At 33.9% G+C, this 72,089-nt stretch overlaps 2 protein-coding genes, 1 long non-coding RNA gene and 1 pseudogene across 11 annotated transcripts; 2 read left to right on the top strand and 2 right to left on the bottom strand.

The window, feature by feature from the left end:
- Positions 1-22,255: 22,255 nt before the first annotated feature.
- On the top strand, positions 22,256-23,476 carry LOC145102908 (inorganic pyrophosphatase 2-like). The gene is made up of 4 exons (XM_079040424.1): positions 22,256-22,446; positions 22,527-22,648; positions 22,736-22,937; positions 23,030-23,476. The coding sequence occupies exons 1-4, from the start codon at positions 22,309-22,311 to the stop codon at positions 23,375-23,377; spliced, it is 810 nt and encodes a 269-aa protein (XP_078896550.1). The 5' UTR covers positions 22,256-22,308; the 3' UTR covers positions 23,378-23,476.
- A 13,853-nt stretch (positions 23,477-37,329) lies between these two features.
- LOC145102907 (serine acetyltransferase 5 pseudogene) lies at positions 37,330-38,421 on the bottom strand (annotated as a pseudogene).
- A 5,198-nt stretch (positions 38,422-43,619) lies between these two features.
- Positions 43,620-50,445, bottom strand: LOC145102906 (ABC transporter C family member 8-like). The gene is made up of 12 exons (XM_079040422.1): positions 50,224-50,445; positions 48,083-50,037; positions 47,682-48,002; positions 47,517-47,603; positions 46,590-47,174; positions 45,683-45,847; positions 45,286-45,580; positions 44,927-45,141; positions 44,476-44,781; positions 44,333-44,396; positions 44,001-44,240; positions 43,620-43,930 (listed from the first exon to the last, which is right to left on the bottom strand). Exons 1-12 carry the CDS (start codon positions 50,246-50,248, stop codon positions 43,833-43,835), a joined length of 4,356 nt encoding a protein of 1,451 aa, XP_078896548.1. The 5' UTR covers positions 50,249-50,445; the 3' UTR covers positions 43,620-43,832.
- Positions 50,446-62,491: 12,046 nt separating this feature from the next.
- LOC145102905 (uncharacterized) lies at positions 62,492-65,110 on the top strand. 9 transcript variants are annotated; one of them, XR_013706303.1, is made up of 8 exons: positions 62,498-62,724; positions 62,838-62,981; positions 63,086-63,275; positions 63,335-63,403; positions 64,091-64,236; positions 64,324-64,358; positions 64,501-64,732; positions 64,815-65,110. It is a non-coding gene; the product is annotated as an uncharacterized LOC145102905 (long non-coding RNA). The 9 variants fall into 9 exon arrangements; XR_013706299.1 differs by having other exon boundaries at positions 62,492-62,547; positions 62,665-62,724; positions 63,086-64,236; XR_013706304.1 differs by lacking the exon at positions 63,335-63,403 and having other exon boundaries at positions 63,086-63,135.
- Positions 65,111-72,089: the final 6,979 nt, after the last annotated feature.

Raw genomic sequence — 72,089 nt, 5'->3', positions numbered from 1 at the left:
CTAAGTTCTTTCCAAAAATTCTTTTCGAAAATTTTTCTCTTTTTAAAAATCTTTTACCATTTCCTTCGTTTGAGCTCAGACACACTCGAAAGTATGCCTGAATCCCTCAAACCAAGGCTCTGATACCAACTTGTAACGACCCAAAATACGACCCACAAATTTTTGTTTTAATATTACTAAAAATCACATCATCGAATGTCATATATAATAAGAACCATGGAATGAGTAAATAAAAAGTCATAGTAACTGTATCAAAACAAAACTTTATCAATCATAACAAAATATCTGAATAAACTCCCAAGATAAAACTGAAGTTGTGGTGGGTGTGATGCCATCAACCCGAGCTCTTCCCTTTGCTAGCGGAAGTACCTGAAACCAAAACTGAAATTGTAAGCACGAAGCTTAGTGAGCTCCCCCAAACTACCACATACTATACAACAACATATAAAAACATATTGGGCCTTGCCCACTGCATCGGACCGAAGTCCGGAAACTGCATCGGACCGAAGTCTGAAACTAACCAGGGACTTGCCCTCTGCATCAGACAGAAGTCCAGAAAATGCATCGGAGCGAAATCCAGAACTAACCAGGGCCTTGCCCTCTGCATCGGACCAAAGTCCGGAAACTGCATCGTACCGAAGTCCGGAACTAACCAGGGCCTTGCCCTCTGCATTGGACCAAAGTTCAGAACACATAACACAAAGACATGCTTGAATCACAAAGACATCAAGCACACTGAACTACTCCATCGGACCGAAGTCCGAAACTACTGCTAACTAGACGGGTCGGCATTGTGGTCATAGACCCGTTCCTACTGGAAGGAAAACTCAACTCGTAACGCTTGCTACTGAGATACTGGCTCTAAAACTGCCTGACTGGTGCTCCGGAACTCCCCGGCTACAAATCCCATAAACACTAAATCAAATACTGATAACAAATCTCAGGGTAAAATGATTATTTACCCCTGGACAAGTCAACCTCCAGGTCAAAGGCAACTTTCAGTTGACCAGACTTGCCGAGTTGGATTGCCAACTCGCCGAGTGCCCATCATCCATTCTAGTCCTCTACTCGCTTCTACTCGTCGAGTTTGGAAAAGACTCGACGGGTTCTTCTTTGATACTAACATCGAATCTAATCTTCATCCGACTCGCCGAGTTGTATGAACAACTCGTCGAGTTCCCTTTCAACAGAAGGACACATCCAATCTTTGATTCGCCAAGTCGTATGAACAACTCATCGAGTCCGACTACTTCGAAATCCAAGTCTTAACTCATTGAGCCCTTACTCTACTCATTGATTCACCCTAAACTCTCAAATCAGGGAAAAACCGAGGACTCGCGACTCGACTCGCCGAGTCTAAAGAACAACTCGCCGAGTCCCAAGCATGCCATTATTATACAGTTGATTTTTCTCAATTCCAATGCGTCCAACTCATAGATCTGGGTTCCTAGGATTGATTTCACACGTAAAGTTTCTAACTTTACGTTCATGCATGCTCATGATAAGCTAAAATGCCCAATAAGAAGCTAAAAGAGGAGATCTAGGTTTGGAATGGGTGTTTAGCTCAATAAAGGTGGCAACCTTGAGCTCAAGGAGTCCAGAAATGCTTAGATCTGAACCCATTCGTCTTAACTTCCCATACAACCTCAAAGTCTAGAACATGGCTCAAAAGCAACACTAGCAAGCCTTTAAGAAGATCTACATGATGACAAGTCAAAATTCGATCTTTATACCTTAATGGAGGCTGGAATGACACAAGAAACTCAGATCTCCTTTGCTCCTCTTGAAAACCTCTCTCCTCTTTTCTTCTCCTAACCTCAAAATGCACCAAAAATCCTTCACAAGATGAGAAATACTCCAAAAAGCTTAAAGGGGGCTAGGCTTTAGTAAGGGGCGATCTAACGGTGATGGAGGCTGGTTTGGGGCGCATAAATATGTTTAAATAGGGTGCAAACCCTTGAAATTAGGGCTTCATCCAGGCAGGCAGACTCGCTGAGTCCCAGCATATGGACTCGCCGAGTAGCCAACTTAAATCGCGTGATCATCCCGATTCTACTCGACGAGTCGGGCTACAGACTCATCGAGTACCCCTTAAGAAATGAAGATACTTAATTAAATTACATACCAAAAATGGGGCGTTACAATATGACTGTTATGCCTGAACGACGTTCTTCAGGCGTCGGAATTGGTAGACTTTTGTCACCCTAGACTTGCCGGTCAAACTGCAGTGAACAGCTGAGGTGTGCGCATAGATCTATACACAACGGTCTCACTCTTCCTCAAGGAGACTCTGTTATAATGCAGGACTTAAGGTGTACACTAGGTAGGTACGGTGAATGAACGTCGCAGAAGAGCATTAACAGATTTACGTGAACTATGACTCCTTTTTTCTCGTAATATTAAGTATTATACTTTTGAGTAATTATATGTATCCTCTGAAAATGATCGAGTGGTTGTGTAGCTATCAAAATATATTGTTTATAGTTTAACTTGTTTGGTTTAAAAATATTCATATAATCTTTTATATAAATATAAATGTATATTCTAGTATGAAAATATAACATCAAAACATAATATTTTTGGGTTAAAACCCACTAATTTAGTAAATGACTATAATGTAACCATTTTTGCTAGTAAAGTTACCTTTTAGTAAATTTTCCCAAAGTCATGAAGTTTTACAAATCATAACTTTTCGTATGATATTATAACTTAGATTATGTTTGCTTTAACAATAGTATATCACAAATATTTATACCAAAAACTAGTATAAACCATAACTCATGTAAATAATATTTATCTTTATCATAAAGATGAAAAACATGAAATTATTTGTGGGATAAAAAAAGTTTTACTTGTATCCCCCCCCCCCCCCCCTAAAACATGAAAAAGCTTGAAAATGTGGGGGTATGAACTCACCTTGAGTGGATTTGTGGGTTGTTTGAGGAGATGGTGTGAAGATTTCCAAGCCTAAACTCTTGAATGGGGGTTGATGAACTCCTTGAGGATGGTGTTACTTGATAAGGTGGTGATTCCAACTTGGACATCGCTTTGCTTTGATGAAACCGGGAGGTTTGCTTGAAAACCGGACTCTGCGGGGGCAAAGTTTCTGGACCGAAAAGCTCTTCTTATCGGAGCCTTATGGCGCTCCAGGGCTTTCTTCTATTGCTAGGGAAGTTTCCTAGGCTTTTGGGGATGTTCTGGGAGGTTTAGAGAGTGGGTAGAGAGGGAAAGAAAGGGTAAAAAGTGTGAAAAATGAAGGAACTCTCGGATGGTATTTATAGGCTGAAAAAGTGTTGAACTCATCGAGTTTCTATCCCAACTCGTCGAGTTTCTGGCCCCCAAATCGTCGAGTTGCTGGTCCAACTCGTCGAGATGGTGCCACGTTTCGTCATTTAGTGGAGAGAAAGCAATGGCTCAGATTACGTCACGTCACCCACTTCGCTGCAACACCCTACCGACTTCTAAACCCCGTAACTTTCGCATACAAGCTCTTTTTTCAACGTTCTCTATATCCACGTGTAGGTGGGAACATACTCTACAACTTTAGTTAGACTCGGTCGGCTAGTTCTCGACCGATTTTAAATTTAAAAGTATGAGAAGATTACACTGTTAAACGACTGTGTAAAATTCATAACTTCTACATACGGACTCCGTTTTCATCTGTCTTTATATCGTTGAACTCCTACTAATGAGATCTTCAATTATCATTTAGTTTGTGTCGGCTAAAAACCAATCGATCTAAAATTCGAACTCCGAGCTGCACGCTGTTATGCCAAATCTTAGAAAATTCATAACTTCCTCACAGGAAGTCAGATTTGGACGTTCTTTTTATGCATGCTCTCGGTTTAACATATACTACGACTTTTGTTTAGATTTCTAAGACTAAAAAGCACTTTATCGTAAACTCACTTTTTACGTCACACAGCGTCGTGCCGGTTTTGTCGCGAAACTTTGATAGGTCATAACTTCTTTGTTATAACTCGGATTTCGGTGTTCTGTATATCTCCAGAATCCTTGTAAGGACCAGTACAACTTGCTTTATGGATATCGGGTTTATCTAATATGTTATTTTTGATGCTTATTTTCATTCTTAATTTATTATATTATTATAAACAAGTATAAAGCACATAAATTCACATAATTCACATAATACTCAAATAATTCCTTTATTACTACGAAATATGTTACATTTTAATCCTTGTCTAATTTAAAATTTCCTAGTTGTCACACATACCCTGTTATCACTCACAATCCATCCAAAATGCAGGCTATTACTAACGCAAAATCAGACGAAAACATTGTCGCACTCAACCAGGGAATGAGATAGGCAGTTACACTCATATTCCAATTCAAAGGTTGTAACCCAAATAAGAACCATGCATATAACTTGAACTAAGTGCTCCATTGCTATCTTGTCCAGACCACATACGTCCCATACAACAAAATCTAATGAACTCACCACCATACACACTGATAAGGAAATTCATAACCAAACCTGGATCTATTGTGTTCCCTTTTCCTCACAACCTTACCTAAAGGTGAAGTACTAGAAGATCTAATGAAATCGCGACCCTCAATCATAAACAGAAACATCCTCATGAACGAACGAAACATATCCTATCAATACGTAACTAACTCAATACAACTTATAAAGTTAACCATAAATGTGGCTAAAACCATGGTCAGATCCATCCAATTATCAACCTTTCCAACATGACATGCCAAAATTATGTTCTACATAGATCTAATGTCCCTATGGAAAGCTGAACAACATTGTCCCAAATTCTAGTGTCCCAGTAACCAAGGACATCTTCCAAACTCGAGCCGAACTTGATGATAGGCAGATGAATCCATTGAACTTCAACTGATACAGTTTAAAACTTTCGAAGAATCTCCACTTTAATGATGAACGAGATGACCAATTATCGAGAATGCATTGACACCTAATCGAACGAACCAATACACTGTTGAACCAAAACCCATGCAGAGCTGAACATACCCATCTCTGAAATTGATTTACCGATCGAAAACTGCCCAATATAGACTATATATACCAATCCATACAACGAGATAAAACATCCCTCAACAACTGATTCTCAACCTGAGCAGCCCTAGCGCCTTCTAATTTATTCCTCGACATCTCGAAAGGAACCAATGGGTGCAACAAGCTCCTAGATCAACAACTTCCTGCTGCGAGACGACTCGCGTATGTCCTGAGCACATACATTGATGACAGCCTGCTCTACACCCCTGACTTGACCAAATCTTGAAACAGGGTCTCACATACCCGAACCGCAGATCCATATGTACCATTCATCCAACACCATAGACTCGAATAGATCAATGATTCTCCAAGAAGAATACTTAATTCTCCCCCACTTAGGATTCGAGTTACCACCCACTGTTGTTGCAACCAAACCATATCTGAAACTGGCTCAACTAGGTACAAACCATCCTGACTCATGGAATGTATTGTTGGATTAGTGTCTAAGTCCATAACTATTTTGGTATGTACTTGACCCGATTATGAGCATGGTCCTTTTGGGTTGCCTTCACCATAGCAACTTGTAGGATGAATTAAGGAGAGAAAGGTTTAATTATGATTTATTAATATATTATGAGAATAATATATTAAAGGAGAAATCATATTGTTTAATTAATATTAGTCAAGAATTAATAAAGAATTAATTTTGTGGCTAAAAGAGAGTAATTAAACTTAGGGGACTGGAATTGTAATTATAAGATAATTGCAATTGGGCTATGGATCACCTTGGAATAATAGGTTGGATGAATTCTATGGGGAAGCCCATTAGAAATCGTCCAAGGCATGTTTCAGAAGGGGTCAATGGGTTGCTTAGGGCTTAAGCAGTCAAATTAGGGTTTCCTTGTTAGATAACCCTAATTGCCTACCTATTTAAAGAACCCTTGAGACCAAAAAGCGTGGATAAGAATTCCTTTAGGGTTTCTAGACGTTTTTGGCTGCCTCCTTTCTTCTCCTCTTCATCCTTTAGAGGTGCGGCACTTGAGGTACTAAGCTTTCTGAAGCCAAGGAATAGATTGTTATTGCTACATAACAATCGAAGGTATTCTCTAAACCCTAATTTCAGTTATAGTTTATTAGATCTAGTTTTATAGCTTTGGGTATTCAATTGCATGTTCATTAGACAAGCTAGATCCAAAAGTTATTAGGATTTGCATGTACACCATAGGAATGATGTAGTGCTCAAAACCCATTAGTGGTATCAGAGCCTAGGGCTGTTTGTTAGTGAATTGATGCTCATTTGATAGTTTATTGGCTGAATAAAACGTTTTTTGCCCTTCTACTTGACTGACTCGGCGAGTCAGTTGATGAACTCGGCGAGTCAGGCTGACTTGGCGAGTCCGAGGGTCTGGCAGCGTTTTTTGGCAATTTTCTTGCTATTTTGGCTTGGGATACTTACCATAAACGTTTTAAATTAATAAAATTGGATTTTTATTGATTTTGGGTGAATATCCTCACCAAAATAGTAGATAATTATCATTTAATCAAATATTTGTTACCTTATAAGATAATGTTTAATTATTTGAGTTATTTGATGAATTATCCTGCAAGATATGTGAGTAGGTCAAAATTAGATAATTGCCTTATTTGAATAGTTTCAAATTACTCCCTTTAAGTTTTATAGTTTAAATTTGAAATTAAAAGTTTTGTTTTTGAAATTTAAATAGTTAAACCCTAATGTTTTGAAATGTTTCAAAACTTGCCCTCAAGTTTTGGAATTTAAAGTTTTTATTAATAGTTTAATTATGTAATATCTAAATTCTAAAACTCTAGTATTTTGAAAAGTTCAAATTACACCCTCATGGTTTTGTTAAGTTAATTCAAAGTTTAATTAAAAGAGAAAGTTAATAAAACCACCTAGTATTTTAAAAGTGTAAAATACACCTTATACTATATATGTAACATTAAAAGTCTAATATTATATATATGAGTGAAAAGTCAGTCGTACCGTTAGTAGGCCTCATTCACGAAGTTGTAGGGTGTTTAAGGAAATTGCCTATAAAATGGCGATTGAATGGGTATCCACTCTTACCCACCGCACTCTTGACTAGGGGAGGGTCGTTAGCCGAACGGGTAGGATAGGACAGAAAACTTCCATTATAAGTATAATGAAGTACAAAGTAACTAAATGTTTTTTCAAATTCCCAAATCATAGTTACTTTAGGAAAAATGTGAAATTGTATGCTAATCCATGGAATGACACTTTCTACACTTACCGAGACATTAGTGGAGCGTGTGTGGTTAACCGGCACACTAATTTGGGTTTGGCATTGGTAGCGAAGGGTGGCTCGATGTTTATCATAGATCAATGGAGCATGTGTGGCTAACCGGCACATTGATTAGGTGATAGTAGCATTGAGTGCACCACGTGATTTGCACGGTTATTCACACCTTGTTTTTGATCCTCGGCATCCCAGTCACAAACTTAAAGGGCATAATCGAGATTAAACATGCCATTGAAGATTTCAATGAATCTCAAAAGATCTACGAGTTTCAATTCATTTAAAACTAAAACTTCATTTTGTTTTTCATGGTGGAAATTGGTAAATCGTCATTTACCTACCTTCAAATATTTTGCAACTAGATTACAGCATCCCTCTTCTAGGTTGTAGTGTATCGTGTTGGATCCTAGCCTTGATGTTTCATTTGGGTGTTACATCAAGGATTCTTATCAACTAACTTGAAGTTCTCCCGTTTTGTATATGTCTGAATCTAAAAATGGTCTTCCCAAATCCCATGGAACAAGTCTTCCAAATGAACATGATATTCCACGATATGATCAAGGAATTGGAGATCATGCTTCACTTCCTCCACCTCCTCCAATTATTCTCCCTGACCCACAAGTTCGAAGGCTTGAAAAGTCCAAGCTCACTCAAGCCCTTTTGGCAAGTAAACACAAAGATGAGAAACCTGTGTGTGCACACGTCTTAGAGATGAAGTCACACATTGACAGGTTAAGGATGTTGGGTGTCGAGATTTCAGGTGAGTTGGTTGTTGACTGGGTTCTTCCTGAATCATATAGTGAGTTCGTTAGAGAGTACTATATGATATACCACGACGTGACCCTCATTGATTTGACCTATTTGCTTATAGCTGCTGTATCAACAATGATTTGGCGAGCTGATCAAGCAAATTTGTCTGATCAATCAAACTCCCAAACTTCAATGGACACTGGCAACATTGGAAGTCCAGAAAGGACTAAGTATGAGATTGTACCATGTGTTTTGCCAAAGGAGTCCATTTGCTTTTATTGCCAAGAGAAGGGGCATTGCAGACGAAGTTGCCCTGTTTACCTAAGAGATCTAAAAGATGGGAGAGTCAATACGTATGGCTCTACTTCAGGTAAAATCCAATAACTAACTCTATAAGTTCCTATTCTTTGATTTTCAATACATGATGTGATAAGATTAAATTTTTATGTTTTGTAGGATCGAAGAAAAGAGAGGAAGCTTAAGGGAAGAAGTAAGCTGAATCTGATCGTGAAGAAATGGATTTCGATCGCATTGCTTGAAGATCGGATTTTTGAGCTACTACTTTAGAGTTAAAATAGATTGCTTAGAAATTGAAATAGCATAGTTTTCATTTGAATTGTATTGTAAGGACAGGTTTTTCCGCAATAAAATGAATTTTGAATTCGTCTTATTTATTTATCCTTGCAATGGCATATAAATGGATGTTTATGTATTTCTAATTTTAGCAATGTTGAATTGGATGTGATTCTTGATTTTGTTATTTGTGAAATGTCAAGAAATTACCAAATAAGGAGATTTTCTCATCGCCCAAGTTTCAATTGGACAGAAACTTGGAATCATACAACTTGGTTGTGTGATGAATGAGAAACTTCATATTTGGATATTAGACTAATTCTTTGACAAAGTGTCAAGTGAAGGACTAAGAGATCGAGTATACTAGGTTGTACGTTGATCAAGTCCACCATAAGAGTGATAAAGATATTCGTTATGATTTACTAAAGTTTAGTAAATATGATTATACTTATAAGATTAAGTGTAATTCTGAGTTGGTTGAAGGAGTTTCAATGAATAGCAGAACGAATAAAGAAGAATCAAGTAGGCAGAAAGATAAAGGTTTCTCCATTCTAAGAAGAAGGGAGAGTACCTTTTATTGTGTTTTATGATAAGTCCTAATGATTAAGAACCATATCTCAATTGATCCTCTAAGTGAGTCTTAGTACATTTGTATGTCTAAGAAGAGGAATCAAGAATTGTGGAAATGGTTATATCAAGAAGTCAGTCATACTTCGTTCCAATATCAAGTCTTAGAGTTATACTCCAAGATTGTGAATTGAGTGAAACGTCTTTAGTAGGTTTATAACACTCAACAAATGTGGAATTGGAAAAAGTCTTCTTGTTTCTGCACATTTGAAATTGGTAAGTTGTGATGTCTTGGATAAGACAAAGACCACCTAGAACCAATTATGTGAAGTGATAGTCTTGATAAAACTACACTAACCCTTAAATATTTGTTTTGTCAAGGAATGTTTCTTGACAAGAGAATCTTATATGTCAAGGATTCAGTGGGAGTCTTAATGGTCTTGAAAGGTTTCAAGAACAAATCAAGAGTTAAACCTAGTTGATCATCACTAGCATACGACTTGAGGTCTAAAGCCTATCGTGGATGACATACTCTTTTTGTGTGCCATTCCAATTGAGTTAATTATGCATGTGAGTTCTATGAGTTCTCATTTGAATGCATAAAGACAAAGCACCTTGATCAATGGAAAATACATTGATATGAAAGGGTGAGTTGCTTGGAAGACATGGTGGGCATTCGTGTTACCATGAGGCAAGAAATCGAGATTAAGAACGTTCGGTCCATATGAGTTTGGATTTGTCACAAACTTTGGTTTTGGCAAATTCACAAGGAAAGGAACACATACACTTTAAAATCTAAGTGTCATAAGATTTCTCTCCATCATCAAAATGATTGTGAGGAAATGCTTTCACTAAGAGAGATTTTAAGAAGATTGAAATTGTGAAAAAAAAATTATATTCTTAAATTCGATTATGATTACGGCATCCCTTTTCATAGTTCGAATTGTGAGATTTGGCAATTAGTCTGAACATTTGGACTTAGTAACATAAGTTCTGAATTTCTTTAGACACACATGTGAGCTTTCTAAGGAAAAGGTGTATGAGGTTAAGAAGCTTAGATAAAGGCTTATCAAAGCATCAGGTATTTAGAAGTATGAACTTAAGGAATTCAATAAGCATTGTTTTTTGGAAGTTCAGATGTTTTCTAAATATATGTCAAAGCTAGTGGGAGCATAAGTGTTATGCTTGTATGGTAATAATCATCATGTTAGTGGGAGCATGATTATTATTTTAAGTATTGCAAGTTAGCAATATTAATTATAGAAAACAAAGATTCACTTTGCAAAGTTGCAGGGGTTGAAAATTTGTTTTGCTATAATTAAGGGAGAGAATATTATACTTCATTTCAAATCTAAAGGCTTAGATTGTGGAATTTTAATCAAATTTAGTCAAATATATACGAATGTTGTGTTGGAATTGTTCAACATGAGGAAATTCTAAATATGGAAAGGATAATTGCATTCTCAAATTTTGGTTATGATTACGACATCCTTTTTCATAATCAAAATTGTGAGAACATGGCAATTAGAAATATTATAGCAGAAGACTGGTAAAGTATCACGTCTTCATGTGAGACATTATGGATTGTATTCCATACGCTTCGGGTATAGGATCGATTGCATATGCTATAATGTTTGATCATTCTTAAATTTTCCGAATGCTTAGCGCATTAAGAGGGAAAAAGGACTAGAACAGTTTTGGCTAAAATAATTAAACAACTATCAAAGGACGATCTAAGGTTCGCCAAGGATTTGTTGCTTGTGAGTAGTTGGAAGTATAGTATTGGATGGATCATGTTGACATTATTTTGAATAAATAAGACTCTATTTATAATAAGTTGTCATATGGAAAATATGGAAATGTTTCCACATTGGGAGTTGGATATTGAGAGTCTATGGCCAGATTAGAAACTTTCATGCAAGAAGGATGCTCAAAGGAATGTACTTTGAATGTGAGACTTCGCGTCTATGGAATTGTCTTGTAACAATTTCCGATAGAATACCTTGGAATTTCATTAGCCAAGTCTTGGTGACTTTTGCGCTATGACATTACGAAAGGATCGTTGCATAAAATGTTAGAATCTGACATATTCCAAAAGTGGCAAGAATTTGGTATTCTTACACTAATGATGAGGATTGGGAATTGTGAAATGAGTTTCATTGGAAAGGTTTTCAATTGATCTATTTCTCAAAGTAAGGATCATAGGTAACATAGTGTGCATGCTCGGAGCATAGGACAGCTATTGTTGTAATTCAAGTAATAAGTTGATTATCCAAAACATTAAACAATGAATAATGAGTAGTCAATATGGTGTTTAAATGAAAGTGTTTTATTTACGCTCAAAAGTTTTGGGGCCATATAGGATTAAGTATTATCGTTGTGTTTCATTTTGCATGTTTTGACTTCCAGAATAACTGGGTTATTCGAACCTACACAGTCGTTCATACGTTGGAAGTAGGTATGAAGGAAGATTGTCATGAATCTGTTTGTAGATTGTCTAAAGTGTTTACACATAGCACAGGTTTGCTGCGGAGTTCATGAGTGCTTTGATAAGATTAAAGTATTGGATTAAACCCACTCTCACTTGAACCACTTCATGGATTTATCACGGGTGATTAGTGAGACGATAACATTGTATATTCTTGAAACCAAGATGTGTGAATTGTTATTTGCTGGTTGGTTGAACATTGATGATAAGTAAACGCACCAATAACTTGGTGTTATAAAACTTATTATTGTGTGCGATTCGATTAGTAGGTGCAAGCAAGCATTTTAGTCAAAGTTTATCCATTCCTTTTACCCAAAGTGGGATAAAAGCGATATTTTTGGGCCCCTCGATGATTTAGTGATGACACCCTAAGCGCTTGGCCAAGCCGGGACTAAGTTGATGTGTTCAATTGTAGTCTGTTGTCAGTCGTCATAAATCAGATGTCAGGAAACAATACATAGATATAGAGAATGATTTAAATCCATGTCTTGTGTCTATACGATATCTTGAGAATGGAGGAATATATAATCCCTTATCTAAAGGACACGCGTATCTGATAAGATCAGAGTTGACAGCGGCTTTTGAAAGCTACGATTGTTGATCAGGTTCTAAAGTTATGCAAAATAGTTATTAGACTTATCCAAGTGGGAGACTGTTGGATTAGTGTCTAAGTCCATAACTATTTTGGTATGTACTTGACCCGATTATGAGCATGGTCCTTTTGGGTTTCCTTCACCATAGCAACTTGTAGGATTAATTAAGGAGAGAAAGGTTTAATTATGGTTTATTAATATATTATGAGAATAATATATTAAAGGAGAAATCATATTGTTTAATTAATATTAATCAAGAATTAATAAAGAATTAATTTTGTGGCTAAAAGAGAGTAATTAAACTTAGGGGACTGGAATTGTAATTATAAGATAATTGCAATTGGGCTATGGATCACCTTGGTATAATAGGTTGGACGAATTCTACGGGGAAGCCCATTAGAAATCGTCCAAGGCATGTTCCAGAAGGGGTCCATGGGCTGCTTAGGGCTTAAGCAGTCAAATTAGGGTTTCCTTGTTAGATAACCCTAATTGTCTACCTATTTAAAGAACCCTTGAGACCCAAAAACGTGGCTAAGACTTCCTTTAGGGTTTCTAGACATTTTTGGCTGCCTCCTTTCTTCTCATCTTCATCCTTGTTGCTCATGGTGTTTGTGACTCCATTAGAGGTGCGACACTTGAGGTTCTAAGCTTTCTGAAGCCAAGGAATAGATTGTTATTGCTACATAACAATCGAAGGTATTCTCTAAACCCTAATTTCAGTTATATTTTATTAGATCTAGGGTTTATAGCTTTGGATATTCAATTGCATGTTCATTAGACAAACTAGATCCAAAAGCTATTAGGGTTTGCATGTACACCATAGGAATGATGTAGTGCTCAAAACCCATTATGTATAACACACACAAGATGATCTTCCAGATAAGACCAAGCAAACCCTAAGAGATTTTAAATCTTAGATGAATACCTCAGAAATTTCCAATCATAACCACTTCTAACATTGAGAACCCCGCGCAGATGCACAAGTAATAATTCTGACAGTCCATTCATAGCACCGATTTTCTATCTTGAAACCAATGGATTACCACTTACCTCGACCACAATTCCCTAACCATCAATTTGGTACCTGAACTTCCTATGTCCAAAAAAACAGACCCTTGATCGCATATCAAGGCAACCAATCCACAAAAATCCTCATGTGCATTCTGACACTACCATATTGTCGATCACTTAGCCACTAGCTGCAATCCTCGAGCCGATCATAACAATCGCTTCTTTCTTGAGTCCTGCAACTCAACGCGCACTACCATCGAGCAAGTTCAAGACCTCAAATCAACTAACTCACCTAGGCCTGCAAAATTCAAACCCAAACTGACATGACTACTTAGGCCCAGATAACCACCAGACCCATCTCCAGTCGGAACAACCATAACCAACAAATTGACAGATATGGAAACACTTACCCTGGATCATGGTATTAAACCATGTAATCTTCCTCGACCAGCTCCTTAGAATCCCCTAAATTTTCCTCGATTCGAGTACGGATCATGTGCTTCTAGTAGTACGAGCCCAATAGTACCTTCCACACTTATCCATATTTTCCTCAAGAATCATCACGAGTCCTGTAAGTCATCTACTCATAATAATATCACCAAAACATGCTAAACGGCACACCATGCATACTATAACATTTCCTAGGCTATCCTAGGATCCACACCTCACCCTGCCATCAACTGCCAGAAGACCCTCATTGGTGCTAGTTAACTACTTCATGAATACAATCACATACAACATAACTTAAATAATATCATATTAAAAGATTCAACCCTACAAACGGTTGGATTCACACAAGAGCTACGCAATAAGACCAAATCCTTCACTTTAAATTTATTTAACCCATGCAGCATTTGACTTAATGTATTCAGTTAATAGTTAATTCACACTCGAAAGAGTCCTACAAACAATAAGAAAAAAACTCTATAGGAATAAGGCATCATACATCAGACAATTCTACCATGCAATCCCTAAAGATCCATACCCTACAACTAGCATGTTGCTCTACTATAAACATCAAATCAAATAATAGTGTAGGTAACTTGGGGTATACTTTCTTGCTCCAACTGATCGTACACATCGCATCCTTCCTTGGTTACTTTTGAAAATAATTTTTTTTGAAAACCTTTTTGCAGTGCCTTAGTTTGATTCTGGATTCACACGAATGTTCATCCAATTCTCTCAAACCAAGGCTCTGATACCAACTTGTAACATCCCAAAAAAATCATAGTAAATTTTTCTATTTCAAAAACAACCTAATAACCATAATTGTTTACAAAACCATTTTTTCAAAAGTGTTAATCAATAATCAGAGTATCCCAAAATCCAAATCACATAAATCTAAAGGATGTGCACGATCACCCCTTCGCCTTGACATGGTCATCTGAAGGGCTTGAAACAATAAACTGAATATGTAAGCCAAAGCTTAGTGAGTTTCCCCAAAGTACCACCACATAACATAACATACACAAACAACACAATGCATACATGAGCCTTCAACATGACTGGATCTCCTCGTATTCCCTACAACCTATCTAATCCAATAGGTCAACATTGGTGCCTTCGACCCATAAGTACAGTGAAGAAAACTCACTTGAATCGAAGAACTATGAAACACTGCGATATGATCCTTTTTCTACACTTATTGCACCCATGAATCCAATAACACCAAAACCAGACAAAATCTTAATCAATAGTCCAAAATCCTCAAGTTTGACCCAAAGTAAAACTTGGTCAAAAAGTCAACGGTCAAGGGAAGTCAACAAATGTCAAAGCCCAAGACCTGTTGCGTATGCCCAGCGTATGCGATTCAAGTCCAGTATGCCAAGCATACTCCCAGGTACACCCACCGTACGCCGGCTGATCCCAACATTCCATTAACCACTTTATCCGTTAAGACCTTTTGTCCAAAGCTCAAATCCAGATTCAAAACATCGACTTAAGTCATACATTTTCCACCTTTATAACTTTCCTTGGCTAGAAAAGGACTAAAAGCTAAAACCTAATTTATTAATCCATTAAGACATCATAACTCTTGCATGGAAGGGATGGGAGGACCAAGATCCCATTTTTATGGTTCCTAATAGCTCCATAATGGATAAAGTTTCCAACTTTATCCATTAGAATGGTCCAAACGACCAAGATTTAGTCTTTTAAGTTTCAAACGGACCGAAAGTGCATCTTCCTTACTTAATGCATTAAGTCCAACTTTCCAACCTTTAGATCTGAATCAAAATGATGTTTAGAATGGATAAAGTTTCCAACTTTATACATGTCACAAACTTTAAAGATCTAAACTTTATGCCCTAAAGTGAGAAAAAGCTCATAACATCCAAAACTAGCTAGATCTAACAAATACACCATCAAGATTCAAGCTTTATACCGCTAGAAGAAAGATCAAGGTGAACAAAGTTTGAATCTACAAGCTCCAAAGCAACCAACACTTCTCCCATGAGTTCCTTCTTCTCTAAGATGCACCAAGAACACTCCAAAACACTCAATAACACCTTCTTTTGCTTACAAGGCTCAAACTAGGGTTAGGGTTTCAAAGAAGGGTGTTGGAGAGGTGGATGCTGAGAATGGAATCACTACAAGAAAAGGACCCTTTTACGATGCGCAAACAACGACGCTCTTTGATTTATGTTACGCAAAAGAGAGTAACATAAAAAAAGTGTCATCTCTTCAAAAAATTTAAAGATTTAGGTCACACATTATTGTGTGCCCTTAAATTAGTGTCGTAAGAAAAAAAATAAAAACATGGAGGGCGCTATATCTTAAATGTGCGTCCTCTGTAAGTGTCGCTTTATAATTTTAATGAACGCGCGTTTATTAGATACGGGGGGAAATGAAATACCCAAAATTTTGAAAACCCGCCTTCTTCTTTTCTACCTTCTTTCTATCTTTCATCTTCCAATCGATTCTCCCCTCTTCTCCGATCCTCCCTCCTTCTCCCGCTTCTCCGATCCGCTACTCATGACCTTACTTATTAATTATCTCATCGGATCTCTGCTCTAGTGTCACTCTGAAGATCAATAAATTTCAAGCCCTAGTCTCCCTTTGAGACAGAGATGAAAAGAAAAGAAACATGAAGAATGCACCTACTGGTTTTACGACTTATGAAAAATAGTATTTGTGTCTCATCGGTATCCTCATGCTGAGTCGATCGGAGATTGCAACTCCCCTCGATTGTAGTGTCGATCGGGAACTACTACTCTTCCACCACGCTATGATGAATGAGATCTCTTCGTCAATCAGATCTACCAGTTTGACCACTCCTAATCGACCACCCCTAGTCAACTAGATGAAGATTGTCAAGGATGTGAAGGGAGTAATCAAGGAAACCCTAAATTCCTCATGTATTTTTCATCAAGTCATAACAAATAGATTCTTCAGGTTATCAGATCCTCTAATCACTCTTCTACAAAGGTATCGATCTTCAAGAATTAAGTATTAGGTTATTAGCATCTTTTTAATGGAATATAATTAACTTGAATCAAATTTGTATGTATTTTATCTTTATTTTTTTTCTTTTCCCCAAAAATTTAATTTCATCAGGTTCATATGTATCTTGTTGGACGTATGGTATGGAATGAAGTAGAGAAATCGCCATCAGGGGAAGGTAATACTTTCTCTTTATTGCATTTAGTCCTTACTATGAGAAGAAGTTCTTAGTCCAATTATGCAATTTGATGCATAGGTTACTTGGTTGAGACTGTTAAAGATACTTATAGAACTGTAAGGTATGTTACTACCAGCTTTTCCTTTTTAACAACCATAAATAAATAAATAAGGTGTTTGTTTCTTACACCCTTTTCTCCTATTTATTAATTAAGTTTTATTAGCTTTTGGCAGTTGATGGTACTCCTTATCTGATACATCATCTAATACAGTTGGTAGTAGGGTATTTCTCACCTAACTCTACTAAAAGGTTTTTTGCTGAGATCTATAGGGTTGTAGTTGACAAGAATATTGTTGTCTATAGAAATCCCAGGAGAGGTATGATTTTTCAATAACCACCATCTGTGTAGGAGTTTATTCTCAAAGAACATCTTCCAAAGTCAACTCCTGTGACCCGTATTGGTCAAGGTCATGAGACAAGTTCATTTAAATCCAACTTTGCATCTTGGTCAGTAGCTTCAACATCTTCTGTTCCTGAGGAAACTAGAGGAAAAGCAGCAGGTAGATTTGTTATGTATTTTTGTTACATGGGACATGGCTTTTTCAATTTTCTAGGGCTATTTTCGACTTTTTCTAAAACTAGTACTCTTGTTCTAATTACTAGTTCTGCTGAAGCAACAAGGAGCTTTTGTCAAAGGTCAGACAAAAAACGGCTCCTGTAAAGGAGGATGTTCCACCTTTACTTGGAGAAAATGGAAAAATTGAGGTTTCAGATCATAAAATTTTTGCCACATTTATATTTAATGTAGAAAGATAAAATAATTAGTTATATTTATATGTTTGGTTTGAATTGGACAAGGAAATTACAATTCTTTGTCCCACCTAATAAAAATGGGACATGGGCATCTCTCATCTGTGTGAAAGACGAGAATTCCCTTGAAACAACCAAGAATAAAGTTAGTTTTTTTTGGTGTGTGGGATGATTATTGATTAACTTAATAATTAATGTTGGTTTGAATTGGCAGCCATTGTATCAGGTGGAAAGGGTACAACACAATACAAAATCAGAACGCTGAGGGAAGTCGGTGTGACAGTGGTGGAATCACCAGCAAAGATTGGAGTTGCTATGCTTAAGGTTTTTTAAACAGAGGGGTCTTGTTTGAGTGAAGACCATGTATTAAGAAGAACAAGAAGAAACCATTTTCAGTTCAGAATAACGAAGATAAACACCCAGGCGAGTTTATATGGTTTGATTTTAACCTGTTGAGTATTTTTAGCAATATTTCTCTTTTTCTTTTTTTTCTTTATGAAGCCAAAACCAAAGCCAAGTGCGACGACATATTTTCTTCTTAGTTTTGTAAACTTGAATAATTTTGGATCTCAGATTCAAATATTTGTGAATATGCCTAGTTATTAGTAGTCATATTCTAGAAAAATATAATTAAATGAAAAAGATTGTTCAACCTTGCAGATGGAGACTGAGGGGCATGAAGTTGTGGAGACTCCATTTCTTGAGATTCTTGCTGCTGGAGGAAAGGTTTGCAAATTAAAAAGATGATCACTTTTTATGCATGTAGTTTGTGATTGTTGTAATATATGTCAACACATTTTTTATCTATGAAAGTAATATAAGTCAACATACTCTAATGATTTTTAGTTTTTTTTTGTTCTTTTATATATTTATAGATGAGTATCAGCATGTCAAGAAGTCACTTTAGATGAAGAAGCAGACGAGTCACCTATTTTGCACTCACACAGGTACCTCCATTGTTCCTGGATATACACCGAGACCATTTTGCACTCACACAGGTACAATTTTACCCTTACTTTCCGTTCCAATAAAACTTTTTTTAACAATATTCATCAATTTTAGGAAGGGGAAATTGGTAAAAGGTTGGTCTGTGTGTGTGTTATCCAGTTCTAAAAAAATGTAGATTGTTATTTCTTGTAACTAGTTCTAAAATAATGGTTATCTTAATTTACTTTTTTTTTCCTTTTTGATGAATTTTATTTCAGAAATACATAGAATGTGCCGGATCTCTTGATGGATTGTCTTCACATGTGCCATTATACAAAGTAATGGAGGGAAATGAACCTTGTTTCTTCACAACATATTTCTCATGGGATCCTTCTAAACCATCAGTGTTGTTGCTGATTGGCTTCAAGTAGTGGAAAACAATTTTCTTTTTGTGGGTATGTGATAGTGGAAGACTTCATTTCAAATTATGCAATGGATTATATTTTTTGCAATGGAAAACAATTTTTTTTGTATGAAATAGATTTGTATGACATTAAATTTTATGCAATGGATTGTATTTTTTGTATATGATATTTTATTTCTATTATGAGACATTAAATGCAAATTTAATTTAAAATTTAATAAATATATAAAAATATTTTTTTAAAACATTTAAATTTACGATACACAAAAATGTGTGTCATCTTCATTTATGACATGGCCTTTCTTGACAGGGGTTTTAATGATGCGCATTGCGTGTCATATAGACGACGCGCAAAAGCGTGTTGTCTCTCGTTATGACAGGGTCTTCCTTGACGCACATTTGCGCGTCGTCTCAGCGTTTTACGACACACATTGTGCGTCGTAAAAGGCTGTTTTTCTAGAAGTGAATTGGTTTGGGGAAGTTAAGGAGCTTAAATATGGTTCAAACCACCAAAATAGGGTTTGGGTTCTGATCGTGTACACCTAGCATACTCCAGCTATGCCCAGCATACCAAGGATGCCTAGTACACCCAACGTACTAGACTAAACCAAAAACATTCATAACTTCAAACGGTCATAACTTCTTCGTTCAAACTCCATTTTAGATGATCTTTGTATCCACAGAAAGGTATTTATGAGCTCCACAATATTATCTAGATATCTTTGACTAAAAACCTCATGAACAAAAATCCATATTTAATGCAAGAAGTCTGAAACATCACTTTTCTCATTTTACCCTTTGACTCCAACACAACCAAAGGGCTTAATTGGATCGCATAACCATTATTATCAACATCCAATAGCATCTAAACCATATTCCCTTAAAGGCCAAGGCATTTATTTGATCCATTTATTGTCTGCAATCTCGAAATAAGAAATTTCTCGAAAGAAGTTACAGAGAGAGAGAGAGAGAGAGAGAGAGAAAGAGAGAGAGAAAGAGTCTTAAATGTGTGGTGGTTGGTAAATTATGGGTAACTATTGTAAACCATAAGGACCATTTATGTAATTTATTTAAAAAAGAGACATGTCATGTTTTTATTGGATATCACAAATTAACCTTAATTATGCATTTTCTATGGATCTCTTCCACACACACACATACACACATACATACATACATACATACGTATATATATATATATATATATATATATATATATATATATATATATATATATATATATATATATATATGGGAAAAGTGAATATACCCTTAAGGGTATATAAGCTTAGGTACCCATACTCACCATATTACGTCGTTTTGTATTATATATAAATATTGTAATTGTTCAATGTTCTTCTAATTCAACTTCTAACTTGATTTAATTCTAAGATTTTTATAAATTTTACATTTATCTTTCTCTTATATAATTTTCATTTTTAACTATAATATATATAGCATAATAGGTGTTCAACATAAAGATGTGATGTAAGAGAAATATAATAGTGAAATTTCAAAAATTTTGAAAGTAAATCAAGTTAGGATTGAAGTTTAAGAACATTATAATGAATATATCAAACAAAACGACGTATTATGGTGGGTTTAGGTACCTAAGTTTATATACCCTTAAGGGTATATTCACTTTTCCCTATATATATATATATATATATATATATATATATATATATATATATATATATATATATATATATATATATATATATATATATATATATATATATATATATATATATATATATATATATATATATATATATATATATACTCATTATGGTCAGGGCTTGCAAGACAATGAACATCTATCTATGGCCCATGTCTTTAAGGAATCATATCTCTCTCTCTCTCTCTCTCTCTCTATATATATATATATATATATATATATATATATATATATATATATATATATATATATATATATATATATATATATATATAGAGAGAGAGAGAGAGAGGATTCCTTAAAGACATGGGCCATAGATAGATGTCCATTGTCTTGCAAGCTATGACCATAATGAGTATACCAAAAATATAAAAAAATTTAATGCAATTAAACATCAAACCGATCCCAATCCATATTATAAATAAAAACAAATTTTGGTTCAAATAAAAAATAGATAAATCTAGAACCATGTTGTTTTTAATTTGAAAAATAAAAAAAAAAAACAACTAAAAGAAAACAAAAAACCAAAAATAATGAAGAACCAAGTTTTTAAAAGAATATTAATCTTATATGGAGAATTAGATCGATTCATCACCACATTTCATAATCCCGATGCAGTACATATCTCCTTAATCGGAGTGTGGAGGTAACCCCTTCTTAAATCATGACCTCGTAATCTTACAAAAATAGTTATTTGATTGGAGTAAATGTTGAATAAAAGAAAAAACATTTTGTATAAGTTGAAGTAAAATCTGTTTTTTTTTTTAAACGGTTAATCCATAAAAGAAACCTGTTATCCCCTTTAAGCTCAGAAAAACTATCAAAATCGCTTATTGGTATGTTCGGCATTAAGCGTTTGAAAGCTTCTAGCTTTTAATATTTGACAAAACGTTCTGTTTTAAACAAAATGACTCATTTAGCATTACAAGCTTTCAAAGCTTCTGGCGTTTTGTTTAAACAAAACGTTCCAAATCCAAATGTTACTTAATGTAGCGTTTAACAAAATGCTACAACCTATAAGCTACCTGTTACCGCTACCAGCTAATTTTGCCGAATACGCCACCAAAACCAATATAAAAAAAAATAATAAATACCAAAATTGTTTTCACAAAAGGAGTTTCCGTTTTAACCCACTAATTAACATGCACCTCTACTTAGTACTAGTTCAAATTTATTTATTTTATCGGTTCATAGTAACTTTAGGCACACCACAGCCCACCACCAAAGTTGTAGGCCGCCAAGCTTCACTAGATTCTTGTGGATGGTATTCACCTAATCCACTAATTCATGGCGGAAAAGGAAACAAATTCCATTCTCAATTCTCAATTCTCGATTCTCCTAAACGGATATTCCTCGTCATATGCATTTCCCAAAATCAGTATATTCCTTTTTAAACTACTTTAACAAACAACCACCCTTGGATCACTTTTCAATCCTCACGTGACAACAAACCAACGCCTCGGATCAAATCCCACGATAAATATTCCTTTGGCATCTTAAAAACATCCCACTTTTTCAATTCCTATAAATACTTTCACGTACTCGTAGTTTACTATTATACCAAAATCCTCATTCTTTTCTTGTATTCATTATTCAACAACAATGTCAGGAATTGTAGTGATTTTTGACTTCGACAAAACAATCATCGACATTGATAGCGACAATTGGGTGGTCGATGAGTTGGGTGCAACCGATTTATTCAACCAACTTCTTCCCACCATGCCATGGAACTCCGTTATGGTATTTTAGTTTTTTATTTTTCAAGATACGTATAAATATTTATATATATTTTTTATCTTTAAAGTATTCGTTTTGAACAGGATAAGATGATGAATGAGCTACATTTGCAAGGTAGGAGCATTGAAGATATTGAAAATGTCCTTAAACGTACCCCGATACATCCTCGGGTTGTTCCTGCCATTAAAGCTGCATATGCTTTAGGGTAACTTTATTTTTTCTTTTGTTTGGATTTTTAATAGTTATTGTTTGGTATGAAAATGACTAATTATATGTAATGAATTTATTTCAGATGTGATTTAAGGGTGTTAAGCGATGCGAATTTGTTCTATATAGAAACTATACTTAAGCATCTTGGGATACGTGAATGTTTCTCAGAGATTAATACGAACCCGGGTTTTGTCGATGACAAAAGAAAGTTAAGGATTTTGCCGTACCATGATTTCCATGTTTTCTCTCATGGTTGCACCCTTTGCCCTCCCAACATGTGCAAGGTCGGTTTTTAGTTATCTGGTAATTTTATAATATTTAAATCGTACACTTAAGTTTATGTTTTAATATTTTTCGTTGAAAATTTATCTAATAGGGTAAAATAGTGGAAAGAATTCAAGCCGAGTTAGCAAAAGAAGGAAAGAAAAGGATTATATATTTAGGAGATGGAGCGGGTGATTTTTGCCCGAGTCTAAAGCTTGGGGGAAATGATTGCATGATGCCGAGGAAAGATTTTCCTGTTTGGGATTTGATATGCAAAAACAGAAAACTTCTAAAAGCTGAAGTCCATGAATGGACTGATGGAGAAGACCTCGAGCGAGTTCTTCTCCAACTCATTGGGAAAATGATGTTGATGGAAGATGAGAACACAAATCAAATGTTTGATTGCAAGTTTGAGACAATTGCACATGAAGTTTTGCCTAAACCTCTCTATGTTCCTTAGAAATCCATATGTAACTATCTAAAGATTATTGATACTTTTTAAATAATGAATGTTTTTTGGCTTGTGTTTATACGGAGTAATGCTAAACTTATTGATCTATGTTTTTATTGTTATTCTATAGCAAAATTATAGATGCCAAAATAAAAGAGACTTAAGGTCGCATGGTTTGTTTCCCTCTCACCATGTGGTTTGCTGATTAGGACAAGAAACTGTACCAGACAACACTATATCTTAGATGCGGTTTAGGAGAAGGGTTTCCTTAGGGTAAACTCCCCTCACTATCTCTCATTCTCTTATTGACCAACAACTAAAAAATTAAATTTTATTTTAATTTTTACAGTATTTAATTAAATTATATATATACTAAAAAATTATTAAAAGTATATATTAAAATGTATGGTTTTAATTTTCTACAAAAAATAGTATAATATTGGTAAACAATATATTTTTTTAAATAAAATTAAAAATAAGAGAAAATAGAAGTTTACCATTCTATGGGTTTTGAAGAGTGATGTAAGAGTAATGGAAAAATATGGTGTTGCCGAGGTGGCACAAGAAAATGAAAGATGAAAGAAAAATATGTCTTGAGTTCTGATATAAGAAAGCTAAAACTTCAACAATTTTTTAATTAGTATTTTATACTAGGCTTGAAGCCCCTATAATAATTGAAAACACTAAACATTTTATAAAGTAATTGAAAAAAGAAAATGAAACAATATGTTTGTAACATTTATGTGAATTTATTCTCAAATTAATATATTGATAACATTACATGAATATAATGACAACCTTCCATATATAATCGTAAATTCTGGAAACTTAATGTAAGAAAATAAAAAACCTTAAAAAATGACAAGTGGAAAATAAAAAAATAAAAAAAATAAAAAAAATAAAAAAAAAAACTAGAAAAAGCCATGTGGCAAAATAAAGGAGAAAGACATGTGGAAAAATGATGTTAATTTATTAGGTTAGATGATAACTTTACATAAATATAATGACAACCTTCCATTCCATATATGATCGTAAATTCGAGAAATTTAATGTAAGAAAACGAAAACCCCTAAAAATGACAAGTGGAAAATAAGAAAAAAAAAACAGAAAAAGTCATGTGGCAAAATAAAGAAGAAGAATAATTGTGGAAAAATGATTATCATTTATTAGGTTAGATGATAACCTTACATGAATATAATGACAACCTGCCATATATGATTGTAAATTCTGAAAATTTAATGTAAGAAAATGTAAAACCCTAAAAAATGACAAGTGGAAAATGAAAAAAAAAAAAAAAAAAGAAGTCATGTAGCAAAATAAAGGAGAAGAAGACATATGAAAAAATGTTTTTCATTTATTAGGTTAGATTATATGATAACCTTACATGAATATAATGACAACCTTCCATATATGATCGTAAATTCTGGAAATTTAATGTAAAAAAATGAAAACCCTAAAAATTGACAAGTGGAAAATAAGAAAAAGAAAAAAACCAAAAAAAAAGTCATGTGGCAAAATAAAGGAGAAGACATATAGAAAAATGATTTTCATTTATTAGGTTAGATGATAACCTTACATGAATATATTGACAGCCTTGCATATATAATCGTAAATTTTAGAAATTTAATGTATGAAAATAAAAAACCTTAAAAAATGACAAGTGGAAAATAAGAATATGAAAAAAAAAAAAAAAAAAAAAAAAAAAAAAAAAAAAAAACCATGTAACAAAATAAAAGAGAAGAAAACATGTGGAAAAATGTTTTCCTTTTATTATGTTAGATTAGATGATAATCTTACATGAATATAATGACAACCTTCTATATATAATCATAAATTCTTGAATTTAAGAAAATGAAAAAAAATAATAATAATAAGACATGTGGAAAAATAATTTTTATTTATTAAGTTAGATTTTCCACACCCATCACAAGAGATCCCAATTGGTTTTTCTTTGATGTGCTTCATCTTCCCTAGTGAAACATTAATGTGGTTTTTTTTCTCGACGAATCTTTTATAATTTATTCTCGTTACATCACTAATCTTACAACTCCATCTTCCATCTTCCATCGCTCGTTTTCTTTATCCATCGTGGCCTTCTTAGCGCTCAATCTTCAATGGCTTTTGACCAAGATGAAGTAAAGTCAAACTTGAAATATTTGGAGCAAAATAAAGATGGATATTCAAATGAACAAAAGGAAAATTTGATTTGCGATACACTAGATCTAAACAGAAGCCACAAATGAAAATCCTAAAGCCTCGTGCTCAATTTTTAATTAAGGAAAAGAAATGGAAGAAAAAGAAAAAGAGAAGGGAAGGGAAATCAATTACTTGCAAGGAAAAAAAAAACCCAAGAAAAGTTTATGTTCTAGCTTAATATGGAAGGAAAGGAAATAAAAGGAAAATGACATTTTTATATAGCAATCACTCTCTTTTACATTGCAATCCTTTCTTTTCCCTCATAATCAGCCCAATGGTTTAGAGGGGGGAATTTGTTAGATTTATCCTTTCTAATTCATAGAAATCCTTTCATTTTCTTCACTAAAAAAACCCAAGAACACGTTTATTCTTCCTAATCCCTCATAATTCTTTCTTTTCATTCCCTAAAAAAATTAGAGAACAAAGTATAAATCCTTGAGCACCTAAAACCTCAATTTTCGCTCAAAATTTTATGTGGGTTGAACGAGATAAACAAGAAGTAAAACTTGAAACATTTGGAGCAAAATTACAAATGTATAATTAATAGCAAAATAAACAAGGAATCAGATTTAAACATTAGGGTTATACACATCCAATTACTCAATCTAACACTTTATCTTTTATTATTAACGTATATCATTTCAAAATTACATTATAATATTATATGTGAATATTAATCAGAAATATAATTTTTTTTATGTAATTACTACTTTTTTTAATGGAAATTATTGATATTGTTTTTAAAATTTATGTTATGATCTTGATTAGTTTATCATAAATTTCAAATATTATTAATTTTGTATGGTGATTTGATAGACATTATACTTGTTGATGTTTGAAATTATTAAAAAATCAAGTTATTTGGATGAGATTGTGATGGAGTTTTAGATAATAAAGTTTTCAATGGCTAAATTGTGATATATGAAGATATATCGTACATGCATGTGATACTAGATATTCGCCTGTATTCACGAACACAATGGGTAATTACTATCCGGATACCCGACTAGACAAAATTCAATTTAGGACACCGTTTTATAATCAGTTATGAGACTAGGATTAGTAATATCATTTTCGTTGTCGTCCATAGTTTATAACCTAAAGACATAATTAATCCCTTTAACAATTTAGCCAGTACGGCAGTACAGAGTAGTTAACTAAAAAAAGAACATAGTATAAATTAAAAGGTTTTTTTAGAATAATGATCAAAATTAAAAGGTTTTCTTAAAATTAGCTTTTTTATTATTTCAGTTTAAATTAATTTTAATCTTTTTATTGTAATTTAATCTGATTATGTTATCATATTGTAATCTAATTTGATTTTTTCTGCCTAATAAAAATAATATTATTGCATATTTTCTATTCTAGATATAGATAATATGGATCATACATAAAACATTATCTTACTATTTTTTTATTGTAATCTAGTATTATCATTACTTTTTTAACTTTAAAGTATTTTCTATGTTAGATGCACATAACATGGATTAGATAAAAGAATATTATTGTATTAGTATTTTTATTATATATTTATTGTATAGATTAGATAAAAACAATTATTTTATTAATATTTTTATTGTATATTGTATATTTATCTAGATAATCAAAAGCCAATCAATATAGTATTATCTTATTATAATACTATTATATTTTTCTTATAATATTATTATAATAGTGTTATAAGTTCTTTATCTGATCTAGATAATCCGATCAGATAGAATTATTTATATCGTTGTATTTATACCATAATATTATTGAATTCATATAATAGTGTTATTGTGTTCTTATTGCGATGGTATTATATATTTCAATGTGATATAAATGACCAATTAAAATGTGTAAAGTTTTCCTTATTTTGTTATTTTCTATTTAAAAAAATAAAATCATATTTTTTTAATAAATATGACCAAAATTTCTGGACTTTTTTAAGATTTTTTTCGATCATTTGAATAGCATAATAAATAGGGGTGCACACAAACTTTAACATAATTTGAATGTGTTATGTCTTATATTGTTAAAAGTTATTTTAATTTATATTTGTAAGATTACTATATTTAAAATATGACCATACATTTAAATTAATTAAAAACATATAGATTTAGCCCTGTTTGTTACCATATGACTCGCATCGAATCAGCGATTTGGGTTGACTCGGTCAGACAATATGTGTTTGATAGAAACTTTCTCAATCAGAACGTCTCGCTCATATCATTTTCTCGGTCAAACTTTGTAATATAGTTGACTGGAAAAATTACACACATACCCTCTCTTTGCTTTCTTCCCATCGTGACCAAAAAGAGATATCTGCAAGGAAAATTGGCCGCCAACATTGACAGCTCTCCGTCGCATCTCCATCGCCGCCGTCCCTTTCTCAGTCCGACTACCGGCCAGAAAGACCATTCCTCCGTTCGAGCCCCGACAAGCAAGCATCGATTTCTGCATCAATAGTTCCGATTCTGATCAGGTAAGCATCGATTTTTCTTTCCTCGTCTCATAAATACTTCCGATTCCTGCCATCATCGACTAGGAAGCATCGATTTCTGCATCAATAGTTCTGATTTCCACCATTATTTCTCTAAAAGTTTCGACTTTTACTTCTCGATTTTTGCTATTTCGATTGTTGTTGTTTTGATTTTTGCATCTATTTTGTTGTTCAAAGCTCTTTCGTTGTTGAGAATGGATAAAAGTTTTGAATTTTCAAATGATTTGTTCCAAGTGATTTGTTTTTTTTTGAAGAGAAACCAAGTGATTTGTTGTTCACTTCACGGTATGATGTTGAATGTGCATTTGCTGATTTTATTCATACCTAAACACATACATATATCTGTTCAAGTGATTAATAGAGATGTTATTGTTGATGCCAATACCAATGTATCATCTATTGTCTGCAAATCAATAATTTGAGGGTAAAAATGTCATTCTACTTACTGACGAACATATTGAATTTCATTGATTGCAGGGTTTGAAATCACAAAAGAGCATTGATTTGAAGCATTCTAGTTATTATTATTATTATTATTATTATTATTATTATTATTATTATTATTATTGCATAAAAATAAATAGCGTATCAGGGTAAAATGGTCATTTTGCATCACGTTTAGTTAGATGTACAATCAAACAGCATGATTTCTCACTCGTTTAGAATTTCTTACTCAGACAGACATTTCTGAATCAACACTTTCTCAGTTAGTAACTATCAAACGGGGTCTTAAAGTTGAAACAATCAAAGAAATAAAAAAAATTAAACTGACGACCAAAGTTACTCCGATGTAACTTTAATGTTAAATTTGGTATTATATCATTCACAATACCATATTTAGTGCAAGAAAAAAAATACGATAGAAACTTTACACCAAAAATATTAAAATAATGTTAATACTAAGAGTAATGATTGCTTTGAGATCAGTGGTGAGTTTAGAACAACAACCTACGTGGGTCACTATTTAAGTGAAACTAATAGAAATGACATATCTAAAAAAACTAGTAACTAGTCGATTCATATAAGAAATCTTTTTAAAGATATTACAATCGTACCCGAAGAGGTCTAATATCTTGATATATGTCCACAATCGTATCATTATTAATACTAGCTAAAACATTTTGTTTCAATATATAGCACTAAACTATCAACTAAGTTGGGAAACAAAAACAATCAAATAAAACTATATTGATTTCATGATTGATTGAATCAATGATAATCCATATTAAAACATACCACATGAAGTGACAAAACCTACCACACAAACCTATTGTGTAGAAGTCAAAATAGATGTTCTTATCACTGGTGCCAAGATTAGAGATTACATATTAAATTGATTATGTCTTGAACTTTTGATTTCATTATATTTATTCGTAACTATGACGAAGATTAGAAGAAGGGTAAAATCGTAGAAGGCAATCATTATCAATCACAAGTTCACAATTGAGAACCTTCAAAGTTAAAACTCGATGAGAAGAAGAAAGCAATGTGGACTGTAGGCCAAGACTAATGTAATATGAGGTTGTCGGTGGCCGGAGGGAGGCGGACAGGCGGCCTGATCTAGTGATTGATAGGAGTGACTTCGGTCTTCAACCATTCCTTGTGATTTTTTTCATTGCGTTGTGTGTATTTGCTAGAAACAAATGGACAATTCGCATTCAATTTGTATTTTCTTTCTTTAATTTTAAAAGGTATTGGGTTAATTTTTGATAGACAATATTTGAAATAAACTAAAAGTGAACCATTGAAATACAAAAGATGGGCTAAAAGTACATTACAAATAAATTAAGATGGATCATCTATAAATTTTAAGGTAGGTCACAATATTTTTATTAATTACTTGTTACACAATTTTTTTGTTTAGGTGGGTCAAGTGACCCACCTTCACTTGCACAAGCCTCACCACTGTTTGATATACCTTAAACACATAGAAACCCCAAAGACATTTAATTACATGAGTCCTAAAGTATATGCTATAAGATCATCTTTAACACACTTTCATTTTTTCTATTGAAAATGGAGTAAAAAATAAGGTAAATAGTGTTTTATCTCCGGTCCTACTCCATTTTTTACCTAATTTTTATCCCCAAAAAATATATTTCATTCTTCTAACCTATATAAATTGTCAAAACAGCCCTTCTATTAATTTGGTTTTAACAAATATACAATCTATATTTCTTTTATTACAATAATATTAAAAAATAAGATTATATTTATAATACATAGTTATAAGTTTTTGTAAAATACGTTATTGTGTTTTAAAATTTCAAATATGTATTTAAATTTTAATATGAACTAGTGTATAAGCCCGTGGTGAACCACGGGTTAGTTAGTGGCGAACGTTTGATGACGAAAATTGAATCCTGAATTATGGACGAGAAATTGTTTGAAACGTCAACATAGATGGATGAAAGAGTGAATGTTACAAAGGTATATTGTGAAACTCTAATATTCATGAAGTTTACTCGAAGTAGTTCGTAAAGGTATTGCTTTTGCAACCTAGAATAAACTTGTTATTCTGTACGACATGAACAAAAGAATGCTCTAATAGATACCAACATTTCTCAGCCACACGAATATAAGCATGAACAATAAACACACTAAAAACAACAAATTGAAAAGTAAATGTTATTTGATAATTTGATAATTGTAATACATATTATTTGTTAAACTTCTATTAGAGTCAGTACGTAGATGCAAGGGGGTAGACCATCCTTCTTCACCGTACGGGAATAGTAATGGATACTGCAAAGGCATATAAGTCGGATAAAGCTTACTGATTCGTCGAGGTGACCCAGACTTTGAATAGACAACAATGTCATAGACAGCCCTAGTAACATCATCACCACAAACAATACAACCTAAACTTCCAGGGGCCGATGGCCCATATCTTATGTCTGGTACAGCACCAAATAAACGTACACCATATGCATCTAAATTTATTGACTGAGCTATTTCTGTCGCAGTCTTCAATGTATGAACATACTCATTATGTATGTGTAACATATAACTTAATGAATCTACAACATCTGCAGATAAAAGTACTTCTCCCTCACCATGAAAAGAATGAAGTCTATCAGCAACCTCATTTTCGATATCACACATATACAATTGAATAAAACGAGGTTGATGAACGTCTTTAGGATAAATGGATCCTATCCAATGGTAAATCTGACCACTAACCTTAAACACATATGACGCACGACCTTTGTTGATTGATTCATCTTCGTTTTCACTAAAAGAAGTCATAGAGAACATGGAATTATATGCTCTTATGTTATGCATAAAGTGATCATCTTCGTAGAACTACGTAAGCACATCATGCGAACGAAGACGGTAAGGAAGAACAACATTACCCGACTTACAACATTTTGTATATCATGGATGATTGGCCCGGGATAAATACAATACTCTCATGATTCCAAAAAAAGCCCCACAATACTCACATACACAAGAACAATTCCCACGGTCATAATAAAAAGGTAACGCTGATATCTCCACTAAAAGTGAACTCCTACGTGAACGGCAGGGGATTATTGTATTGGAAGTAGAAGTCATACGTTGCCGTTTTGGAGGCATCACAAGAAGGCATTTACTGAAATGGAAATCCAAAATTCATCGACCTTTAACATACTTTATATGTAATTGAAATGGAAAATTATATTCTAAAAAGGTAAATTTGAAACTAACTATTTGATTAGTAACTAAGTATTCCAGACTCCTCGAATGTCAATGTAAAATTGTAAACAAAATTTTCTTAGATACACTACTTATATAATTGTTCAACTCAGTGGAAGCAGTTATCATATATTTAATAATAGCGATAATTTAATGCATTTACCATTTATAAAACGGTTGTAAGAAAACAACAATTAACATGACCCGTGGTTGACTTGATTGTTCAGAGGCATGTTGTATGGTTTTAGAAATCAATAGTAAACATAGCATATTTTATTATTTACCCGATTAGGGTTGTTGTATGGGATTATTTTTTTAGATTTGTAGCATAATTTATCATTTAATGTGTTAGACAGTAAAATTTGAACAGGTTATTGTCCTTTAGTGAAAATGCAATATAAAATCATAGAATATGATTAGGGGTTTATGTGTATCAAAATGTAAGATAGATAGGAAGTTATGAATCATTTTTTCTTAGCTTTTATTAGGTAATATTCCTTGTAACATTACAAAAAAAAAAGGTTAGTAGCATTATTGTCATTTCAGAAAATGCATGGTATAATCCGTCTAAAATTTAAAAATACATTAATATGACTTGATTATTATGAGGCATGGTGTATGGTTTTAGAAATCAGTAGTACATTAGGATCCACAAAATAACAATATACTTTATATCTTTCTTCCATATTACAGCAACATACTTTTATTTATGGGATTTTTTTTAGATTTGTAGCATACTTCATCATTTAGATGTGTTAGGCAGTAAAATTTGAACAGGTTATGTTGGCTTTTATTAGGTAAATTTTCCGTCTAGCATTACAAAATACTTAAGGGCAGTATTGTCCTTTAGTGAAAATGTAATATAAAATCATAGAATATGATTAGGGCTTTATGTGTATCAATATGTAAGACAGATAGGAAGTTATGAATCATGTTTTTCTTAGCTTTTATTATGTTAAAATTCCTTATGACATTACACAAAAAAAAAGGTTAATGGCATTATTGTCATTTCAGAAAATGCATGGTAAAATCCGTCTAAAATTTAAAAATACATTAATATGACTTGATTGTTAAGAGGCATGGTGTATGGTTTTAGAAATCAGTAGTAGATTAGGATCCACAAAATAACAATATACTTTATATCTTTCCATATTATAGCAACATACTTTCATCTATTGAGTAATGGTTATGGTTACTACAGAATGTAATGAGAAACTTACCTTCACTGACTTTTTTTTAATAAATTTACTGATATGAATGCATTTTGTTTTACCTAAATAGTTTTAAAAGGTTTTGAAATTTTTTTGATAGAAAAGCTTTAAAGGTTAATTTTGTAATTATTACTTTTATATGCTTTAACTGATACCCAAAGCAAGCAAAAATTTAGAAAGGATTAGAATCCTGCCGACCAATTGGTTGAAGGATCTTAATCCTTTGTGATTCCACAATGATGGTATTCTGAGCAAGGTTGTTTCACGATTTAGGTCAAATAATTGGGTTGTTACTATTCAAGATATTAAAAACACATGGTTTCAACATGAATATAGATAAGTTTATAATGTCTTTTTTTGTGTTATTCCCATAGATTAATATTTTTCTTGCATTTGATCACTTGCCATCAGGTCATACAATTGTATATTTGAAAGATAAACAGGTTCTTATGTCTACGGAGGCCAAGCATGGGAAATCAGATACTACCATGGTCTTCACAGAAAGGGTTCTTAAAATAGCAAAGATATTTGGTCAGAACTATGCTACCACGATTAAAATGAGATTAACTTGTAATTTTTTTTTCCTAAAATAAGAGTAGGAGGCTTCGTTTAACAAAAACAGAACAAAGATCAATTATACAGAAAACAATATTAGACATACTGAATTGTAAACATTAACATAGAACAGGCGTTTAGTGGCGGAAATTGATGGCAGGCGTGGTTGGTGACAGAATTTGAATCATGATTCTTGGACGGGATATTGATAGTCAAACCCAAAAACTCGGAGACATCGCTCACGAACACAAAGGGTTAGAAATAGGAGCACTTGAACCAAAATAATAAGGAAATTGAAAGAACCAACATATCTAATTCCTCACAGGCTGAAGTTTTTTGTTGGTGGTAAGACAGAAATCGAATCCTGATTCGTTGGACGGAAATCGTCGATTGGCAAAACCAAACAGTCAGAGACGTCACTCAATAACACAGAAGGATTAGAAATATGGGCAATTGAAGAAAAACCATAAGGTAATTGAAAGAACCAACAACATACAGGGTAGAAGCGGTTCGTTGCGGGCGGCGGCAATAGAGCGTAGGAGGTTGTCACTGAGGAATCGATTTCCTTTCTTGTTGGATGAGATTGTAATCCTCTATTTTCGGATGAGATTCGGTGGGAGAATCAAAAGATCACAGTCTCCAATTCCTCTATTTTTGGACGAGAAGTCGATGGGAGACTCAAACGATCACAGTTGGAGACGAATGAAAAAGAATGTACGTGGATTTTACAATCTGATAGTCCGTGTTAAGATGTTGTAAATGTATAAGGACGAAATTGTAGCTTCTTACAAATTGATGTGGTAAAAGTCTAAATGTTGAGAAATTTACTGTTCCAAGACGTGTTAGTATATAATATATGTATATAATTTGTTAAACAAAAACAAACTTTATATTTATAATTAATTAATATAATTTAATATATAACACAATATTATAAGTATTAAATATTACATTTAAATAATAATTAGTAGATTAAAAAAACTAGAAACATATAAATATATAAAATGAATGAGTAAAACCGACAACTCAAAGTTTATCCCAATTTTGGAGGAAATGAATAGTATAACACCAAATATGGTGTTATAATTCATTTCCCCCAAAACTGAGAATAAAAACAGTAGGGTTGCAGAGGAATGAGAAAGAAAGTGGGAAAAATAATGAAGAATGGGAATGGGTTGAAATGCTCTAGTATCTCAGCTTGAGAAAAAAAAGTAATAGTTTAGAAATAAATTAGCATATGTATGTAATGTATGCTGACATATGGAAAAATTAAATATCATCCTATAATTTTGCTAATTATTTTCCTACTCATATAAAATCATATAAATTCATGACATGTATAGTCTATTAATTTCTTTTTTTTAAATCTATTTTTTATATAAATATCGTCATTAAAAGATTATTTGAAGCATATTTATTATGCTGCAATAAATAAAGGGATATTGGATATTTATTTGACTGCCTGAAAGAAAGTAATTAACAAAACTAATTCATTTTTAAAAATAACCTAACTTGTTTGGAACATAACATTCCGAAGTAATAATGTTTGTCTTGAAATTGGTAAAATTTGACGTAAATGTAGTCTGAAATCTAAGATGTCAAAAAATTAGAATTATTTGGATGACCGAGACATGACATAAAGTAGTTGAATTGACATAAAGTTAATCCTTTTTCGGACTAATCCGGATCAACCAATCCGAGACTTAGTTAATGTTGATTTCATTTTCATTAATATCATTCCTTCTTAAGAAATTTCTACTAACTTTAGGGTGCATAGAATCGTGTAGGAGAGTAGTGGGTTGTATATGGAAGTGACAGTACCATAAGGAAAATCATTCACTCCCTTGTGGTATCGCAAAAGATGCATGTTGAGCGGATTCATGAACCAATTGCTCCCACTCTCTTTTTCTTCTCTCACTTATACCATATGCATAATAAGTTGTATTCAATGATGTCGATTAAGAAGAATGAATTTTCATTTGTTGTAAGTTAGAAAAGATGAAAGTGAGAAAGAATATAAAAGCTAATGTTACGTCTAGATGACATGTGGGTTTGAAGGGACTCCTTCCACCCAATGTTCAATTCATTGTCTATTTGTTAAAGTGACAGCAAATAATGGTTTTATATCATAATTTATTTCGTTATTAGTTAGTTCTTTTAGTTCCATCTATAAAACACCCCAAAACTTCATTATTAGTTAGTTCTTTTAGTTCTATCTATAAAGCACCCCAAAACAAAACGTCACAGATACCCGTTCCAAAATAGTTTATTGTATTCAGAACATAAATGTTTGTTTCGAATTTGTAGTGTGTGTACTCGAAAGACTTTTTTTTAGTATTTGTATGCACAAACATTCTTTTTAGCATTTGTATGCACAAACATTTTTTAGTACCATATATTTATGGCTTTTTGTGTTAAAACAAGTTAGACATACCCAAAGGCCTTGTTCTAAGTTTTTTCTAGGAAGGAATGAGAGGGAAGAAAAGGAAAAGAAAGCTTAGTAAAGAAAAGGTTAGTATAAAAATATTTTCTTAGTTATTTATGTTGTTATATGTCTTCCTAAAACAAGTAGTATGTCTTGTTTATGGTTAATATCATAAAGTATATGATAATTTTTAGGGTTAATGACCTAAAAAGATAATTAATTTTGGTCTTTGTTCACATTTAGGTAATTATGTTTTTTTTTGTTTATATTTAACCATTAAACTTGTTTGACGTGTTTAAAATAAGGTATTATGACTTGTAATTACGGTAATATTATTTTATTATGAACATGTCAAACAAGTTTATTTGTCAAATATGTATGAAAAAAAAATCATGATTACCTAAATATGGACAAAAACCAAAATTTATTACCCGTTTTGGTAATTCTGGACAAGAACCCTCTCAAGGACTGTGCTCTGGAATCAGGCTACAACACCCAATGAATAATTAGGTTAGGCTTGGTCTAACCCAATTCAGTCGTGGCTAGTCATGGGCTAGACTGTGTTGCTAGGTGTTTAAAGCACATATAGTTTAGCCCCTTAAGCGTATACAACCTAAACCCTAACTAGATGGGCCTAAACTGGGTTAGCCCAAGACTTGACTATCTCCTCATACACAAAGACCGAACAACCCAATTTCATATCACGTCAATGGATCTTATGACTACTTGCAATTAACATAAAGAACCAAATATTACCAAAATAGGCAAGGACCTTTGGTTTTTGTCAATGTTTAGGTAGCCATGTTTTTTCGTACACATATGACCAGTAAACTGTTTGACCTGTTCATAATAGAGTAATGTTACCGCTTATTACCACTCATATTACCTTATTATGAACCGGTCAAACAAGTTCAATGGTCAAATGTGTACGAAAAAAACATGATTACCTTAATGTGAACAAAGACCAAAGTTCATTACTTTCTAGTTATTACCTTAATGTGAACAAAGACGAAAGTTCGTTCCTTTCAAGTTCATTGACCCTAATATTTATATAGCAAGTCTCATATATATACATACAAATTGATTTATTGCCTTTTTTAATTGTAACGTATTCGGGTATATGCTAATGTATTAGAAAATACAGAGCTTAGGCTTGGATTTACAATAATCACCAAAACACAACTAGTTATCTTACTTCGTAATGATAGAGTCGGGAATTCTGAATGGTACTACGAACTAACGTTTCCAAAATAGATCGTTATCACAAAAATAAATAATTAGTCATTTTTGTTAGTAACCATCTTTTTAAATGGTTAGTTTAATCGACATCCCAAAAATAAAACTTTAAATCATTGTGTGTACAGCATACCAACAAACAATTTTTCTTTTATTTAATCGGTCATTTCATGACAAATTTTAAGATAGAAAATATGTTGAAGTATAAAATAAAAAGAACATTACTTGTGAATTTAGCGATGGTTCCCATGAATTTTAGCCATGAATAATCAAAACCCTAATCACAATCATAGTAATACCAGATTACAGTAAATCTAAAACAAACCTCAAATCACATAGATAAACGACGTATGATCCATCGTCTCACCAGGCACATCCTCGTGCACCTTCGGTTGCTCTTGCCCACCAACCAATCTCGCCGGATTTCCAACCGCCGTCGTCCTCGGTGGAACATCAATCATCACCAGTGACCCCGCCCCAATCTTCGCCCCTTCTCCGATCTTCACATTCCCCAAAACCGTCGCACCAGCACCGATCAAAACTCCATCCCCAATCTTCGGATGCCTATCGCCACCTACCTTTCCGGTGCCACCTAACGTCACATGATGCAAAATCGATACGTTGTTCCCAACTACCGCCGTTTCCCCAATCACAACACCGGTTGCGTGATCCAACAAAATCCCTTTCCCAACCCTAGCAGCAGGGTGGATATCCACCGCGAAAACATCCGCTATGCGTGAGTGCAACGCAAGTGCTATAGGCTTCCGGTTTAAAGCCCAAAGTCTATGGGCAACACGATGGGCTTGGATCGCTAAAAAGCCTTTGTAGTTTAATAAGCAGTGAGCGAAGGAGATGCAGGCAGGGTCTCGTTGACGGGCGGCGCGTAGGTCGGCGACGGTGGCGGAGAGGAGAGATGGGTCGGAGGAGAAGGTGTTGAGGAAAAGATCGTAGAGGAGGGTGGAGAGGAGAGTGGAGGAGCAGAGTTTGTTTCCTAAATGGAAAGAGAGAGAGCGTGTGAGAGATGAGTGGGAGATGATGGTGGAGTAGAGGTAACTGGCGAGGGCTGGTTCCGATTCGGCGTCGCGGCGAGCTTCAGCTTTGATTTCATTCCAGACCCAGTCACATTCGTTATCTCTGCCGTTGACGGCGGTTTGTGGAGACGATGATGACATTGTGGACTGCGATGTGGCGTTCCGTTCTTGAACCGGCATCTTGAGATGGCGGAAGTGTGTGTGAATATGTGGGTGGGTGGGTGTGGGTGTGGCCCAAACCGGATTATTGTACGGTCATAGTATAAAATGATACAGCATATACCATTCACTAATCAGGTATTATTGTTCTTTTACTTTAATGCCCTTCGTCCCATACTTTTATTTTGTATTTTAAATACCATGGTATGGAGCATATTGACATTTTAAACCTTATCCATGAGTTTTTGAATATCTAATTATATTAAGTTATTAAATATTAACTATCAAATAATAAAAGTTAGATTTTTTTATTTAAGTTATGTTTTCATAAAACAATTTTATTAATAAACCTCTAAACTATATAACCTTAAAAAGAGGTATCCCAGTTGATAATCAGGAAATATATATGGGTGAAGGGTCAAACCTTATGTAACCTAACATCCGTCCAGAAAGACTGTCATCGACTAGTGTTGAACATACAACGATACATATTGTGAGTAGACATGACATATTTCCTTTGTATCCTTTTCCTCGGGTAATTTATTAGACATTTTATGTCTTAATTTATTTTGAATGTATGTTCAAATTGAGAAACTTGGTGTTTAGAAGATAACATGGATTTTAGAATACCCTAGCTTGTGGGGAACTTAACCTTTGTTATAATACATAATGAACAATTTGAAACTTTAATTATAATTTTGGGATTGATAAACTTCTCCACATCAAAACTTGAAACTTTTGAACTTTAAGAGTTTAAACTTTGTTTTGAAAATGTTTTACAAATGGGCCCCTAAGGAGGGGTGTTACAATGTTGGACTTCAATTTTTCGTTTAAAGATTTATGAGGCCTTACCAACCTCAGAACTCAAAGACCTTCGTCGAACAGTCACTAAGCATATGTGATATGTCTTGATTACCATGTTTGACAGCAAGTGAGAGTTAATGAATTCAATAAGCGGTTTTTTAAGCACCATGTGTGCCACCTCCACCATTAATGTAACATTTAGTGGATGAAATAGAAACAAACAGAACCGAATAAAACGGAACAATGTTGTTCAAAGGGTATTTAGTAGGAATGGAACAAGAACTAAAGAGGTTATTGACTAAGTCAAATGGGACTAATTGTTAATATTTTAGTCTCATCCAAAAATGTGGAACAATTAGAAATATTTGACAAAAATACCTTAAAATAATGCCTATTCTCCTTATTTTATTTTTGTTCTAGTGTTTTTTCTTTCTTTGCCCCACACCTTCTCTTCCTCTTGTAATATTTTTTCTTATCATATTTTTTTTTTTTCTTTACAAACGCAATACATCTTATCATTCTTATTCATGATGACCGATAATCATCTATTCCACATACAATCTTAATTTTTTTTTCTTAAAGTTTACCGATAGCAATTGACCAAAAAAAAAAAAAGCAAATCCAATCTATGAAAGAGAGACCACTCTTTTTTAATAAAGTTATTATAATTTTAGTAAAGTTTTTAAGGATATATATACTTATAAGTATTATACCCTAAAAGAATAGAAATAGTTTATGAAATTTTGTTCAGACTCATTCTGTTTTTGTCAAACGTTATATAAATAGTCAATTGGGTCTTGTCTAGTGTAGCCGGTTCTATACTACATATCAAACACTCCCTAAAGGTATAAATTGCATTGACATGGAATGTCATAAACTCAATTGGAAGTTATATGGAACTATTTTATTGGAATGTCGTGAACTCGACTGGAACTTGGTTGCGTTATGTGACATGTTTGGTATATTTTTGGCAATACATTATATAATGGTAAAAAGCATATTATTTATTTTGAAGCCAAACCACAATCAATCATTTTCATATAAAAGGAAACTGTTTTATTTTCATTCGTCATATCAAAACATACAAAGACCTACATACCTATTCCAAACTTCCAATTATAATGACATTCAACCAATTAGGGTAATGTCCTCATATGATTATAATTATACAATATCAAAATAACAAAAACACCAAAAGCAATGAAAGCAACACAGAATATCAAAACCCTAATAAAAGAATGCTAGACTATAATTGTTTGCTTAAGTTGGTTTTTAAACACTTTGTTCGTTAGGATGTTATTCGATTATCTCATTTCAATTGCTTGTGTATTTTCCAAAATTTCTACTTGTACCAATTGTCAGGTACAAACCACTCAAAATACTCACAATCTTTAATCTAGATCGAAAGATGTGAGTAACCAAAGGAACACTTATCGGTACAATAAACTAATAACTTATCTTGAATACCACGTATATAAAATGGTTGATTTCTTTCTCTGTGTGTGTAGATTTTGAAGCTTAAGTCACTTGATCTAGAACGCATTTCCACTCTTCTACTAATAACTTACTCAAAATGTTCAATCCCCTCAGCCAAAATACCTTTCTAACATATATAATTTGTAAATATTGTCTGTCTCCTAAAAAATTTACACATAACATTATCATAACTTTATGTTCACACCAAAGTCATCATTTACTAAAAACAATGTCTTTTTAGGATAGCATTTATCTCGGAGTTCTAGTGGGTGCCGATATGCTACATAAAAAGAACTAGAAACCAGTTCTATATAAGTTTCAGGCTAAACATTCTTTATGGAAAGCAAACACGCTGTCTTTTGGTAGTAGACTGACTCTCGTAAAATCTGTTTTTAATAGCCTCCCCGCCTATTATTTTTCCTTGTTTAAGGATCCCCAAGGTATTTTAGATTCTTTGGAAAAAAAATGAGATGGCAATTTCTATGGGGTGGGAATGATGAAAAAAAAAAGATTCATTGGGTGGATTGGTTCAAGATAGTTGTTGGGAAAAATTAGGTGGTCTGGGAGTTGGATCATTATATACTCAACACATTGCACTCCTAGTCAAGTGGTGGTGGAGACTTAAAACGAGCAAGGACATCTATGGGTTGATGTAATTGATAGCATTCGTTGGGAAGAATGAATACATCCAGCGCGGAGGAACATTGATAAGGCTCTCAAATGTCTTTCCATTCACAACATTGATCCCAACGGTCTTTTGTCTCTAGTCCTCGGTTTTAATATCAAAATATTATTCTAGAAAAACATCTGATGCGGGGCATTTTGGTCCAACATTTGTGTTGTCAATTATGTGGGCAGGAAGATGAATATGTTTCTCATCTTCTAATGGAATGCAATTTCTCTAAAACAGTATGGTTTTGAATCTTTAGGTGACATGAGATACAAGGTGTTCAACTTGCAAACGTTTGGAAATTGGTTGATTTTGCTACTTCCCGGAGAAATTACCCAAAGAAAAGACTCTCACTTATCGCGATTCTCTACTCCTCACTTTAGAATATTTGGTTAGCCCGAAATAAAAAAAAAATTCAACAAAAGCAATGTTTCTTCTACAAGAACGTCAGATCTTATTATTGCACAAACTTTTGATTGGTTTAAGTATAAGGGTAATATAAGAAGGAACTGGACTGATTGGATGTGTTCCCCATTTGATGGATGAAAATCATTTCTTTTGACCGTTTGGTTTTGTTTTGGTTTGTGCTTGTAAATTGCCTGTTTTGTTTTCCCTTGCGTTTCTCTCCGTAGCTTCTTGCTAATGGTTTGGGTTTTTGATCTAATATTAACGCATTTGCCATTTCAAGAAAAAGGTAGCATTTACTTTAAAATCCAAACCCTAGTCAAAATGTGAAATTTTGAACAATATGGCCATTTTGAGAAATATGTTAAAAACTCCATTTTAATTGTTTTATTAAAAATTATAACGTTAAATAGTAATGAATGGTTGAATAGTAATGACTGACCTCACTATGTTATTTAGTATATATTTCTATTTTTCCATGAGACATTTTATTCAAGAAACAATATTATAAAAGAAAGTTTCTTGATTCACAGGTGGTGTTTGTTTTTTTTATAGATCTTTTTGATCAGTTATGTTGCAGGCGGGCAAATATTTCAAAAAAATAATTGTTTGTTTCAGAAGACAGTACATACATAAGACCTGAATGTGATGACAATCCACACAGAAAGGGACTGTAATAAAATGAGAAATATCAATTTTCTTTTTGGTGATCAAGTTTGTGATCATGTATCCTTGTATTTTAATTTTCAGGTATGCACAAGTTTTGATGATGATTGCGACACAAGTATCCATATCTATGGTTTATTGGTTATGTAGCCTACAAAAATAACGAACAAATATGCATATTTAAAATCTTTTAGAACACTGTAGAATTTTGGTCCATATATTCTAAAAATGTGGAAAAAGACTACATTTTCAAATCAAGCAATGCCTCAATGTATATAACCAATTAGACTTTTTAAAAAAATATATAATGAAACGTCTGAATATTTATATTTTATATTATTTATCAATACAAATAATTATTTGTGTATATATTACAATAGTGGTTTTTGTTTTTATATAGTTCAAGATAAATATTTATTTCCAATCATTTAGTTTGTATTTTTTCGAAAATGTGTTGACCTTCTTTATATATTTATCTTTAATACTTGTTCTTCGAATCCTTACCCAATGTATTTAATTTGTTAATTTAAATAAAGTATAAATGTGAGATAAGCTAAAAATGTCTAAAAGCTATTGTTTTAAATAATTTTAGAATATCCAAAAGGCTAGTTTTTACTTAGATAATAAATTAATAATAACAATAGTTAGAAATTACATCAAATCAAATTTCACTAAACTATCATGATCAAAATAGAAAATGATCAAAGTTGCAGCTTTAAAACCATTTAACTATAATAATAGTTAAAGAAACAATATTAAATAGAATATACATATTTTTTGTTCATGGGTAGCTCACGAATAGATGATATCGAAATCAGGATTTGAATTTTATTTTGTGAATTAAATTCATAATATAACAATACTAAATGATGTCTTTTTTATCATATGGTTCAAAATAATAGCAATATTTTATATCCAATTTTTAATTTAGTATATGAACTATTATTTAATAGTTAATTCCAATGAAATAGTTACTGTTAAAAAAATATTTGTAAATTTTCTTTTTACATAATTTTAATTCTGTGTAACCGACATTAACCTAGTCTTATAACTTGAAGGATACACAACAAGCAAGTCATTTAAGAAAATGATTAAATATGTTAACTTGTTAACCGACAAGAAAAGATGGACAACTAAAGTGCCTAAAATACCCTCTATTATACTACAATAATTAATAAAAAAAAAAACTTAAGAACGACAATGAGTTTCACCCAATCATGCAGTAACGATTATTCTTGTGGGTTAACATCTACTACAAGTACCCAAAATACCCTTTTGAAATTTTTGTATAACTTGCATATTATTCTTCCAGATTTCCATTATTATCATCTACTACCAGGTTCAAATCTTCATAAAGAATAATGAATTAACAGATATATGTATACATATATACACATACATATACATACATATAACGAATAATAAGAAATTTTATTTTTACTTTTAAGTTGAAAAGAAACTACCCATGGATCATCTCCTGCAGCTGGACCAGTACTCAGCAACAAGCTTTGAGAAATAAGAATCCGACTCCATTAGCTTCGATGGCTCATCATATTCCATCATTTCACCTATTATACATGAAATTTTACTATTTTGTAGAGGGTAATTGTGTCATTTTACAAATAAGATACTACATACCAGAGGAGAGGACCATGACCATGTCACTGTCTATAACAGTTGGAATCCTATGAGCAACTGTTACAACAGTGCAACTTGAGAATTCTTGCCTTATAATCCTTTGTACAGTGGCATCTGTGTCTGAATCAATAGATGCAGTTGCTTCATCAAGAATTAAGATCTTGTTTCGCCTAAGCAACACTCTTCCTAAACAGAACAGTTGTCGTTGACCCATACTCCAGTTTTCTCCTTCATCACTCACTATTGTACCAAAAAAAAAAAAAAACATTTAAATATTAGAATCTGATGGAATTGGAATTGGAATTGGAATTTGAATTCTACAGTGTTGTTACCAGATGAATCTAAACAGTTTGGGAGACTGCTAATGGTACTCTTAAGCTGGCATTTCTCCAATGCCTGAAGAAAGATTCAGTCAAATTAATAAAAAAGTTTTCGGAAAATTAAATATAAATTTTCATTTATATATTTTTTTTACCTCCCATATGTCATGATCGGAGTGAAGTCCTAAGGGGTCAAGATTTGTTCGTATGCTACCCTTGAAAAGGGTAGGTTCTTGAGGGATGACACTGAGTTTCATTCTGAGGTCCTTTAAGCCTATGGAACAAATGTCCAAACCATCTATATAAATTCTTCCACTATCAGGTTCTACTAAACGAAAAAGAGCAGTTATAAGGGTAGTTTTGCCACTTCCTGTCCTTCCAACAATCCCTACTCGTGTCCCTTCCTTGAAGGTGCAACTGATTCCTTTCAAAACCAGTGGCGCATTTGGCCGATACCTAATCTGAAACACACACCCAACAATATTAATTACAGATGGGCAAAATAGTCCAAAATTGAAACTAGTCTTAATGGTATCTGTGCAACTTTAGCCAAAATCATGTAGGCTATAGAAAAGCATTTTGTTAGTTTTATGCAAGTGAGCTGACCTTGACATCCTGAAGGACGATTCTACCCTTTGAAGGCCATGAAAGTGGTGGCCTATTATCCTCCACAATTGCTGGAGGCTCTGGTGGAATATGCATATATTGTTTTATCCTTTCTACTGAAATGACATAATTGGACAGACTACAATACCATCGTGTTAAAAACACATGGGCATTTGTAAGCGCCAATGCATACGAAAGGGAAAGCCCAACTAACCCTAAAAAAAAAATTAAATAAGTTAATTTGATTTAAAACTTATGATAACAAAGTTTTAATATATATATATATATATATATATATATATATATATATATATATATATATATATATATATATATATATAAAATAGGAAAATGAATACCTGGAGGAATATAACCCTTTGGAAGTAAAACCAGGAAAAAAGCAGCTGTAAAAAGTGTCAGATTTTGAAGTGCTTCTGCCCTCAACACCAACCATTCCAATGTCGCGTTTGTGAAAATGAAAGTGCTTGCATCAATATCTACTAGCTTTAAATAGTTTTTGAAAAACATTTTTTCTTTTTTAAACGCCCTTATTGTAGCCACCCCCTGTGATGTTTCGGATGCATAATTTACCACAGGTGCTTTTGTTGTTCCATTGATTCTGATAAGTTCTCTTGCAGATGGTTGATAATACCCCTGTATGTAGAGTAGACACCAAGAAGATTGAATATGTTATGTACTTACATGGATTTTGTTTTATGTTTTGTAAAAGTAAAATTAAAAAAGGTAAAAATTCACCTGGAAATACTTTGTAGCTATTGTAGCAAAGATGCCTACAATGAGGACTTGCCATGTAACTGATGCCATGATGGTGATTGTGGTGAGCAATTCAATACCAGAGATCACCACAAAAGCAAACGAGAAGGGTATGTCAAAATCAACTACACTCATATCTGTTGATGCCTGCAGGAGTAATTTGAGATGTAAAAATCTTGTTTTTGTTTGGTGAATATGTTAAAATGCTAAACTTCTTTGTTGCTAAATAATTTAATTGCATATGAATCACATTTACATCACATAAACAAAAGAGTAAGATGGTCAGTTTGTGGTATTCAGACAGTTCATTCAGTCCAAAGAAACAGACTTTGTCTATACAGTACTTTATCCATACAGAAAAGGGTAAAATGGTCATTTTGCTCGTATTCAGATAATTCACTCTGTCCAAAATAAAATACTGTCTATAAACAATGGGAAATGATTTGTACACAACATTTTTTATCCATAAACAACAATTTATATGCTTTTTTGCATATGGTACAACCCCTCTAAAGCATAGATTGTGGTGTATGGATAAAAAGTGTTGTGTACAAATCACTTCCAATAAACAATAGGGTTAAATGGTCATTTGCTTGTATTCAAACAATGGCTGAATGGGACCATTTTACCCATTCAGCCACTTTATACAGAACTTAATGGGAAGAAGAGAAAAAAAAATGCCCTTCACCTGATAAGCTACGGATGTTTCTTTTTTACTTTAATGCAGAAAGAACGACTTAATAAAGAAACCGAGTAAAAGGAGGCTTTCCCCATTAAGTCTTAATATTTTACAAAGTTTTCCCACATTTGTTTTTTCCTCTCATTTTCTCAGATATTTTTTAAGAATAATTTATTCAGACAGAAAAAAAAAATAGAAACAAGGCCTTACTCGTGTCAGAATCCGGCCAACTGGTGTAGAGTCAAAGAATAGCATGGGTGCCTTGAAGATTGACTTTGTAAACTTTGAGAAGAAGGCTTGAGAGGCTTGTAATCCCAAAAGGGTAGTGAATAAAGCTCTCAAAAAAACAAAAAAAGCACTTGTGGTTGAAATTAATGCATAAACACCAATCAACATGAAACTGCTGATTGTAGGAATTTTAATGGCAAAAGCTAGCCAATAACTAGCTGCAGCCTGAAGAGCAGAAAAAACAATCTGAGTCAGCAGGCTCAAGAACAAGTAACATCCACCTTCTGAGATAACAATGTAATCCAAGAAAGGCTTCCACCCAATATTACCAATTGGCTTCTCTTCTTCTTCAGTCAACTGTATGGTTGACTTTGATATTTCATTAATTTCATTTCTAAGGTTTAAACTAATTGTTTCTTTTTGAGGGGTGTTTTTCTTTTCATAAGATGAAGACTCCAATTCTGTTATCACATTCTTGTGAGCATTCACAAGCTGCTCAAAAGCTGTCCCTGCCTTTATGAGTTCATTGTAGAGACCCGATTGAGTAATTTCACCATCTTCCATCACCTTAAATCAATAACAGAAAATAATGAGACTACTATTAAAATACATATAATATATTTATCAAACGAAATGAAATATATCTTTATGAAATTAAAGTTTATGTTTATAAAATAATATTTTTCCTCACTTACCAATTAAATTTTATTTGGTTTTCTAATTATACTTAACAAACATGTTTGAATGATTCAATCCATTACTTCAAGCCAACCAATCATGACAATGGAATGTAATGACCCATTCCATTACCTTGCTCGTTCCATTCTTTTGTGATTCCATTCCATCATACCAAAACAGACCCAAAATATGCTAAATATGTGAAAAGGACTTTAATTACCCTCTCATTACCAGAATATTGTCAACCTCTGAGAGAAACTCCACTTGATGAGTGACGAGAATGACTGTTTTCTCCCTTAAAGCTGTCATAACACAATCCTGAAAGTTAAATAATTCAAATATAATTACCAAAAAGACAATCATGACAAAAAAAGAATTGAAATTATAGAAGCTAACATTAAAAAGAGTTGCTGCTGTATGAGCATCTACAGCACTGAAAGGGTCATCAAGAAGATATATATCAGCATCACTGTAGACTGCTCGGGCGAGTTGAATCCTCTGTTTTTGCCCACCACTCATATTAAGTCCCCTTTGACCTATTTCTGTTAGATCACCATGCTTGAAATCATTAATATCCTTGTCTAGAGCACATGATTTTATGGCATTCTCATATCTGATTGTGTCGATTGCCTTCCCAAAAAGTATGTTATCCCGAATTGTCCCACTTTGAATCCATGAAGCTTGACTAACATAAGCAATTGATCCAAAAACATCCACCTGCTTGCAAGAAAAAGCAATAAGCTTTAGAAGTTTACATATTATAGTGAAATTTAAAAAAAAGTTGTTTGTGTACTCACATTTCCCGAAGTTTTGGCTATTTCTCTGAGTATAGCATACAATAGTGATGATTTTCCAGCACCAACTGGCCCACAAACTACAACTTTCTGTCCCCTGGTAACTTCTATATTTATGTTTTTTAGAGTCGGAAAGGGTGATTCTGGATCCCAACTGAAACTGCCATGTTGTATACTGATACAGGTACCTGAATGTTTCTGAATGTCGGAATGGATGATTCCGATCCCATCATTTTTTAGCTCGTTCTCCACCAGAAAGGAATTGATCCTATCGAATGAAACTTTACTCTGGATCAACATTGAAAGAGCTTGTGGAAAGTATTTGACTGGCTCAGACATTGTTCTTAAAGTTGCCAAAATTGTGAAAATTGTGGCAGCATTCAAAGGGGCACTCTTGAAAAATGCACACCCGAATAGAATGACTGAAGAAATGATAGTTGGTGACATCCAATACAAAATTGAACCATAAGCCTTTTTATATTGAGATTCACTTAGCCATTTGAATTCAGTTTCTCTACAAGACTCAATGAAACCCTCGAATTTCTCTTCCCATGATTGTAATTTAATGATCTTCATATTGTTTAGGATCTCAGAAGTTGATCTTAGTCTCTTGTCTTGAGCAACCATAAACTGAAGTTGACATTTCTGAAGTGCTATTGCAAATGGCACGTTTAGAAGCCCACACAAGAGGAGAGGAACTAATCCAGGGAGAACACCAACTCCTACTACAGAGAACAAGACACCAATGGCTAGAAAGAGTTGGATGAAAGAAGTCCAAGCTACATGAACCCATAAAGGGAATTCACCCATTCTGTATGCATCAACACCGATGTAGTTTACAACTTCGCCTGTAGAATGTCTTTTCCTCCCTAAACTAGAAAGCTTGAGTTGTTTCTCATATACTGCCACCATTAAAGCTGATCTCATCCTCATGCCTGTTCTTTTTGCATCAAAGAAGAAGTGTCTTTGAGATAAAGATTCAACTGCCTTGACTACAATCAGGCATCCTACTAATAGGAGTCCATATTGTAAATTTTCTATCTCTTGATTGGAATAGTTAACAAAGGCATAGAGTAACAATGGACCAACTATGACTGCAATAGTTCTAAGCAATGCATAAATTCCTAGCAATACCATTTCAGTACAATAAACTCTTTTTAATGCCCTGACAATTAGGTTAGCATCATTTGAGGTCTTCTCCCTTTGAAGTGAGTCCCATGCTGTTTTGAATTGGTTATAGGCAACTATAGCTTGGTCTTTAGGTGCTAGAGAGGGAATGTCTTCAAGAACTAGCGGCTTTCTATAACCTAAGGAAATTAAAGGGTTAACCCAAGAAAATACCAATTTGCTTAAAAAACTAGGCTCTTTTAGTTGATTTGTGTTCCCTTCCTTGGTTTCGTTGGCCAATAGAGGATCTAATAAGGTGTTTGGTGCCTGTTGAGTGACAAATTCTTTGCCATTTCTCAGAGCACAGAAGAAAAGAAAGAAGCTAGCTATCCATTCTATAACCTCCAACACTAAGATGCCGTGTTTCTCTACTAAATTCTCGATTTCTATGGTGGATATAAACACAAATAGTAACATCCACCAAACAGAGACAAACGTTTTGATGAATTTTGATCTTTCTACAAGCAATGAAACTGTCAAAGTTAACCATATAAGTACCCTACCAATGTTCATAACCCAATCTGAACAACTGAAGCTCCTGGTTCTAGCACTCACTTCCCATAAACAATGGCCAAGATAAGCACCGCCGGTTAGAAAACAGCAGATAGCGACTGCTACAGAAATCCAGTCGCTTCTCCTGTATCGATTCTCTCCTACTCCACATTTCTTCAGATAAACAACTAATAAAATCGAACAGAACACGATGACAAACAGCAAGTTCAACAAATCTAAGATGATTCGTTGACTTCCTGGTGATTGCAAATCACATTCATCCTCACAAATGCATCCACCTGCAAATGCACCGTTGTAAAGAAACAATTAGCACATGCAGTTTGGAATTATGCCTCTGAAAACCTAAAATTAATATAAAAATTAGGATATACGTAGCGAAAAACGAAATTCTCAAAAACTGCATACAGTTAGCAACAAGTTGATGCAAGAAGATATGCAATAGGCGTCAAAACATGAAAAGTTACCAAGTAAACTCCTCAGAGACGCCATTGATGTAAACGATCTCTATGTGTGCTCAATTTAGAACGATATTCTCCATTCTTGACTATCAGCTTCTATAATACGTGTGCGTATATAAGGAGCTCATCTTCTCTTCTCCATCTCCGTAAAATTACACAAATTACGCCGACGATCGATGCTGGTGTTTGGAAGTTTGGATACGCAGCCTCAACATGTGCAAGTGTTCAGCCAACTTCTAAATTTTGTATAAATAAATAAGTCGTTGGCATTTATTATAAAAAAAAATATCGTAATCTTTTTAAAAGATATATTTTAGTTTATTGTAAAAGCAGGGCCCATTTGAGGCCAGGGCAAAAACTAAAAAAATAGGTCCCTTAAAATTTAACAATTACAAACAATAATACAATGATATGGAGACAAGTGCATGAGCTAAATATTAAACCAATAAACCATTAGGGGGTGTTTGACTTACCTTTTCAAACTAAAAAGTATTTTTTGGAAAAGTTACAAAAATCAGGATTTTCTGACATTTCCAAAAAGTTCTTTTTTCTTATATAAAAACTTCAAAAGTAGCTTTTAAAACTAGTTTTGGCAAACATCTTTTGCTTTTTTTCTTTTGACTAAATTGCAAAAATGGTCCTTATGGTATGCAAATTTTTGGGGTTTTAGTCCAAACCCCGAGTTTTTTGGATTCATGGTCCTTTTGAGCTAGTTTCGTTGCTTTTTTGGTCCCTTAGAAAATTGAAAAGACTAAAATGCCCTTCTGATACATTTTTTATGATATTTTCTATTTAATTTAAAGTTTTATTAATAATAATTATGGGACTCTCTCTCTCTCTCTCTCTCTCTCTCTCTCTCTCTCTCTCTCTCTCTCTCTCTCTCTCTCTCTCTCTCCTATACACCTTTCTTTAAACCCAGTTGAACCCATACCTTCATAAGTTCGTCTTCAATAACATGAGTTAACTGGTAATGAACAAAAGACGAGCTTAGATTCTTCCGGTGCTTCTCTCTCTATGTGACAAAAGAACTAAAAATTGGTTGACCGGAGAAGCATTTTACTTGTCGGAGATTGAACACTGTGGATTTAAATCCACCCACACCATCGATCCCTCTACTTCACTTACCCGTTCATTGTATTCACAACCTCCTCACACCACCAGACCCACACACAATTCGACCCTGGAAAATGCAATTCTTCCTAAAAGACAGTAAAAGATAACCCAGGAGGATGTTATTTGATTTTGATTTTGGTTAGTTACACCTAAAACCTACGATAGGGTTTAAAACTATTGATTTGGGGATGAAAGAGTTGCAGATTTCTGGGTTTTCTCTTCAAGAACAACAGAAGAAATCGATTGAGAAGTTGAAGAACAACACACGATCCCCACCCCCATTCTTCCCTAGCCGAACCATTCACCTTCATCGCTCCTTGCTTCATCCCACACCTTCATCTTCTTCTCTGATTTACTTAAGCACCTTTGCCTCATCGCCGGTCTCTGTTATCGCCTGAAGTCAGCTATCCACAGGAAAAGGGAACGATAGCCCTAAATTATCCCCATCTAATCATCCTTCGATCGATTGCTGCTGAACCAAACCTCCCACCATTGGCGTTTCCATTTCCCACCTCCTTTGATAACTCCATGGGATGGTGTTTTTGCTCATTATTGATTAATTAAGTATTCACAGGAAAGCTAACACGGGAAGAGGTAGAAAAAGACAATGGTTTGGGTGTTGGTCAAAATCATTTTATTCCAGATTTATGGGTCCAAATCGATTTTGTTCTAGTTTCTCGAATACATACACATTGAACCTTGAAGAAATCGATTTGCAATTCCAGATTGATAGATAAGAATCGAATTTATTCCTTTTTCTTGAACAAGAAATCATCAGAAGCCCTATTCTCATATTATGGTTAACCTGAGGTCCCTATGCATAACAAAGAAGATGATAGGGGAGGGAAACCTGTAATTGATTCAGAAGGCTACACCAGGTGGGTGTCTATCAATTGTGAAAAAAATTATGGAGACTATCGATCGATTTTGAGAAGAAGAGATGTTCCAATTCTTAACGTGGGTGATACAGTGAGATGTGTAATGGATTTTGGGATTTAAGGCTCGTTTGTTTAGAGAGAGAGAGAGAGAGAGAGAGAGAGAGAGAGAGAGAGAGAGTATTCTTAATTTTTTTTAATTATAAAATAGATAAAAAAATGAAAGAAAAATGAAAAAGAAATACATCAAGGGTATTTTAGTCTTTTCAGTTTTTCAAGGGACCAAAACTACAAGCAAACCAGCTCATAAGGACCACCAATCCAAAAAAGTCAAGGTTTGGACTAAAACCCCAAAAAAATGCATACCACAGGGACCATTTTTGCAATTTTGTCTTTTCTTTTCCAAAAAGAACTTTTGGGTGTGAAAAGTTAAGCCAAACACCCCCTATGTTAGCACAAAAAACTAATGACAAAGAAAAAAACACATAATTGAACCATTTTGAAAAACTGCCACTTTGGTGTCTAAAAAAAACAAAAAAAAAAAAAAGGATGAGTGTTTGGAAAAAAAAATCATAGTTTGGTGAAAAACAGGTAGGTTAGCATGATTTTTTTGTAACAAAACTATAAATAATACTTATTATATATTAAAAGATGATGCAAGATAGAAAATCCCATATATAAATAGAAAAATTATCCATGATAATGGCTAGAAAAAAGACCAAAATTTTAAATGAAATAAATGTTTGGGTGGTTTGTAAAAAAAACAAAGAGTCTAGGAATCATTTCTATAACTTGGATGATTTTTGAATAACAAAGAAGAATGGAGGGACTATTTCTGTAATTTGGATTCAAAACGGTAAAACATAAGTTTTTAAAGGTATTAAAAAATAAATAAATAAAGAGTCCAAAGATTCGAACCTAGGCGCATCTGATTACTTAGCACGTTACTAACCATCTAGTCTAGAGAAATATTGTATAAATTTTAAACACAATTCATATATATAAGGTAAAGGATAGATATAATTTTGGGGCCCCAAACCATAACCAGGCCCGGAGTGGTCGCCCAGCTTGCCCGCCCTATTGGGTCGGCCCTGTGTAAAAGATTCTCCAGTAATAATCTTTTTAGATATTTGTTGTTTATTAGGGATCCACAATGCATTATTTTTATTAGAGTTTAATGGATTAACACATCATCATTTTATTTACTATAAAACTCTACATTAATTTTTCTACAATGTATTAAACTCAATAAAGTTCAATGGAATATATATATATATATATATATATATATATATATATATATATATATATATATATATTGGAAATGGAAAATTAGATATAATGGCCATAACTAGCAAGCAGCTAGTGGGCAAAAGAGTACAAAGCATGAATTGAAAGAGATACAAGAGAGCTTATAAACCTAAGAATGGATTAACACTCCAGTCCACCAGTTTTAGCTCTTTTTTCCTCCCCCTATGCTTCAACCACACAAAAACTAAAGATTTTATATTATCCGCCACCAATGCAGGAGATGTGGACTTGTGGTTAAATACTTTGTCATTTCTTGCTTTCCACACCAACCAAAGCATACCGTAAAAGATTAGAGTCAACACCTTTCTCTTTTTAGGACAACTCCCCCAAGAAGAAGCAAAGTCAAGTAGGTCCCGTATACTTTTAATATCCGCAGCCACATTTTGTAGTCCACACCACCTATATATCCATTCACGAGTTGTTGTAACATAGCTACAATCAGAGAGGGTATGATCTGCACATTCATTAGCCCTATTACACTGTAGTGATCCTGTATTGACTCCCCTCTTATGAAGAGCAACAGTGGAGGGAATCCTAATAGTTAAGAAGTTTCATTTTTCCCGTTGAAGAGCTCAATGGTCATTGAACTCCATGTCCATTGAATGCCAACATGACATCCCACAATGATAGAGTTTAATCCATTTAATGTAAATTAGACATGTCACCTTATTCAGTTCTCTCATTAAACTATGTATTGTGGATGCTCTTAGTTTTAAGTTTCAACAATTATCTTTTTAAATAGACAAAAATTGCATAAATGACCGCATCAAAATTATTATTTTGGTTCAAAAAATTTTGTTGATAAATTAGTGGTTTAATTTTAGATAATTTGTACGGTTTTTGTCCTTATGGTTAATTTTTTGTGTTGTTTTGGTCCACATCCAACCTAAAATGATTAATATTTTCTTAATAATTCTTTTTTAATTTTTTTTATATAAGTTCTTATTATTTTAATTAAAAAAGATCTCACCTCTCTCTCCCTCTCTCTCATGCACACACACACACAAACCACACAACACTATCACCATCACCTCTCCATTTGTAAATGTTTACATGTAAGAATATCACCACCGACTTAATAACCAATCGTTTAATCTAGGGATGAGAAGTTTGTACCAAATCCTGATATCATATCGGAACCGGTACCGAACTGTATCGAATTTAAAATATGGGACGGTACTCGGTACTCCAAAATCACGAAATTCGGGATTCGGTACCATCGGTACTAGTATGAGTATTGAAAACCGGTACCATTCCCAGTACCGGTACCGATGATGTTAATTCGGTTCGATACTCAGGATTGACTTTCGATCAAATTCGATTTTTGAGAAATCAATATTATAGGGTTTTTCAAAAGTGTTATATCTTTCTTTTATACAATAAACTTAATGCTTGTAATTTTACAAACAATATGGTTTCCAACTGTTATAAAAATATTTGAATCATGACAAATGATTTAAAATCACATTGATTCCTATTTCTCAGGTGTATTTCCCTAAATAAAAAGTCAAAGAATTCATTAAATGTTTGTACAACTTGATAATAATAATAATAATAATAATAATAATAATAATAATAATAATAATAATAATAATAACATTTTCTTTGAAATAAATGGACGCATTAAATGTTTGTATAACTTAACACACAATTCTTTTTCTTTTGAAATAAAAGAGCTAGTATTTAAAGGATTTTGGCCAAATGGTATGATGTATATCATCTCTTCTTAAAGTTGAGTGTTTAAATCTTATTTGAAACATAGATGATAACAAGGTTAAGGGCTATGGTTACCACCAACCCACAAAAAAATGGTGTCATCTATCCATCACGTCAGCTCCACCACATGTCTACCACCAAACTACTAGTCATTGAAAATGGTTACCATTTTTTTCTATTTTTTTTAAACATTAAAATAAACTAAAAATATTTTTTAAACAAAAATAAAACATAAACATTAATTAAAAAACATTACATTAACTAAAAACACACAAGTTTAAATCCTAAATTACGTAAAAACATAAAAAATTAAAACCTAAATTACTAAAAAACATTAAAAAAACATAGAATATAATACTCGTCGCCGTTGTCATCCTCGTCGTCGCCAGCCTCGTTTTCATCATCAACGTCCTCATTCTTCTCGCCGTCGTCATTGTGTTGTCGGGAGTGCATTTGTCATATGTGCTCAGTCAAATCATGGTGTAGATTGTGACATGTTTCACTGCTTTGTATCTCCAATAGTCTTGTGAAGTATGTTGGGCTGCCGACTTGTATAATTGCAGGTGGATTAAGTATGTCTTTCAGACTATACATACAAATTGCCTTATCCTCTTCTTCTATTATCATGTTGTGTAAAACAAAACAAGTTGTCTAACACCTTCGTCAATTTTTCCCTATCTCATACTTGTGTCGGTTAGGAGTATGATTTGACAAAGGTAGCGTACTCTGGATATACTCATCATCAAGGTAATACCCATAATTATATTGATGTTCATTCACAACGTATGACATGTTTGGTGTTTTTCCATGAAAAATGTTGTTAAATAACAGAGACGCTCCAAGCACATTCAGGTCGTTGTTTAACCCCGCCATACCAAATAATGCATGCCAAAACCACAGGTCTTGTGAAACAACTATCTCTAATATAACAGTCGACACGTAATGATCACCTAGCATGAATTGACATCGCTATGCATTGGGACAATTTTCCCAGTGTCAATGTGTACAATCAAGACTACCAAGCATTCAAGAAAAACCACTTTTAGCTTCATGTGTGGCATATAATTGTTCGACATCACTCATAGTCGGATGTCGCAAGTATATGTCACCGTAAAGCTCTATAACATACTCACAAAAAAATAGGCACATTCTTGACCCAACCTCTTAGATATTTTCAAATATTCATCTGATGCGTATGCGACTATGCCGTATGTCAATTGTCTAAGAGTTGTGCATTTTTGTATTGTACTAAAACCACGTTTACCTCTAGCATCTCATCTCATTTGAAAAAACTCATAATTATTTGCTAAATCTCTAGCTATACGTAAAAATAAATTTCTGCTAATACGAAAACGATCTTCAAATTTCAATAGGTCATATAAACTATCAGGGGCAAAGTAATCACGTACCAAAAGTTTGTGTGCTGTGATACGATCCCGATTGATCGAAATTCTACGCTTTTTTTTCGATATTCGAACTTTCGTCTCTTTGATGCATCATGTCTTGTGTCACGGACAATAACGTGTTTAAAACCAGCTCATCATCAAATGAAGAAGAAGAAATTGAACCCATAAAATTATTCATATTGTTTGAAAATGTGTTTGTTTTGTTGAAAATATGTCGGTATATATATATATATATATATATATATATATATATATATATATATATATATAGAGAGAGAGAGAGAGAGAGAGAGAGAGAAGGTTAAGTTTTAAATTTGATTTTTTTATATATATTGTTCCAACGTTAAAAAAAAAAGGATCAAAAAAGCTATGAACCAATCACAATTCACGTCTTCGTCCATAACCGTTACTATGCCACAAGACACCCATCCATGTTTGGGGCGATGTTCACGCGTAATGTGAAGCCCATACCGAAAAGCCTAAGATGTAGATTAATTGTAGATTAATTTGTCGTTAATAAATAAATAAAAGAACGAATTAAATGTTAATAAATAAATAAAAGAACGAATTAAATGTTTGTATAGGTTAACACACAAAATTTTCTTTGCATTAAATGTTTGTATAACTTAATACACAACCAGGTTTTTTTTCCTTGTTGAGTTGTTGTCAAAGAAGAAATAATAACTTGTACAAGGCTTTAAATGCCTTCGAAAATAATTTGAACAAAATGTTTTGTAAGGATATGACCATTTAAATTATTATTATTATTATTATTATTATTATTATTAATCTTTTACATTATTTAACATAAATTCATATGAGCTATTTACAATCTATCATTTTGACCATGTATTACAATTAATGGTATTTTTTTTATATACACGATTTATCATTAGCAGTTTTTGTGCACGATGTAATATTAAATTATATCGCAACAATCTTCAGTAGTAGCCAACAGTATCCACTTCAGCCATAACCATCATCCACCTCCTACCGCCACCATTCATTTCAACCTTCCATCACTACCATTCGCCACCACAACCAAAATTCACCACCACCACCAAATAACCAATTTAAAATAATCTTCAACCTACAACAAAAGTTGATTCAAACTCACAATCAAACTAAAAATTGATTCAAATCTTCAATCAATTCAAACTCATACTTCAATGATAAAACTTCATCCTTAAACATATATTATTAATGGTGCCCCATAATTCAAAAAGAAAGGGGAGGGAGAAAGATGCGGGGGGTATGGTGGTTTTCACAAAATAGTAGGAGAATGAAAGGGACAAAGAAAAGTGTGAGCGGCGGCAAAATGGATGCTAGCATAAGTAAAGGGTGTAGGGGAGTCTTCATTGGAGATCAGGAGGATAGTGTGTGTGTTAGATGCATTTTATATGCATCTTTTAGCACAATTTCCTACGTATTTCATTATAAAAAGTTAATTAGTTCCCGATTATTCTTATGTATTTCGTGTTTCATGATTATTTTGAAGAATGCCCGTATTGCTCATGTTTGTTATGATTTTTCAGGACCATTTGGAGCACATGGATGATTGCGCAAGTTCAGGATGCGTTCGTGGATGCTTAGGAGCTTAATTGGAGTCTAGACTAAGGTAGGATACCGGGAAATGATCATGAACTGCTTGGAATGAAGAATGACGATCAAAATAGCCAAAAGAAGCAACTTGCGATCATATCTTCTATCCTTGTGATCGCAGGTATGTCCTTGCGATCGCAGGTTCGATCGCAGGTTGCCTTCGAGGATTTGTCGAGCCAAAAAATGCATCAGTGTAGAAAAAGAGGCACTTGCGATCACAGGTACAGTACATGCGATCGGAGGTTGGTCAATTTGCGTCGAAATAGCAACGTACTTCATTAAAAAAATCCCGTGACGCACTTTTGGGTGATACATGCGATCACAGGTACGGTGTTTTGACAGCTAGACGTATAAATACAACCCGATACTCTTCCAGTAACCCTAATTGGCGATTCTTGGCGATTCAGAGGCGATTTTCAGAGGTTTCCAAGTGAAGAACGCAGATCTAAAGGAGACGATTCAATTTTTATTCGTAGTTTAGTAAGATTTATCGTTTATACTTTATTTCTACGGTTTGTAATCCGTTTTTAGCCATGTCTGGCTAAAAAAACTCAGATTTCAGTTTCGCAAGACATAACCTTTTCGTATGATTAATCATTAAGCACTATGGTTGACTATGATTACTGTTTAGTTTGATCAATTCTGTGTTAAATTGAATGCCTGATTTTGATTTCAGTTTCTGTTGGCCACTTAAATTGGTTACGAATCATTATAGTCATCTAATTGTGTGGATCCGTAATTATCTAGACTAATTAGTAAAAAGTGACAAGTATTAGATTAATTCTTAGATTAGGGTTAAGTCTGATACGAATTGATCAAACAAGTTTTAACGCCTCCGAGCTTATAAGAGGTATTGAACGGTATTGAACTTTACTGGGAAATTACATTGTGTCTAATGCAACTTTTCTTTGTTGATCAAGAGCTTGTTTGATTAATTTAGTTAAAAGTTAGGTTTAATTCAAAGAACTTATTTTGATTAAATGATTTTTGTAATAAAGGTCATTAGAGCTTGTTAATGAACCTTAGTACCAGTTTAAACAAGTGCATAGTCAAATATTGTGTTGAAGGTTAATTATATGATTAGGGGAGTCATCACGAAACTGAAATTGCTTTCTCTCATTTGAATTTTCGTCACTTTAAAGTTAGTCCTTTTCTCGTCATTTTCAATCTCTGTTAGTTTAATTTTCAAAAACAAAATCACCCCCTTTTTATATTTATTGTATTCATCAAGAATCAGTTCACACCTTACGCAAAGAGGTGTAAACGTTAGGACGTGCCCCTGAGGATTCGACCCTGCTTACCTGTACTACCTGTTAGTGCAATAAGGCAGTTTATCTTATACTTTTATTTGTTTAAATCGTGTGCGACAGCGGTTCTAACAGTGTGTTTTGCAATGTTTTAAAAAAATGACCCGGTAAAATGATAGTTTATTTCATCATTCGTAATAATAATAAAAAAATAAACCTTTATCCTTAATAAAATGGTCTTTTATCATAAAAACAAATAACAAGATTGACATCAATTGCAAGTGACAAATACAAAATGCACCAACAATCTGTCCCTTTTTTGATGAGGACAAACATCATGGTGTCTTGGATTAAAAGGGTAAAAGATTTTATTGAAATTGGCTATACCCAAATAATAATAAATATAAGTTGATACCTGTCACACAATCATTTATTTTTTTCCTTTTTGGTGAAGCAAAAGACGGAAAACTTACCCCTTAAAATAAGTTTCCCCTCAAATAGAGCACTTTGATTTTATAATTAAATTAAATATAAATTTAAAGGATTTTTTTAGATACTTGTCTACCCTATATCAAAAAAATAATAAATGATTTGATCAATAATAATATTATTCACATACTTAGCACTTAAATTTGATCAAATACGGCATTCTTTCAAATATGCATATTAATATATCATTTGACAAGCATGACACTAATTGAAAGGCAAAACATCATAATCATGCTTGGTTTTTTTAAGTTAAGTATATAAATTACTAATTTTACCAATTGATCATGCATAAACAATTCTTTTTAAATCATTCGATCAAGCAAGCATACATCAACATTACAAAATCAAACAAGTAAGCACGAATAAAAGCAATCAATCAAGCAATCATACATATATGGAACACAATTATGTGAAAATGTCACATTCTAAAAGACAATTTTTTTATACACATCACTCTATTATATACCTATTACACATCGGTCTAATTTTCATCATTAACTATTCACGGTGGTAGTTGGATGTTAGGCACACATGGATCTGATTGGTTAGTTTTCACATGTTTTTTATTTTTCAATTTCGAGTAAGTTTTTACGTAGAGATTTTTTTTCTTTTCAAAATCAACATTTTTATATTGTTTTTTCTAAAAATCATTTATATCTTAATATTTATAAGGACGCATATTTTATAATTATTCATATGCACTCATTTTATCTAATATGTTCACACTTATTATTATACAATATATATAAAATTGTCTACCTTAGCTACAGTAAAGTGGCTAAAAAATTGACATAAATGGTCCCTCAATTATTAGTACATATACATTAAAAATGTCCTAAGTTAGCAATGGTAAAGTTGCAAACCTTTTAGCAATTTTCGTCCTCTGTTTATGTTATTGTGTTCATCTCTGTCAAAAGGGTTTCTTTTCATTTTAGCCCTTGGGCTTTTTCTGTTTATGCGTTTTGTCAAATTTCGTCTCTGGTCAAATAATGTATGCATCCTGCTCACTATATGGTTAATGGTGGTGGCTGGAGACGCTTACGCACAGGTACGTGTTGACTTCTCCTTCTCCACCGTTTTCTTCTCCAATGAAAAGCTTACAGGTTATCACCTCCCTTTCTCTCTCTTTCTCGATCAAAGGCCATTAGCTAGCACCAGATGATGTTCCACCGGACCACAAGTACTATGTATTCGTATGATCATATCTTCACTTCAGAACCGCCGATCCAGACTGCTTCACACACTCCGCCTACTGCCGGTCGTGGCGTCTTAGAATTGCAGTCTTTCTCCGTTTCAAACACTTTGAAGCACAGTTGTGTTCATGGAGGAAGCGGAGGAGAACGGATGATCGATTTAATTTTTAACTTCATCTTTCGATTCTTAGTAAAATTGAGAAAAATACTTCTCGGATTAAAGAAAAGGGATATATACAGTAAAGTCCCAATATTTTCATCGATTTGACAAGAAAGTCCTAAACTTTATTTTTTTGACAGTAAAGTCCAAATTACCGACAGTTTTTGACACTTTTACCCTTTTTCCCCGGTTAGCCGGTAATTAGGACTTTTTTGTCAACTAAATAAAGTTTAGGACTTTCTTGTCAAATCGTCAATTAGGACTTTACTGTCAAAAAAATAAACCTTAGGACTTTTTTGTCAAATCGTTCAAAATATTGGGACTTTAGTGAATATATAATTTTTTTGTTAGAAATTTAATGGTATGATACTCTTTAAGCATAAGAGTTATCGAAACATTCTCTAATCAGCTAGATCCTATTGAAATCATTTACGTTTGCTTCTTGTTAAATCGTTTTTTTAATCTCAACAAACCGACATTGAAAAAAATTGAGATAATCAAGAAAGAAAGAAAGAACCAGGGTTGTGTTGACTTTTTGCAGTCTCAAAAATGGAGAAATAAGAAACCGAAAAAAACGAAATTGCCCTTCTTTCCCTTCTCCACATTCACACCCTTTTGACTAGGCATGTGTTGTTTGTGTTTGTATAAAGCTAGGGTAATTTCGTTTTTTTAGGTTTCTAATTTCTCCATTTTTGAGACTACAAAAAGCCAACACAACCCTGGTTCTTTCTTTCTTTCTTGATTATCTCAATTTTTTTCAATGTCGGTTTGTTGAGATTAAAAAAACGATTTAACAAGAAGCAAACGTAAAGGATTTTAATAGGATCTAGCTGATTAGAGAATGTTTCAATAACTCTTATGCTTAAAGAGTATCATACCATTAAATTTCTAACAAAAAAAATTATATATTCACTAAAGTCCCAATATTTTGAACGATTTGACAAAAAAGTCCTAAGGTTTATTTTTTTGACAGTAAAGTCCTAATTGACGATTTGACAAGAAAGTCCTAAATTTTATTTTGTTGACAAAAAAGTCCTAATTACCGGCTAACCGGGAAAAAAGGGTAAAAGTGTAAAAAATTGCCGGTAATTTGATAAAGTTTAGAACTTTCTTGTTAAATTGATGAAAATATTGGCATTTAGTGTATATATCCCTAAAGAAAAAAACCCCAAATCGACATGGAGGGTTTGATTTTCTCGCTTCCTCCTCTAATTGTTGGTAAAATTATGTCGCTTTTTTTGTTCTTTGTTCGCATTTTTCTTTTATGTTGGAACAATCGAAGCTCCTCCGGTCCACATGTAATCTGTGATCATAATCATTACTCTAAACCTACAGCTAATGTCTTATTCGCTTCAAGGTTCTCTTCCCGATTCTTCTCCGATAAAGATGAATCAGGTATAAATAAGTTTATATCAGTTGTAAGTAAGCCTTCACCTTCAAAATTTGAAATAATTTATTGTATGTATAGGAGATTAGGCTCTGTTTTGAATTCAGAATATTTGTTGCAGTTAAGGAGTTGAAATTCACTGAGATATGGGAGAGGTTTAAGCAAGATTGCCTAGAGAAAGATAACTGACTTTTATATCCAAGTGAAGCTTTGGTTTTAGCTTCTTGGCTGGAGGAAGAAAAGGAAGCAGGAAAAGGCAAAATAGGTAAAGCATTTAATATAAAACTTATACATCTAATTATCACTTTTCATGTTAACATAAATCTTTTTTAGATCTCATGTTTTAATGTATAGAATGATTGTTTGCAGGTTCTTTCTGGCATATGATCTTTACTAAACCGGAGGTGGTTTCATGTAATGTAAGTATACATCTATAGTTGTTGACAAATAAAAAACTCCTGAAACATTCGTAGTATATATCACTTAAACTACTAAAATGAGTGTTTTTTGTAGATGATTTCATTTCTTAAGAATCCGATAGACAAATGCTTTTTGTCAGGTAGATAATGTGTATTTTTTATTATTATTTATATATGAATGATTAATTGCTGAGTTTAGGCAACAAGATCAGCTTAAGGGAGCAAAAGTGCATGAGAGCAAATACACAACCCTTCCCAACGTACTAAAGTCAGTAAATACAAACAATTACTAATTTCCTTTTTTGCTTAATAACAAATTTTACTATAACTTTATAATTACTCCCTGAATAACTAAAAATAGCTAAAAAAGAAATAGGACGAAAGTGTATTCTAACGCTTGATCATTTTATTATTTGGATCTTCATTTTTTATTTTGTAAACATATTAAATTCATTAGTAATTTTTAATGTTAAGAAATGAAGAGAAAATGCTATATTTGTTTGTATTTTGGATGCAAGGGTATTTTAGGCAAATGTATAATTGGGTGACATTCAATTTGTATATTGGTAAAAAAATTTTGTAAATTTGTCAAGTGGATCATAAATGGTATGGCAGTAATTGGATCTTTAATTCTTTATTATTAGGAGGTGATTAGGTGATTTTTCGAGTAAAGGGCAATTTGGTCAAAACTGAAAAATCCCGGACATGATAGATAGATAATATATTGTATATAGACAACATATACATTACAGCCTTAATCTGAATGAACATGGTGTAATCCATACAAATGTAGGCAATGTACTTTTTTGAAGTAATTAGAGGAATGGAATGTTGAATATGAAAGGAGAATACAAACATGGGATTAGGCCATTTTATATATTTATGTGAGTTTCTGTTAACTTTTCTTATGTGATTCATTACTTACTTTACCATGTGATTGAATTTGCATGAGCAGATTTGCGCTTGGAATGGAAAGGACATCATCTTCAAGCAAACTAAATATTTGTTTCCATATAATATAATACTGTCTCTTAGTGCGAAATTGATGGAATGAAAAAGATTTTCATTATTCTTGCATTTTCCCCAAAATTGAATCGAAAGGTATTCATGAATTTGTTAATTATATTCCTAATGCAACTATATATTTTATATTAATTTTAATTGTGGAGTGAATAAAACAATTTGTAGCTTACCAACATACTATGCATATGTCAGCTTTCAAGGTCATATTTCTTCTTTTTTTAACTCTTCAATTTTTTTTTCTTTTTTATTTATTTTAATTTTTCTTAAATTTTATATACTATTTTCTAACAATATTATAAAGAATTGATTGAACATTGTAATCTCATGTTTGTATAATTTCAGAAAGATAACTTCCAACTACAACAGCCACACCAGAAGATTGGATTAAACGGATACAGTTGCTATTTGGGCAAAATCGGGAAAAAAAATTCGGCTAAGTTTCAGATATATCCTTCTCAAATAATGCATGCTCAATGTAGATACTACTAGAACAAATTACTCTACCTCTACTACTTTTTTATCGTATAACAGTGGAGATTAAACAGCTCCAAGGGCAAGATGGTCATTACAACAGGTCAAAATCGAATCATATGAGTGTTTTTGCAGTTTACTATTAATTTATTAACGATTTCTTAAGGTTTTTTTTTTGTTTTTAGTTTTTGGATACGGACAACCATTGAAACATATAGTCGAAGGGAAATCATGCATCAGTGCTCAGATTACACACATATATATTGGCTCTGAAATTATATTAATGCAAAAAATAGCAACATACTTATATTTATTTGTGTTCTATGTCTTTCTATTACGACATTGTATTGTTTATTGTAGGGGCAATTTGGTATAATGGGATGCATCAAGAAATAGATGTAGTTTATGCTACATTTGTGAGATAGCAATGTACTTTTGTCGTCAAAAAATGGTCTATAAAGCTTAATAAGTTTCATGAAAATGATTGTGAAACTTATAATATTTTGCATCAGTAACAATAACCCTTCCGACCCATGCGAAGCATGGGCAACCTTACTAGTTATTATTATTTTACTAGTTGATGGAAATGTTTCGTCGTCCAAAAGTTAGTGACACAAGTTACGTTCCCGTTATAAAATATAGATTTACCAATAGACGTGAGTTCATCATTTTAAAAAACTTTATTCATAATGTTTTATAATTTATTATACAAACTTATTTAATGCTGCTCTTAGTTAATAATAATATAATTAATTTTTTTAAACAGTAAATTTAACCCACTCCTAAACTACTCTTTAAATCTACCTATGCCCACAACTTGACTTAAACCCTCAACCTCAAAAAGAAAGAACAACATTGGATACCGCTGGTCTAAAAGCTCTTTGGTAGTGACAAAATTATATTTATATTGATGAGTTAATAGGTGAGCAATATTAGGATGTCAGTGGTATCTGGTGTTGCCACTTTTCTTGAGGTTGATGGCTAGACATATGTGGAATTAAGGTGTAGTTTATGAGTAGATTATATTTACCGTTTCAAAAAAATCATGACCTTTCTTTTATAAAAATTAATTACACTAATATATTTGTAAGGGTATTTTAATCATTTAAAGCAGAAATAATTTTTTTAAAAGTTAAAAAGAAAAAAAAAGACGGGGTTTGTTGTTAAAATTTATTTGTCTCTTAGATTGGAGGCCTCGAGTTTTAATCTAGGTGTAACACCCAAAATCAGAAAGACCAAGAAAGAAAAGAAAACCCTAAGTCAAATGGGTCAACTCGTCGAGTCCAAGGAGGAACTCGACGAGTCGGAGCGGGAACCGGGGGATCGGGTAAGTGACCAACTCGGCGAGTCGGCCTCATGGATTCGGCGAGTCCGGTCTGAAGAGGGAAACCCTAAATTTGGGACTTTGGGCACTATTTATGCATCTTATTCTCTCCATTAGGGTTCCTTTACAACCCCTCTCACCCAGAACACCAAACCCTAGCCACCATATCCGTTTTTGGAGCAAGATCTAGCCTTGGAGAAGTAATTTGCAAGCTTTTAAGAAGAAGAAGAAGAAGGAGTTGGGAGGTCCCAGGGAGAAGCTTGTTGGTCCAGGATTAGCTTCTCAACCTCATCATTTTCTGGTAATAAATCTCTCACCTTGGGTATTGTACCTCTAGATCTGGTTTGCCCCCAAATGGGTGGTTTCGAGCTCAAAAACCATAAATTCGTAATGATGAAGCAGTTGTATCGGTTCATATTGTAGATCTAGACATCCTTGAGTTCCAGGAGCTCAAGAAAGACATCTTTTGGGAAGCCATGACCTCGTTCTAGCCAAATAGCCTCCTTGATAGTTAAATTTTAGTGTTTTGGCTTCATTGCATCATAGACACACGTAAAGTTAGCAACTTTACGTGTTCAGATAGTCTTAGAAAACCAGATCTATTGTTTGGAGCAAAGGAGAAGCTCTGTGACTCGAAATTATGGAAATGCACGTATGGACTCGGTGAGTCTGGGAGATGACTCGTCGAGTCGGGCTAGATATCAGACTTGAGTCGCGTAGTAACTCGGCGAGTCACATGGGTAGACTCGGCGAGTTGGATGAAGATAGGCAGGAACTCGACGAGTTGAAGAACAACTCGGCGAGTTTGTTGAAGATTGCCTTGGACTCGACGATTCTGTTCTTGGACTCGGTGAGTCAAGTCGTGAAACCCTAAACCCTTCGAGTTAAGACTCGAATCAGTGAGTTGAGTGGAGACTCAGTGAGTTGGACAGGACTGGACTCGGAAATCAGTAGACTTGGCGAGTCGAGAAGGAAAGGGTTTTTGAGCTTATGAACTCGGTGAGTCAGTAGACTGACTCGACGAGTAGGGTCAACCTGGAAGGTTGACTTTGACCAGGACTTTGACTTTGACTAGAGTTGACTTAGTTTGACTGTTGAAGGGCAGTTTGGGACTAAATGTTATATTTGGTATTAGTAGATCGGGGAGTCATTGGAGTAGCAGTTCGGGAGTTGTCAGATAGCAGTTAGAAGGGTATCAGCCAGAACTCCAGCAGTGCAGGTGAGTTTCCTTCCAGTAGGAACGGGTCTAAAGCCACAATGTCGACCCGTTTAGTTAGCTGTAGTTCTGGACTTCGGTCCGATGCAGTAGTTCAGTATGCTTGGTGTCTCTGTGATTCAAGCATGTTTATGTGTTATGTGTTCCGGACTTCAGTCCGATGCAATATGCAGTATATGTGTTTATGCTATGCTATGTTCAGTCAGTTCCGGACTTCGGTCCGATGCAGGGGATAAGGTCCCAGTCAGTCCGGGCTTCGGCCCGATGCAGTTTCCGGACTTCGGTTCGATGCAGGGGGCAAGGCCCCAGTCAGTCCGGGCTTCGACCCGATGCAGTTTTCGGACTTCGGTCCGATGCAGGGGGCAAGGCCCCAGTTAGTCCGGGCTTCGGCCCGATGCAGTTTCCGGACTTCGGTCCGATGCAGGGGGCAAGGCCCCAGTTAGTCCGGGCTTCGGCCCAATGCAGTTTCCGGACTTTGGTCTGATGCAGTAGGCAAGGCCCAGTATGTGCTTTATATGTTATTGTATGGTATGTGGTAGATTGGGGGAGCTCACTAAGCTTCGTGCTTACAGTTTTCAGTTTTGGTTTCAGGTACTCAGTTTTCAAAAGAGGAGCTCGGGAAGATTGCAATGCACACACCATAGCTAGTCAGCCTGGGATGTTTTACTCAGATAATACGAATATGTTTTAAACTAATACTCCGGATTTACGTTAAGAATTATGTTATGGTTTGACAATCATGGTTTAAGTAATGTTATTTAAACGAAATTTTTAGACTGTACTTTTGGGATGTTACACTAGGCGTTTGACGATTTTGTGATACTAACTTCTAACCATTAACCCCGTCGTCTAAAATATGATATTAGGTTTATGGAAAATGAAAATAAAATAAAATAAAATAAAATGTATTAAATTTGTGGATTTACAAATAAAAACGAGAATAAAAAATTTATTCAAAATTTATTTGAAATTTTTTAATAATGTTATTTATATTATTATATTATAAAAATAATATTATTATTGTTTCTATTACCTTAATAAAAATTAAGTTTAAAATTACTAATTTTTAATAAATTTAGGAATAAAAATGTTATTAAATAATAAAACAGATTAGATTATAATGAATTTAAGTAAAAAATTAATCAAATAATAATCATTACCTAAAAAGTAAGTATATAAGGACTAGGATGATGTATCCATAATATACATTAGATTCGAGACCAAGGCAACACTTTTATGATCCTAAGGCAGCCTTTGTGGAGAGTTGTATTATATGTTTGAATTTTAACAAATTAAGGTTGTCCGATGTGGTAGAAGAAAAGACGTGTGAGGCTCGGCTGGAACCCCTGGAGACACGTGAACACCGCCCCGGGGATGGGTGGTTTGCGCATGACGTGAGGCGAGAGACGGACGAAGACGCATGTTTTGATTGGTCAATTCTTTTTTACCACTATTTCGACCGTTTGCATGTAAAAAAAATATTTTTTTCAAATTCTCTATATATACAATCATTTTATACATAACTCTCCACTAAAACACACCAATTTTATTTCAAAACAAACACACACATTCAACCAAAAAATGGATAACTCACACGACGATTATGATGATGAGTAGGTATTGCACACACTATTGTCTGCGGCACAAAACATGGTTCGAGAGAGAGGCAAAAGTTCACACGGCGAGAAGAAACATAGAAAATGGATCAATCGGGATCGAGAGGCGGCAAATGAACTTTTGGTACGTGATTATTTTTCCCCTGATAGTCTCTATGACCTATCGAAATTCGAAGATCATTTTCGTATGTAACACCCGGAACCCAGGAGATCAATAAAGGAAAGAAAACCCTAAATCAAGGAGGCTACTCGTTGAGTCCAGGGAGAAACTCGACTAGTAGGAGCGGATTTTTGAGTCGCGGGTTAAGTGACCTACTCGACGAGTTGGGGGACCAACTCAGTGAGTTGGTCTGGGGTTGGGAAACCCTAAATCCAGGATTTGGTGACCTATTTAAGCATCTTATTCTCACTCCCTTGGCCTCACTTCCAGTCTCCAAGAACAAAACCCTAGATCTCGAAACCCTAATGGGTGTGAGCCATTTATGAGAATATTTTGTGTTCTTGAAGTCTAGAAGAAGAAGAGGAAACTTGAAGGCTCAAGGAAAAGGCTTGTAGATTCAGAAGTAACTTCTCAATCTCATCATTTTCTGGTAATCAAGACTCTAACTTGACCATTGGCTCATTAGATCTCTTCTCCCCCCTTTATGAAGGTTTTTGGTCCAAGGTTGGTAGCTTTTGGGATTTGGACGTCCCAAACAAAAATCCTTTCAGATCTGGAAGCATTAAGGGTGGTTAAGGCATAAAGGTGCAAACTTTATGCCATTGGAACCTCCATGCAAGCTTTAAGGAGTTGTTATGGCCGTTTTAAGCAAAAAGGGCCATGCAAGGATGAAAAGGTAGAGACTTTACATGTCCTTCTGATGTCTAAGGCCAGGATCTATGTGGACATGCTTTGGTTTGGAATTCTATGGTCTTTGGACAAAGACTTATGCTTTTAGGAACTAGGGTTTCGAGCTAAACCCATTAAGAAGGACTTGGGGTGGTTAAAGTTGGAAACTTTACCCTTAATAAGTCATTTCCCGGATGAAGGCGAAGTTTGGGACTTAGATCTGGAGTGTATAGGCTTAATCCATTAAAATTAGCCAAACAGATTGAGGGACTCGGCGAGTCCAGGGAGGGACTCAACGAGTAAGGGTGGATTGTTCTGATTCTGTATGGTAGGACTCGCCGAGTCTGAGGAATGACTCGGCGAGTTGATTCGACAAATCGCGACCATAAGTAGCCAGGGAACTCGGCGAGTCAGGGGCTGACTCGACGAGTTGGATCGCGATTTCAAGATTCCGAGTTTTAGAACTCGATGAGTTGATGGAGCAACTCGGCGAGTTGAGTCAACTCGGACCGTTGACTTTGATTTTGACTGTTGAATTTGACCAAGGTTGACCTAGTTTGACTTCGAAGGGTATTTGGTCTAAGTGCTATTTTGGTATCGGTAGCTCGGGGAGCCAAAGGAGTAGCAAATCGGGGAATTGCCAGTTAGCAACCAGAGGAGTATCAACAGAGCTTCAGTAGTTAAAGGTGAGTTTTTCCTAGTAGGAACGGGTCGAAGGCACCAATGTTGGCCCGTTTATGTATGTTAGTGTATACCGGATTTAGATCTGATGTCGGGGTTAGCCTGATGTAGTTTATATATTTCATATTTCAATCTGATGCCGGGCGAGGCCCGAGGAAGGTTTATATGTATATTTCCGAACTACGGTTCGATGTCGGGTGGTACCTGAGGCAGTAGTGCATGTTTAGTTATACTTGTTGTCTTTGTGATACTTGTATGTGCCTGGTAGGGAAATGAGTGTGGGTGGGGGCCCGTATCTCGTCACTAGCTGAGTGTGGATGGGGTTCTATATCTCATTAGTAGCAGAGTAGGGGCGAGGCCCAAGATAGGCGGGGCCTTTGTTTGTATGTGTATAGTGGGCGGGGCCCAGAGACAGGCAGGCCTAGTAGAAACAGATATGTATACCGAGTGGGGATCGATGCCAGGCGGGGCCTGATGCCGGATTCGTCCGATATCGGCCGGGGCCCGATGTAGCGGGCTAGGCCCAATGTTTGTAGTATGTGATTATGTATATGGTATGTGGTAGTATGGGGAGACTCACTAAGCTTCGTGCTTACAGTTTTCAGTTTTGGTTTCAGGTACTTTCGGTAGCAAAGGGAAGAGCTCGGGATGACTGCACCGTACACACCAAGAAGTTTCAGCCTAGAATGTTTACTCTGATAAAATGAACAAATGTTTTGAATAATACTCTGATTGATACAATGGTTTGTCTTCTAGTTAAAAGGGGGTTTTGATAATCATGGTTTATTAATGATTTGAAAATGAAATTTTTGTACCGTATTTTTAGGATTTTTCAAGTTGGTATCAGAGCCGTGGTTTGAGGGATTCAAGCACACTCTTGGGTGTGTTTGAACTCAAACTGAGGACTTGGTATGAGAATTTTCAAAAGAAAATCATTTTTATAAAAAGAGTTTTGAGAAAAGAAAAGAATTTTGAAAAAGGAAAAGAACCTTGAAAAGAGAAAAGGGTGCGGTGCATGTAATCAGCCGAGCTCAAGTAAGTTCTCCCAAATTACCCATACATGTTTGTTTATGTAACGCCTGTGTTTCCGGGCTTGCCATTTTTAGCAATGTAATAGTCTAGGTTAACCTTTGTAACCCGTTTTGAAATAATAAGAGTGTATTATTTGAGTATTATGTGTTTTGTGCTTAATTGCTTAATTATGTGGTTTGATTAATTAAGAATAAAAATAAGCGTCAAAATTTAAGTGTAAAATAAACTTAATATCTTTGAATAATGTTGTAGTAGTTGAAACGAGGTTTCCGAATATATGTAGAACGCCCAAATCTGACTTCGTATGAGGAAGTTATGATTTATCGAAGTTTCGGCTTAGCGGTGAGCAGCCTGTTTTACTCGATTTGAGATCGAGGGGTTTTTAGCCGAAGCAATCTAAATGAGAATCGAAGATCTCATTGTTGGTATTAAAGCGATAAAAAGTTAGGCGAGAACGGACGTCAAACGAAGAAGTTATGAATTTATAACGAAGTTTTTCTGTCGCGGCCTATTAAAAATAAATAATAAAAATAAATTCGAAATTAGCCGACGGAGTCTAAACGAAAGTTGTAGAGCGTAGTCCCACCTTCGTGTGGATATAAAGAACGTCGAAAACGGAGTTCGTATGAAGAAGATATGAATTTCCGAAGTTTATTAATTATTTTGTATTTAAATTTAAATGGAAATTCGGAAGCATTATCCGAAGACGAGTCACCGGTCCGATCCGATGTACGCCCCGCGTACTCCGAAGAGTGTCGACAT

Source organism: Lactuca serriola, chromosome 4 (assembly GCF_051521515.1).
Source record: "Lactuca serriola cultivar US96UC23 chromosome 4, Lser_US96UC23_V15, whole genome shotgun sequence".
NCBI lineage: Eukaryota > Viridiplantae > Streptophyta > Magnoliopsida > Asterales > Asteraceae > Lactuca > Lactuca serriola.
The sequence above is the reverse complement of the archived record's forward strand: the minus strand, read 5'-3'. Positions and strand labels throughout refer to the sequence as shown.

What these genes read in the sequence shown, in the direction of transcription:
- LOC145102908 (XM_079040424.1), top strand. Translation starts at nt 22,309, where the DNA reads ATGTCAGGAATTGTAGTGATTTTTGACTTCGACAAAACAATCATCGAC. An exon ending in AAAGCTGCATATGCTTTAGG is followed by an intron (nt 22,649 to 22,735) that starts GTAACTTTATTT and finishes AATTTATTTCAG; the next exon opens with ATGTGATTTAAGGGTGTTAA. An exon ending in GCCCTCCCAACATGTGCAAG is followed by an intron (nt 22,938 to 23,029) that starts GTCGGTTTTTAG and finishes TTTATCTAATAG; the next exon opens with GGTAAAATAGTGGAAAGAAT.
- LOC145102906 (XM_079040422.1), bottom strand. Translation starts at nt 50,248, where the DNA reads ATGGCGTCTCTGAGGAGTTTACTTG. An exon ending in TAGCCAAAACTTCGGGAAAT is followed by an intron (nt 48,003 to 48,082) that starts GTGAGTACACAA and finishes TCTTGCAAGCAG; the next exon opens with GTGGATGTTTTTGGATCAAT. An exon ending in TAGCTACAAAGTATTTCCAG is followed by an intron (nt 45,581 to 45,682) that starts GTGAATTTTTAC and finishes CTCTACATACAG; the next exon opens with GGGTATTATCAACCATCTGC.